At 41.9% G+C, this 72089-nt stretch overlaps 1 protein-coding gene and 1 long non-coding RNA gene across 2 annotated transcripts; one reads left to right on the top strand and one right to left on the bottom strand.

Moving 5' to 3' along the window:
• The first annotated feature begins 26287 nt into the window (after positions 1 to 26287).
• Positions 26288 to 29636, top strand: LOC142143612 (uncharacterized). Its single transcript, XM_075201587.1, has 3 exons — positions 26288 to 27442; positions 27669 to 27752; positions 28346 to 29636. The coding sequence occupies exons 1-3, from the start codon at positions 27280 to 27282 to the stop codon at positions 28972 to 28974; spliced, it is 876 nt and encodes a 291-aa protein (XP_075057688.1). The 5' UTR covers positions 26288 to 27279; the 3' UTR covers positions 28975 to 29636.
• Positions 29637 to 45221: 15585 nt separating this feature from the next.
• Positions 45222 to 47968, bottom strand: LOC142142667 (uncharacterized). The gene is made up of 2 exons (XR_012689269.1): positions 46420 to 47968; positions 45222 to 45941 (listed from the first exon to the last, which is right to left on the bottom strand). It is a non-coding gene; the product is annotated as an uncharacterized LOC142142667 (long non-coding RNA).
• Between the last annotated feature and the right edge of the window lie 24121 nt (positions 47969 to 72089).

Genomic DNA, 72089 nt, shown 5'->3' on the forward strand with positions numbered 1-72089 from the left:
TATGCCCTTAGAAGCACAGAGCACAGGACACAGCACCACTGGACTGAACAGGACACAGCACAGGACCCAGCAGCACCACTGACCTCAGAAGGACAGAGCACAGGACACAGCACCACTGGACTGAGCACAGCACAGCACAGCACAGAACTTAACTGAACAGCACAGAACTTAACTGAACAGCACGAGATATAGCAGGACAGAGGACCACCTAACACACCCTCCCTCTACCCTGATCAATGCCCGAGTGAAGATGGCGGCGACTAGCGGGGAATTTATAGGATCCGAGTATCGCGAGATCCGACAACGGGATTATGAGTCAGAGCCTCAGTTTCAGATTTGAATTTGGCGCCAATACCCGGATCTGTCTCGGATCCGACTCGGATCGGCAACGTTCGGGTGGGCTCGGATTTCATAAATCCGAGTGCGCTCATCTCTAGTTTTTTTGTTCTTTTTTTTTGTTATTGATATTTCCATTGTTGTAATGTGTTTTATTATTGAAAACACAGCAGAATTTGTCCCTAACCCCCCCCATACACACAGACATTCACCCCCCCCCCACACACACACATTCCCCCCCACACACACACACATTCTCCCCTCCACATCCACATCCACACACTCACCCCCACACCCACACAAAGTTCTCAGACATCAAGCATCAGATTTGGAAGAGAATGGGCGCGGAGAGAAGGGCCCCTGCAGAAATGTACCACATATGAGGAGACAGATCCGGCCACGTTACATTGTAGAGGGCATGAATATGAATGGCACTGACAGGCCGCCGGCACAGCAACAGGCTGGTGAGTACAAATATGATTTTACCAAGAAAAATTGTAAAGTTTTTCCTTTGCTGCCAAAATAAAACAACATTTGTCAAAATCAGAATGCTTACATACATATGTTGTGCTGTAATGTTACACACTTACACCTATGTTATTATTTACAGGACCATCCCAGCAAATACAGAGCCACGCTGTACAGAGTGTACACCTGCAGAAGAATGTCCACCTGCTTGTATGCTTACCGTAGCCTCATCTGTAAGCAGCATGGCGAGCGCACCATCCACTCTTGCCACTCTACTCCATCAAGGCACAGTGTACTCACCAGGGGCGGCAGAGGAAGAACACATAGGAGGATTATGTTATGGAACAACACAAGCTACTACGTCTATCTTATATTCAGTATTGCTAATAATAATAAAAATTATGTTAAACATTACAAATGCATCTTTACTGTCTTACAGTTAAACTGAACTTTTTTATGGTCCATTCCCTTTAACAATGGTTTAACTCAATAATATTATTGTGGATTTGATTCCAAAGAAAATTAAAGAGACCAATAAAAAATGTGGGTGTATTAATAAGTCAATATTGCATCTATATACCCTGTATGTATGTACAATGCTATAACATTACTTGTAATTTAGTTACTAGAGCTGACAATCTAATTTACACTACAGATACCAGGTTAAGTGTGGCAGAAGTAGAACCCACTGTAGCCTCCTCACAAGTAATTAATGATCTAAGATATAGAAAGACAAAGAATATATTATGTTAGTTATTTTGTAGCTCTGTAAATAAGGACACTGGTTTAAACCACTTACATGTACATATCTGACCTGCCTCCCCCCCCATGTATTCTCCACATCAGCTGATAGTCCAAGGACCATGCTGCCTCGCTGTCTACTGGTATAGTCAAAGGCCTAATTTTATGTAAGCCAGCTTGTGCAGCTGACATCAAGCAGCTACTATCAACTACCATAGCAGGGGCTTAGAGAAGCACACCACCAGATTTATCACCTAAGGCACCTAAATTGAGTACAGTACACTTTTACCTTTATTAGAGAGGTGTTTTTTTTCTTTAAAAGGTAAAGCTTTTTTACATTTTTTTAGACGTCTGTAATGTAATGCAATGTATATTATTCTCACTGATTTCAGCGGCTGCCCCTGCTGGTGGAACCGTTCCCTTTCCTTGTCCATGTACTGTTTCTTGTATGTTACTGGCATGGGCAATGGCTGAAATGACTGTGGGTACATCTTCTTCTTCTAAAACATTACTTAAGACATCATACAACTTACTCATTACATTTTTAAAATTTTTGGTATTGGCTGTACCTACCACCCCAACCACATTTGGCGGCGAGGGCGCGCATGCACTCAGTTCGCCACGCTTTGCAACGTTCACTTTCATTGTGCATGCGCTTTGCGCCATGCCTGCTTCTGCTGAGCACGCGTTCCCTTGCCTTGTGTACCCTTCTTGTTGCCACAATTTTAAACAGTCATCATGTTCAATTCTCGTTTTTGTTGATTTAATCAACAGTACTTTATCTCTAACATTGTCGCAGTATGCCGTTGCATACGCACCATATTATGCATAACATTGAGAAAGGGAATTTTAGCCACATTATTTTCTTTAATGTCCTTGGTTTTAATTTTAGTTCTTAAAAGTTCTTCTCTTTCAGTGTTCCTACTTTCAATATAGGCCTTGTTAACTAAATCTTCGTGATAATCCCTTTCCAGAAATCTCTGTTTCAGAATTATCGCTTGTCGTTCATACTTGGAACAATTATGTCTTACTCTGGTATACTGGCTCTTTCGGATGTTTGTTTTTTGGTCTCATAGAAACATGACATCACTGATTGGAATCAGTCCCAGTGCAATTACAGTTGCTTAAAAATGTGTATTTTTTTAATTGATTATACATTTATAGAGAAATTAATATTATTGATGTAGGCACCATGGGGGGGGGGAAATATTTTATTTAATTCGAATTTAGGTATCTATATATTTGCAGAATATACACCAAACTGAAGTGTCTGATTGGTTAAGATGCAATTTACTAGAATGAAATGCGTCAGTGGCAGTGGCAACTGTGCCGAATTTGGACTTGAAACAGACTTGTGTATTAGTAAACAAATCTACAACAGTCTAACATTGATAATAGTGTTTTTTTGAACTCACTGTACTGTGATTGGGTACAAGAACTTTCTGTACTTGTTGTTAGGGATGTTTTGCTATTAAGTTTTAAAGATTTTTTGTAAGTGGATTGACACTGGTCTGTTGCATGTCTTCCCTGTCTACTCCTTCTGTCTGTTCTCCCTATAGAATGTAAGCTCTCATGGGCAGAGTCATTCCTACCCTTTGTCTTCTGTCTCTTGGTCCTGTCAGTATGTCCATGTTACATTGTGTACTACAAGGTGCCTCCTCTTATTTTTTTTGTTTTTATAAAAGAAGGGGGGGAATAGGGAAGAGAAACAGAAGGGGAAAAGAGGAAGGAGAAGGTAGAAGAGTGGGAAGGAGTGGGGCATATTGGAAGTAGTTGTGAAAAAAGCAGTACACAGCTACAGGTGTGACGCAGAGATAATTTTGGGACAAGGAGATGGTTTTTATGTGGTGTAAAATGGTGTCATACAGAGGACACAATAAAAAGTGGGAAGTGTAAGCTTTGTTATATTGCTGACTATGCCTTAATAATTGATATTATTGCTGTTTATGATGTTATATATTATATATGCTGTAGTGGCTGCAGTGGAGAAAGATTTGTAGGTTCGCAATGAAACCAACAAGTTTTCTTATCCTGTGACTGCTGACAAGTACTGCTACTGATTGCTCACAATCACATCAACAGGGGTTGGATGAGGGAGAAGAAGGTTTTCCCTCTCATCATCTAAGAGATGACTGCTCATTCAGAGGCCACCACCTCTGATGAAGCTCTGAGAACTTAGGGTTGTTCTTGTTGGTGGACTCGTAAGTATTAGCAAACAGAAGGGAAGGAGGTGCGCATAATAATAATTAAGAGAGATGGCCTTAGAGGAAAAGATAATAAAAGAGATGGAGGATAGAGAGGGGGGAGAGGGTGGAGAGTGGAGAGAGGGGAGAGAGAGAGAGAGATAGACACTAAAATGAAAGCAAAAGGGACTGAACTATGGAGCCCTGAGAAAAATCTGAAGCAAGAGAAAAGGTCACACGCAAGACCTGACAAACCAGAATGCATTTATAAAAATAAAAATGAACATGCTAATTGTACATCAAGCATTTTTGTTCTTATTAATGGTGATACGGGTGATAATAATATACATGTTGATCATTCTGGGAATTAACATTGCCTCTTCATTACTTCACTCACCTCTAGTGAACACTCATGAACTCTTTTCCTATTTAAATTCAATAACTTTAACAGCCACACACTGCCACCAGAAACTAAAAAAACACACATCTTACAATCATCTTTCCTAGCTTTCTTCCTCCCTGCTTCTATTAGCTGGTGATATATCACCTAATCCAGGTCCCCCTCAATTCTCCCACACTCATATATCTGAACACTACAGAAATCCAGAAAACCACAAACGCATCACCTGTTTCCCCTGTCTTCCAAAGTCCTTTAAATGTGCCCTTTAGAATGCACGTTTTGTTTGTAACAAACTTACCTCCATTCATGATATCTTCCTCTCAAACAACCTCAACCTTCTAGCAATAACAGAAACATGGCTCACGCAATCAGACACTGCCTCACCTGCAGCCCTTTCACATGGTGGTCTCCATTTCACCCACACCCTCAGACTGGGAGGCAGACAGGGAGGTGGGGTTGGACTACTTCTCTCCCCACAGTGCACATTCACAGTTCTACCAAATCTCTCATCACTCACATTCACATCTTTTGAAGTACATGCTGTTAGGATTTTTAACCTGTTCTCTATGCATGTTGCTGTCCTCTATCGCCCCCCTGGTCCACACCAACAATTTCTTGAACACTTCTCTGCATGGCTCCCTCACTTCTTATCTACAGACATCCCCACCATCATCATGGGTGATTTCAACATCCCTATTTCTAATCCACGTTCCAATGCTGCTTCCAAACTTCTCTCTCTAACCTCCTCACTTGACCTCCCCCAGTGGATTGAATCCGCTACTCATCAGGATGGCCACTGTCTTGATCTTGTTTTCTCTAGACTATGCTCAGTTTCTCATTTCCTTAACACTCCTTTCCCTCTCTCGGATCATCACCTTATTAGCTACTCGCTCACCCCCAGTTCTTTACTCTCCCTAGTGTCAAACTCTTCCAAGCCTCCTCACAACCGGAGGAATTTTAACTCTATTGATTTTCAACAGTTTTCCATCTCTCTCCAACACCTTCTCTCCCCAATTTCTACATTCTCCTCCCTGATCGGGAAGTACCCCATTTTCATCAAACCCTAGCAACTGCCCTGGATCAAGTAGCTCCAGCGACACTAAATACTTCGCGTAGAATTCGTTGCCAACCATGGCACACTACAGATACACGAACTCTACAAAAATGTTCTCGTAAAGCAGAACGTCACTGGTGTAAATCTTGTACCTCTAATGATTTCATCACATATACTGTTATCTACCACTCCTATAGAAATGCTCTGGACACTGCTAAACAAACTAACTTCCAATCTCTCATCTATCTCAGGCTTCTAACCCCAAACACCTCTTTAACACATTTAAATCTCTTCTGAATCCTCCTGCCCCAAATCCTCCAACCACCATCAGTGCACAGGACCTTGCTTCCTATTTCAAGGACAAAATTGATAAGATCAGACTTGAAATGATATCATCTCCCTTGACAAGCAATCAGCTTAATTCCTTTGTAGCACCCTCTGACACTCTCTCATCATTTGATCCCACAAATGAAGAGGAAGTTTCTACTCTCTTCTCATCTTCCTACTCTACCTCCTGTCCTCTTGATCCCATTCCCTCACAAATTGGTATGTCCCTGTCTCCTGTGCTCATTCCCCCTCTAACTAAAATCTGTAATCTATCTCTTTCTACTGGTATTTTACCATCACTATTCAAGCATGCAGTGATTACTCCCATTTTAAAAAAACAGAATTCTGACCCTAACTCTCTTGTAAATGACCGCCCCATCTCCCATGCCCCTCCAAGCTTCTCAAGAGAATTGCCTACACTCTCCTCACACACTTTTTTACAGCAAACAACCTATTGAATCCTCTTCAGTCAGGCTTTTGCTGCTCAACACCCCACAGAGACTGCGCTGACCAAGGTTGTCAATGATTTGATCACAGCAAAAAATAATAACCATTACTCTCTCCTAATTCTCCTGGATCTCTCTGCTGCATTTGACACTGTTGACCACTCGCTCCTCATACAAACGCTACAATCCCTAGGTCTTGAAGGCACTGTCCTATCCTGGTTCTCATCCTACCTATCTAATCGCTCTTTCAGTGGTAATTTCTCTGGATCCACCTCTGCTCCGCTTCCTTTATCAGCAGGAGTACCGCAAGGCTCAGTCCTAGGTCCTATGTTATTCTCTATCTACACCACTTCTCTTGGAAAACTAATAAGCTCCTTTGGATTTCAGTATCATCTGTATGCGGATGATACACAAATCTATCTATCCTCTCCTGATCTTTCACCATCTGTGTTGTCTCGCGTTACTGACTGTCTTTCTTCCATTTCATCTTGGATGTCTTCTCGCCAACTCAAACTCAATCTTTCAAAAACTGAATTAATAATATTCCCAACCAAAAACAGAAGCTTCCTGCCTGACATTTCTATTTCTAACATGACCATAAATCCCACCACGCAAGCTCGTTGCCTAGGTGTAATCTTTGATTCACAACTGTCGTTTATTCCCCACATCAACTCTATATCTAAATCATGTTACATACACCTAAAGAACATTTCCAGAATACGCACATATCTGACACAAGACACCGCAAAAACATTAATTCATGCACTCATCATCTCACGCATCGACTATTGCAATTCCCTCCTTACTGGTCTTCCCAATGTCAGACTTGAACCCTTACAATCTATTTTGCACGCAGCAGCTAGATTGATTTTCCTTGCAAACCGTTATTCCTCTGCTGAGCCACTCTGTCAGTCTCTACATTGGCAGCCTGTATTTCAACGAATCCAATATAAAATTCTTCTACTAACATATAAGGCCATCAACAAAATTGCACCGACATACATTTCCTCACTTGTCTCAAACTATCTCCCAACTCGACACCTCCGTTCTGCACAAGATCTATGTCTCTCTTCTACTCTCATCACATCCTCCCATTCTCGGTTACAGGATTTTTTCCGGGCTGCACCCACTTTGTGGAATTCCCTCCCTCGCACAGTAAGACTTTCCTCTAATCTTCAAACCTTCAAGAGTTCACTGAAAACCCACCTCTTCAGACAAGGTTATGATATTCCTCAACCACAGTCTTAATTTTCCTAGACTACCCTATTACCATCCTCTACACTGCTAATGCAAGACAACAACCCTCTGACCAACATTGCAACACACACAGCCCACTCAATACTTCTCTGTCTGTATGTATTACCCAATATTGTCTTATTAATGTTTGTTCCCAATTGTAAAGTGCTATGGAATTTGCTGGCGCTATATAAATAAATGTTGATGATGATGATGAACATACACATATAAATAAGAATGATTAAAAATGAAATTGATGCCACCCTGAAATAAATGTCCATCTGCTGCCTGCTACTGGCCCTGTAATGGGGGCTGGTAGAAACAGGAAAGCCAGACTGAAATAAACTTGAAAGCTTTAGATTGGATTCTAATATGGTTGAATGGATAAGATCTTAGTTACAGGATAGAAAACAGAGAGCTATAGTAAATGGAGTACATTCACAGGAGGGAAAGGTTACCATTGGAGTACCTAAAGGATCTATACTTGGACCAGTGTTTTTTAATATCTTTATTGGAGAAATTGCAAATGGTATTGAAGGGAAAGTATGCCTTTTTGCAGATGACACAAATATATGCAACAGGGTAGACACACCAGGAGGGGTAAAACAAATGTTTGATGATCCAGGTAGACTACAGGAATGGTCAAGAGAGTGGCAACTACAATTTAATGCCAAAAACTGACAGCATATCCGATTTCTTTGACAGTCATTACATAGAAGTTATAGGTGAGTTTAATTTTAGATTGTTAATAAACCTTGGCATATATAATTATGTACATGATATGAGTTAATAGTAGAAAACATGTAAGTTTTATGGCTTTGAAAACCCTAGAGTGAAAGAGGTGTGTATTCCAGTTTCATAGAAACTAGAGATGGTCACTGACCCCCGTGTTTTGGTTTTGGATTCGGTTTTGGATCTGGATTACCGTCGTGTTTTGGTTTTGGTTTTGGTTTTGCAAAACCTCCATTGCGTGTTTTGGTTTTGGTTTTGGTTTTGTTTGGTTTTGTTTTGCTATTTTTTGGGAAAATCCATGTTTTTGGGCCTAAATTAACCCAATTTAGTGCTCCAACTGTTTTAGAGACAAGTAATCTAATTGTTGAGGTAATAAATCATCCCAAAAAACAGTTTAATTCTTCGTTGGTAGGCCTATTCTACACACAAAACAGATTGTCTTCCTCTCCATCTATGCATATTGGCAATGCAGCCATCGTCTTTGAATGTATATTACACCCTACACTTATAGTTAAATATGTAAAGAAATGGAAAAAGCCAGTTTGGTTTCTGTCTCTCAAGGCCCCCCTCCACTTGTATAAAATACCAAAAAATTCAGCCATTATAGACTGTACAATATTAATTGACATGGAGAAAGCCAGTTTGGTTTCTGTCTCTCAAGGCCCCCCTCCACTTGTATAAAATACCCAAAAATTCAGCCATTATAGACTGTACAATATTAATTGACATGGAGAAAGCCAGTTTGGTTTCTGTCTCTCTAGGCCCCCCTCCACTTGTATAAAATACTAAAAAATTCAGCCATTATAGACTGTACAATATTAATTGACATGGAGAAAGCCAGTTTGGTTTCTGTCTCTCTAGGCCCCCCTCCACTTGTATAAAATACTAAAAAATTCAGCCATTATAGACTGTACAATATTAATTGACATGGAGAAAGCCAGTTTGGTTTCTGTCTCTCTAGGCCCCCCTCCACTTGTATAAAATACTAAAAAATTCAGCCATTATAGACTGTACAATATTATGAAAAATGGACAAAGCCAGTTTAGGGTCACTCTGTCTATGACACCCTACCCTTAAGGATAAATTGCCCTAACAGCAGCCTTTCAAGATGGTATGTGATATGGAAATGCCACAAGTCCCTTTCCTCTTTGGGGGTAGATTGCACCCTACACTTACATAGAAAGTTTTAAAAAGATGTTATCGGCATCATCTTCAGCTTCATCCTCACCCTCATCAGTGTTATCGTCATCATCACAGACTATCAATTCATCGCCGCTTGAATCCGCCATTAGAGAACAGTCAGTGCTTGCATGTCTTGGATGGTGAAGGCCTTCCTCGTGGAAGATGTAGTTCATTTTTATAAACATCATTTTCTCCACATTTTTGGGAAGTAACCTTCTACGGCGATCACTGACTAAGTTCCCTGCTGTGCTGAACACTCGTTCAGAGTACACACTGGAGGGTGGGCAGCTTAGGTATTGCAAAGCAAGTTTGTACATGGGTTTCCAAATAGCTTGCTTTTCTTCCCAGTAAGGAAAGGGACTGTCTGACATTTCCATATCAACTACCTCTTGAAAGTAATCCTCCACCATCCTTTGCATGTTTATACTCATATTGGATGGACTTATGGGCAAAGTGACACTTTTTTTTGAAAAATCCTTCAAACCAGCCCAGATGTTAAATTGTTCTCGTCTGCCCCCTGTGTCTTCCCTGCTTCTTTTTTGGAAATTTAATTTTTTACGAGCAACAGCTTGAGAAAGTGAAGGAGGACACGTCGTCAAGCCGAGGCCCAGTTCAGCGGCCAACTTGCTGAGCAATAGCTCCTTGCAAAAGTTCACATCTCGCTCATTTACAAGTAAAGACTCAATGTAGGTTTTAAACCTTGGATCAAGCACAGTGGCCAAAACGTACTGATCCGAGTTCAAGATCTTAATAACTCGAGGATCATTGTGAAGCGAATTAAGTACTTGATCGACAAGGCCAACATACTTTGCTGAATTGCTTGCTTTCAGCTCCTCCTTCATTTTCTCAAGCTGCTTTTCCAATAGTCTAATTAAAGGAATGACTTGGCTCAAACTAGCAGAGTCTGCACTGACCTCACATGTCACAACTTCAAATGGTTTCAGCACCTTGCACAGCACTGAAAGGATTCCCCACTGTGCAAGAGTGAAATACATCCCCCCTCCTTTCCCAATGTCATGACTTGTGCAATATGCTTGGATGGCTTTGCGCTGTTCCTCCATCCTCTGAAGCATGTACAGGGTGGAATTCCACCGAGTTACCACCTCTTGCTTAAGTTGGTGGCAGGGCAAGTTAAACTGCTCTTGGAGCTGCTGTAATCTCCTACATGCTGTGGCTGAATGCCTGAAATGGCCTGAAATTTTACGGGCCACCGAAAGCATCTCCTGCACCTCACGGTTGTTTCGTAGGAAGCTCTGCACCACCAAGTTGATGGTGTGAGCAAAACAGGGAATATGTTGGAAATCACCCAGCTGTAATGCTCGCACTATATTGTTGGCGTTATCTGAAATGACATACCCTGGGGAGAGTCCGAGTGGTATAAGCCATGCATCAATCACATCTCTCAGTTTGCGTAACAAATTGTCAGCCGTATGCCTGTTAGTGAAGCCGGTGATACAAAGAGTGGCCTGCCTGTGACAAATGTTACGTAGTGGTGTACATGCTGCTGCTGTTCCTGCTGGTGAAGGTGAATGACCAACCCAGTGGGCTGTCACAGTCATATAGTCTTTGGTTTGGCCACTTCCACTTGTCCACATATCTGTGGTTAAGTGAACAGTGGGCAGAATGGCATTTTTCAGCGCAATCTCTACATTTTTACACACTTTTTGGTATAGTTGTGGAATAGCTTTACGGGAGAAATGGTGTCGCGATGGAATTCTGTAACGCGGACACAAAACCTCAATTAACTGTGAAAAACCAGCTGCGTTTATGGTGGAGATTGGACGCAGATCTAACACTAACATTGCAGCCATGGCGTCTGTGATTCGCTTGGCGACTGGGTGACTGCTGTCATATTTGCTTCCCCTCGCAAAGGATTGTTTCACAGTTAATTGCTGAAATGTAGGACTGCTCATTTTATTCACCTGCCTCTGGGATGACGATTCACCCCCAGCAGCAGCAACAGCAGCAGCAGGACTAACGCTTTCTTCAGAGGAATCAATAATAGTGCCGGAGTCATCCAGCCTTAAGTGGGATGCCGGGCTAACTCCGAGCGCTACTGAGGATATTGATGAGGATGGTGTGGTGGGTGTATTTTGTGGCCGTCGGTATGTCGGTGAGCGGAGGGTCTTAGCTGATGAGGGAGTGCTTGTATTCTTTTGGGAAGAACTTTCAGCTTTTCCCAACACTTTGCCATGAACTCTCGTTAAATGGCGTAACATAGACGAGGTTCCAAGATGGTTAAGGTCCCTCCCTCGACTGACTGTGGCTTCACATACACTACAAATGGCTATACAATTGTTGTCTGGATTTGGGTAGAAATAATTCCACACATAAGAAGTGGATTTTTTTGTTTTATGCCCAGGCATGACAATGGCCTTTTTCTTGTCACGTGCCAGAACTGCTGCCACTGGTGCAGGACTTACACAAACAACCTCATCCTCATCAACATCCTCATTAGCGCCCTCGTCGCCTACACAAATCTCCCCCTCATCCTCTTCTAATTCCAAAGTGGCATCCTCAATTTGGGTATCACCGGCTACACTCGGGCTATTAAGGCACACATCAGCAGAATGCTCACGATTAGACATCCCACTGTTGGATGGACTCTCCACAGGGATTGTTGTCATTTGTGAATCAGAGCAAATATTCTCCTGTAATGCCTCACTGGTATCTTGCAGCTCAGCTTTGACGCGTAACAGTAGTTGTGCACCAATTGTAGGCTGGGTAACTTTTTGGGATCTGCCACTAATAGCCAAAGGTGAAGGCCTCATTCTCTCTTTGCCACTGCGTGTGTAGAATGGCATGCTTGCAATTTTTTTTTTATCGTCACTTAACTTTTGCTCAGTTACACTTCGTTTTCGCTTCAATACAGTAAATTTTTTTTTGGTTTTTGTTTTTTGCACTAATTTGAAAACACTCTGTTGTTTGACATCGCCTTGGCCAGATGACGTACTGGGAACACTAACATCAGGACTGGTGACAGAACCTGGTTGCTCATTTAGATCATATGTGGACTGCTTTGAATCCATTGCGTAGATACTGCTGACAGATATGACTTTTGACAGCCAGAAATATTAATGCACAATTAGGGAGGACACCCCAAAAACACTGAGGAGTGCTAAAATTTATTGAGTAGATACTGCTGACAGATATGACTTTTGACAGCCAGAAATATTAATGCACAATTAGAGAGGACACCCCAAAAACACTGAGGAGTGCTTAAAATTATTGAGTAGATACTGCTGACAGATATGACTTTTGACAGCCAGAAATATTAATGCACAATTAGAGAGGACACCCCAAAAACACTGAGGAGTGCTAACATTTATTGAGTAGATACTGCTGACAGATATGACTTTTGACAGCCAGAAATATTAATGCACAATTAGGGAGGACACCCCAAAAACACAGAGGAGTGCTAAAATTTATTGAGTAGATACTGCTGACAGATATGACTTTTGACAGCCAGAAATATTAATGCACAATTAGAGAGGACACCCCAAAAACACTGAGGAGTGCTTAAAATTATTGAGTAGATACTGCTGACAGATATGACTTTTGACAGCCAGAAATATTAATGCACAATTAGAGAGGACACCCCAAAAACACTGAGGAGTGCTTAAAATTATTGAGTAGATACTGCTGACAGATATGACTTTTGACAGCCAGAAATATTAATGCACAATTAGAGAGGACACCCCAAAAACACTGAGGAGTGCTAACATTTATTGAGTAGATACTGCTGACAGATATGACTTTTGACAGCCAGAAATATTAATGCACAATTAGGGAGGACACCCCAAAAACACAGAGGAGTGCTAAAATTTATTGAGTAGATACTGCTGACAGATATGACTTTTGACAGCCAGAAATATTAATGCACAATTAGAGAGGACACCCCAAAAACACTGAGGAGTGCTAACATTTATTGAGTAGATACTGCTGACAGATATGACTTTTGACAGCCAGAAATATTAATGCACAATTAGGGAGGACACCCCAAAAACACAGAGGAGTGCTAAAATTTATTGAGTAGATACTGCTGACAGATATGACTTTTGACAGCCAGAAATATTAATGCACAATTAGAGAGGACACCCCAAAAACACTGAGGAGTGCTTAAAATTATTGAGTAGATACTGCTGACAGATATGACTTTTGACAGCCAGAAATATTAATGCACAATTAGAGAGGACACCCCAAAAACACTGAGGAGTGCTTAAAATTATTGAGTAGATACTGCTGACAGATATGACTTTTGACAGCCAGAAATATTAATGCACAATTAGAGAGGACACCCCAAAAACACTGAGGAGTGCTAACATTTATTGAGTAGATACTGCTGACAGATATGACTTTTGACAGCCAGAAATATTAATGCACAATTATGGGGGACAACCCAAAAGCGCTGGGGAGTGCCAAATATGAAGAAAAAATAATAAACCTCTATCCTCCTCTCTGCACTAGCGATTTTGGTTAGAGCAATTGCAAGAACAATATTGTATTCTTTCTCTGTCCCTGCTCTAATTAGCCTATGACTACACCCTGCTCTCTCCCTCTGTCAAATGGCGATGGATTGCTGTGGAGGCGTGTATTTATAAAGTTGAAGTATCGCGAGAACCGAGTCCCGAGATCCGACGACGTCACAATGACGTTCGGCCTCGATTTGGATTCGGAATTGGCGGGAGAGTACCGAGCTGCTCAGCTCGGTACTCGGATACCCAAAGTTCGGGTGGGTTCGGTTCTCGGAGAACCGGACCCGCCCATCTCTAATAGAAACATAACATCACTGATTGGGATTAGTTCCAGTGCAATCACAGTTGTTTAAAAATGTGTATATATTATATATGCTGTAGTGGCTGCAGTGGAGGACGATTTGTAGGTTTGCAATGAAACCAACAATTTTTCTTATCCTGTGACTGCCAACAAGTGCTGCTGCTCATTGCTCACAGTCACATCAGCAGTGGTTGGATGGGGAAGAGGAAGGTTTTTCCCTCTCATCATTACAAGGGTTTTTGCTCATTCAGAGGCCACCTCCTCTGATGAAGCTCTGACTGAGAACTTAGGGTTGTTCTTGTTGGCGGACTTGTTGTAAGTATTAGCAAGCAGAAGGGAAAGAGGTGCGTATAACAATAATTAAGAGAGAGGGCCTTAGAGGAAAAGATAATAAAATAGATGGGGAGAGAGAGAGGAGAGAGAGAGAGAGAGAGAGAGAGAGAGAGAGACTAAAATGAAAGCAAAAGGGACTGAACTATGGAGCCCTGAAGAAAACCTGAAGCAAGAGAAAAGGTCACACACAAGACCTGACAAACCAGATTGCATTTGTAAAAATAGAAATGAACATGCTAATTGTTCATCAAGCATTTTTGTTCTTGTTAATGGTGATACGGGTGATAATAATGTACATGTTGATCATTCTGGAAATTAACTTCATCTGGTGATAATTGTGCAATGCAAACTGAAATGTAAAATTTTTTTTAGCCACTGTTATGTCCACCATTCATCAATGCTGTAAGTATTACACAGAGAAAAAAAGAACAGCAGGACACATACTAGAGCACTCGCCCTTTGCAACAATTGTGACTTTCAAGTTTTATGGATCTGCGCAATTTCAGAAATGTATGCCTTCTGCAGTACTGTTGGTATTATTTTCTAAGAAATGTACGGACTGAGAATACCACTATTGTTTGTACTCAGGTCAATACCAAAAATAATGGTCAAATGACTATAGCTAGGGTCAAATTATAATGCTCTTACTGCTCATTGGATGATTCTACAGTGTCTATAAACGGTCAAAGCCACAGTCGCTTTCTTGTCACAAACACCATTGTCATTATCATCATGACATGCTGTGCATTGAGCAGCAGTGGGGTGGGGTTATGATGATGCAAATGGCTTTGCCCCCTACTGGCGAAGGGGGCGGGACTGGGAGGAGGGGCTCAGCACTTCCTGCTTGGATCATTTCCTGGAAGAAAATAGGCAAATATGAGTAACATCTATTAAATTTTTTAATCCCCCTTCCCATAGCTCTAAGTGAGGTGATAGTGGTGTGCAGAGCTGGATTAAGGGATTGGGGGGCCCAGGGCACTTAAGACAGGGGGGCCCCTAAGATCTAAAATTAAGGCAGTGGTTCCCAAACTCTTGCAGTTTGCGGCACCCTTAGAGTCTCCATAACTTTTTCAAGGCACCCCTCCAAAATAATTACCGAGCAGTCCCGTTTTATAAGTAATTGGGTCAAAATAACGTAATAAGTATTTAGGTCAGGACAGAAATACTTAGTAAGTTGTTTCCAAAAATAATACACATAAATCCAAGTGAAAATAATATTTTTATATATTTTATTCTATTATATTTCTGTCAAAGAATAATTTACAGCTAACTCACTCCGTGCCCTCCTTCATCTCCACACACTCTGTGCCCTCCTTCATCTCCACACACTCTGTGCCCCTGCATCCACTATATATATATATATATATATATATATATATATATATATATATATATATATATCATGCAGGACCCTCTATTTTATTAATCATTTTTAAAGTAATTATCAAAGCATGCCACTTATATTAAAGCTTTAATTAGATTACATAAATATGTTTAATTAAATAAATAAATATAAATATATATATATATATATATATATATATATGTACCTGTGTATATATATATATATATATATATATATATATATATATATATATATATTGTTGCCCCCATCATAAAGTATTGCCCTTACTAAAAATAGAGAATTAATTTTGCCTCCTTAATAAGTATTTATCGCCCAATAATTAATAAGTGTTGTCTCCTCTCTGTTCTGAAAAGTCAGATACTGTAGCTCAAACAACATGCTGTTTGAGCTGTTTCATTTATCAGAACTGTGCCTAAAAAATTTGTCCTTTTTTCTGGCAGTTTCTCTTACACTGCATTTGGTTTAGGTGTTTGCAAACAGCCACACCACGCATGCGGCTTGAATTTTTACCCTCAAACCGCTTGTTAATATACTGTATGTTGCATACTGCAACAAAAATGCTCTTTAGTAAGTTTCCATCCTAGGGGTATATTTACTGAACTGCGGGTTTGAAAAGTGAAGATGTTGCCTATAGCAACCAATCAGATTCTAGTTATCATTTATTTAGTACATTTTACAAAATGACAGCTAGTTTCTGATTGGTTGCTATAGGCAACATCTCCACTTTTTCAAACCCGCAGTTTAGGAAATGTACCTCCTAGAGTCTTCCGTTCTAGCGATTAAACCCCCACATGTTTTATGCAAAAAAGTAACAAAAATAGAACACTGTAGAAATCGATCCATACAGCAGTCTGCTACTATTCAGTCCAGGTCCATACTGATGTCAGCTACTATTCAGTTCAGGTCCATACTGATGTCTGCTACTATTCAGTCCAGGTCCATACTGATGTAAGCTACTATTCAGTCCAGGGGCATACTGCATGTCAGCTACTATTCAGTCCAGGTCCATACTGATGTCAGCTACTATTCAGTCCAGGGGCATACTGCATGTCAGCTACTATTCAGCTTAGATTCATACTGCAGGTCTGCTACTATTTAGCTTAGATCTATACAGCGGCTCTGCATACAATTCAGCTTAGATCCATACTGCATATCTGCATGCTATTAATTTTATAGTGCATGTGTGACTAGGCATAAGTCAGATTTTAAACTCCAGCACTAGACAACTTTCCAATATTATGTTAATTTACTTTCAGTATATAGCAGCCAGCCAAAAAATTACCCACTCTATATGTTGGCATCTGTGCATACTGCGGTCTCATACAAACAGTACATAGCTATACAGCTATACAGGAGGAATGTGAATAGTTTATAACATTATTTTGTATGGAGGTATAAGTTGCTTCAGGTAAGCATAGGACACTACTTACCTGAAGCCTGACAAACTGGATTGGATTATTTTGTAGTAACAATGTAATTAAAAGTCAAGATTCCGATGTTAATGCCACACACTCTTTAAATAATACCCAGTCGGCAGCAGAGGATCTCTATTAGTAAAATGCACAGAGTGGGCGCATGCGTCAGTGTGGACCCCGCCGGCCGCCGTATCTGCCATCTGACAGCCTGCTGTCAGTTGCTGTCTGACAGCAAACGCCGCAACTGACAGCTGTCAGGGGCGGCTGTCAGATGCGGCGGTCGGTGGGGTCCACACTGACGCATGCGCCCACTCTGTGTCAGCAGCACCGCGTCTGCTGTTAGCAGAGGGGGTTATGTGGGCAGTGGGGGTGAGCTGTCAGCAGAGAGGGTATTGCGGGTGGCGGGGGGCCCTCGGAGAGAGGGGGGCCCGGGGCACGTGCCCCCTGTGCCCCCCCCCCCTTAATCCGGCCATGGTGGTGTGCCATACTGCCACTTCTCCTACTACCATCATTATAAAGCTATCAAATTCCATTTACATTTTCCATACAGCCACTTCTAAATTTTCACCACTGTTCCTACCAAATTTGACTATTAATTAACATACTGTGGTAAAGAGGGACATTTGCCACAGTTCCTCTATAAGGGAACAGGTAGGAACACAGTTAGTCTGCAGCAACAGGCTGTAGACAGGGTTAAGTTTTCCCTAGATTTCTCTTTTAGCACATACACACACAGGTGTTCCACATGGGTGTAATCGGTTTGCTTTGCTGTGATTTGTTATAGTGCTTGGGTGGAGGATAAAGGCACCGTCTGTATGAGTGGGTGGGACCACCGATGCCAGTAAGTGGTCGGCTTGCAGACAGGGAAGATATGTCTAGCCAGATATAGGTGGTGGGGAATTTGTTGTTACTGTTTCTGGATGACTGCTGTACCATTGCTGGAACTGTTTACCATCCTGACAACTGCAGTTAAATGGTTCAGCATACCTGTGTTCGATTCCAGTGAATGCTGTACATTCTCACAATACATAAAACATACACATATTAATAAGAATTATTATAAAATGAAATTGATGCCACCCTCAATTAAATATCCATCTGCTGCCTGCTACTGGCCCTGTAAAGGGGGCTGCCAGAAACAGAAAAGCTAGACTGTGAAATAAACTTGAATGCTTGGGATTGGATTTTAATATGGTTGCATGGATAAGTTTTTGGTAGCAGGATAGAAATCAGAGAGCTATAGTAAATGGAGTACATTCACAGTAGTGCAAAGTAACCAGTGATGTATCCCAAGGATCTGTACTTGGACCAGTGTTTTTAATATCTTTATTGGTGACATTGCATATTGTATTGAAGGGAAAGTATGCCTTTTTGCAGATGAAATAACGATATGCAACAGGGTAGACACACCTGGAGGGGTAAAACAAATGATTGATGATCTAGGTAGACTAGAGGAATGGTCGAGAGAGTGTCAACTACAGTTTAATGCCAAAAAAATGCAAAATCATGCACTTGGGTCTCAAAAACCCAAAAGGCTAAATATAGTATTAATGGCACTATAATGGAAACAACCGAGGATGAAAGGGATCTAGTAGTCACTATTTCAGGTGACTTAAAGGCAGTTAAGCAATGTAACAAAGCAATGAGAAAGGCTTGGTTGCATAGGGTTGCATAGGGAATCAGTAGCAGAAAGAAAGAAGTAATAATGCCACTGCATGGGTCATTGGTACAGCCTCATCTAAAATACTGTGTTCAATTCTAGAGGTCATATCTCCAGAAGGATATAAATACATTAGAGACTGTACAAAGAAGGGCAACTAAAATGGTGCATGGCCTACAGCACCCAGAAAGACTAAAAGATCTTAATATGTATAGTTTGGAGCAGAGATGGGAAAGGGGGGACATGGAAAACTTTAAAGTATATGAAGGGTTTGAGCAATGTACAGGAGGGAAATATTTTGTTAAGGAAGAGAAGCATTAGAACATGAGGACATACACTGAAACTAGAGGGAAGTAGGTTCAGAGGAAATTTGAGGAAATAAAACTTCTCAGAAAGGGTAGTGGATAAGTGGAGTAGCCTGCCATCAGAAGTGGTAGAGGCTAATACAGTAGAACAATTTAAATATACTTGGAATAGACATAAGGATATCCTTACAAAGAATAAAGGATCAAATAGGGTTGGAGGTTACATAGGTTAAAAAAAAAATGGGCAGACTAGATGGGCCAAGCGGTTCTTATCTGCCGTCAAATTCTACGTTTCTTTGTATCAAATTTCACAACAGTGACGTGACTCATATGATGATAAATACAGACAGTTTGCACAGGAGTATGGGTAAGCTGGAAACACTTTGCTAATGAACAACCAACATATCCTGCAGCTCAAAAGATCTACAACATACAACACTTGTCCATTTAGAAACAAAACTTAAAAAATTGACATATTGCTATAATAGTATGTTGTTGAAATTACGGCAACAATACAACACCAACAGTCAGGTATAGTATAAGGGGTAAGATAAATTTGAAAGAGCAGTGGTTGTAAATTGAAAAGGTTCTCCCACATATAATGTGTCCTAGAGTCACTTTCTTTTCTGTTAGGGAATCCATTGCCACTGGAGCCACCATCATGCGGAGCACTAGCTGTCCCAGTGCAAGCAAGAGCCTCTGTAATCGCCATAGAGCCTGTACAGATCTTGCCCAGGTGCATCTTGTGCAGAGACATCTGTCCAAACATTTAATCATTTAGGGCCTGATTCATTAAGGAAAGTAAAGCAAAAAAATTAGTAACTTTGTATTAGAGGGGGAGGTAAATTTAATATGCGAGGACAGATTTATAATTGGGGTAGAGCATGTCCTAAATAAACTTTTAATGTCAGTGTAAAAATAAATCTATCAAGTATTTGCATCCTACATGAAAAAACAGCCATTATTTTCCTTATGTGTGAAATAATAAACTCATTTGCACCCTTTGCATTGCAACATGGTTTTGCCAAAGTTAAAAGTTACACATTTTTTTGTTTTACTTTCCTTAATGAATCAGACCCTTAATGTGCATACACAGGTACACTCTAGTAGGTAACACTTTAATGCATACATGTCTGCTCTCCTGGAATGTTCAGGAGATTCCACAGTTTCAGGAAGTTCTCTCATACTCCTGTGAAAGAAGGCCAAACTCTTGGATTCCGCCCACAAACACAGAATAGTATCAAAAGGACTAAAATCTATTAAGGTCAAAATTAAACACATACCCCACAGAAAATACATATGTCTGCAGACAATAGGTAAATAAAAAAAAATAATAAAAAGAAAAAGTCCAGAAAAAATAGTAAATAAAAAACAAATCCAAAATGAAGTAGAATAAATTACAAAATATGGACAAATAAATAAGGATAATTATCAGAAACCTAGTAGGTTCCTACCAGCACTACCATAAACCATAATAAAAGTCAATTAAAAAACAGTCCTAAAAAACACTTGTCCACAAAGACACCACGAGGAAATGAGTAGCTCACTATTTGTAGCCTCTCCGGAAGGTCAGCGGTCCAAAATAAAATCCAAAACGTGGCTTCACTGGAAGAAAGTCTTATAGCTCCTTCACCTAACATAGCACCCGGACTACTGCACATATGCACCCCTCCGTCAAAAGTAAGGAGTCCGTGAATGTAGTAAAAATACCCAGGATGTCCGGTCCAATGTTGGCGACCCCACTCTTCTTCGCTCCATATATCTGAGATAGTATAAGCGGCTGCATGCCTGTCCTCCTGATTGGTATGTCATGCGCATGCGTAGATGGATTCCCGTCTAGTCTCAGACGAATCCTTGTATAGTCAAAAAACAAGCTTGTTCGTATTAGCAATGAATGCACTGAGGCTCTTAGTTAATACCAATGCGTTTTACCTGCATAGAAGCAGGCTTCTTCAGGGAAATGTGAATAGTGTAGGCAAATTCCAGAGTATATTTATAAGGATTATCAGGGTGCTCAGTTTATGATTTCCTTAACACGCAATTCCTCCTCTCGGATCATCACCTTAGCAGCTACAAGCTTAGTCCCAGTACTTTAACTTCTCTACTTGTCAAACTCTTACAAACCTGCTCATACCCGCAGAAATCTTAACTTTATTAATCTTCAACATCTTCTCTCCCCAATCTCTACACTCTCCTCCGCTGTTAGGGCAGTACCTCATTTTCACCAAACCCTAGAAACAGCCCTTGATCAAGTGGCTCCAGCGAATATTCATACTTCACGTTGACTTCAATGTCAACCGTGGTACACTAAAGTAACACGAAAACTTCAAAAACTTTCCTGTAAAGCAGAACTTCATTGGCATAAATCTCAAACCTCTAATTATTTTTTTCACATATATTTCTGTCTACCACTCCTATCAAAATGCTCTGGACACTGCAAAACAAATATACTACCGATCTCTCATCTATGCTTAGGCTTCAAACCCCAAACACCTGATGAACACATTTTACATCTCTTCTCAACCCTCCCATCCCAAACCCACCGACTACTATCTGTGTCCAGGATATTGCTTCCTGCTTCAAGGACAAGATTGATAAGATCCTGCTAGAAATTGAATCATCTTTCTTAAAAAGCAATCAGCTCAATTCCTTCCCAGCACCTTCTGACACCCTCTCTTCATTTTATCTCACAAATGAAAATTAAGTATCTACTCTCTTCTTATTTTCCTACTCTACCTTCTGTCCTCTTGATCCTATACCCTCACAAATAGGTAGATCCCTGTCTCCTGTGCTCATTCCACCTCTAACTAAAATCTGTAATCTTTCTCTCTCTACTGGTATCCTCCCATCATTATACAAGCATGCAGTGATTACTCCTATTCTGAAAAAACAAAATTCTTTCCCAAACTCTCTCTCAAATTACCGTCCAATCTCTCAGTTCCAATGCCCCCTTCATGCTTCTAGAGAGACTTGCTTACACTCGCATCACATTCTTACTTTCCGCAAACAACCTATGGACCCTTTTCAGCCAGAATTTTGTTCTCAACATTCCACAGAGACTGCATTGACTAAGTGTCACGGACACTAGGAGTCTTTACCCAGTATCACCCGCTGATGGTCTTATCAGAGCAGTAGAGTTGGTATATGATACTCTGGTGGCAGGGTGATAATGGAACTGGAAACAGCAGATGGTTAGAGAATGCTCAGAAAGTCTATGACTAGCAGCACTGGTAAACAATAGGTAACTGAACACGAGGATCTGGATGGACAAGGACACGTGAGGGTAGTCAGTGGTCTGCGCACGGCAAGTTGTACCACTGCTATAGTGAGAAGGAATGTCCAGGAGTAATAAGGAGGTGGAAGTCAGCGGTCTGCGTATAGCAAGTTGTACCGCTGTCTGTAGCGAAGGAATGGAATCCAGGTGAAGGTAACGGGGAAGTCAGTGGTCTGCGTGTAGCAGGTTGTACCACTGCTTATGTGAGAGGATATATGCAACTGGTGACACAGGGAAACAGGAATCAGTGGTCTGCCTCTAGCAAGTTGAACCACTGAATATATATGTGAGGAAGGACACGAGGAGATAAATGCAATGCAGAGTCTACACGGGTACACTGAACTTGATCCCACGTTGAACTGCACACAATAATAATAATGAATGAACAGCACTGCACAGATAAACAAAGTCACTAGAATAGTCCAGCAAAAGGAAACACAGTCAATAATAGCAATAGTCTCAGAGGATGGAAACTCCGGAGGAGAACAACTCAGTCCAGATGGATATGCAATACACCAGCACAGTCAATGAGAAGTATGCATACCGTGGTTCAGATGAGCAGGCTGTTAGAGATAGCTGCAGGGATACCTGAGCGGCAGGGAACTGACGAGATGAGAAGTCTTTGCAGAATGGAAGCGGCAGGTAGATGCAGCGCACTGTAGGTAGGCCAGCAAGGACGACAAAATACTCAGGAAGCAGTAGTATATCGAATTGAACAGCAGGAGACCACGGGAGAGCTGAAGCGATGTAGCAGAGCTGGAAGTCGAGGAGAATAGACTCGATGCTAACAGGCAAGTTGACACAAATGGACACACTGTAGAAGCAGTAGGCAGCGGGTCAGCTGACGGCAGGTAGGATGCAGACTGGAGCGCTGAGACGAGCAGGACTCTGTAGACACGCTGAAGTAGCTAACAGGAATCAGCTGGAACAGTAGCGATGTAACACAGGAGAGTTGGAGAGATCTGTAACTTGTAGACACACGGAGGCAGCGGATAGGAATCAGCTGCTGGAGTCACGATGAAACACAGGAGAGTTTGCAGTAATCTGTAACTGTAGATACACGGAGGCAGCGGATAGGAATCAGCTGCTGAAGTCACTAGGAACACGAGGAGTAGAAGTGGTCTGGAAACCACGAACGGCAAACAGGAATCAGCATAAGCTGAACACACGAGGAGGCACTGGACCACCTTCAGAGACTCATGAGGAATGAGACTCCAAGATCAGGCAACGTGGTATTGACCACATGTGCTTAATATAGGGAGTGTTGCCTGATCAGCCAATTAAGTTAAAGGAACAGAACTGAAGGTTAAAAGGGACTGCACATGCGCAGTACCTCATTATAATGGACGGACACGGTTCCTAGCTACCTTAGAAGTAGCACTCACAGTCCGGTGAGTGACACTAAGGTTGTTAATGATTTGATCACTGCTAAAACTAAAGGCTATTACTGTTTTCTAATTCTCCTGGTTCTCTCTGCTGCATTCGACACTGTTGACAACTCTTTTTACATACAAATGCTACAATCCCTTGACCTTCAAGACACTGTCCTATCCCGGTTCTCATCCTACCTATCTAATCGCTCTTTCAGTGTCAATTTCTCTGGATCTACCTCTGCTCAGTACTAGGTCCTCTGCTGCTCTCTATCTATACCATTTCTCTTGGAAAACTAATAAGCTCCTTTGGATTTCAGCATCCTCTCTATGCGGATGATAACCAAATTTATCTGTCCTCTCTTGTTCTCTCGTCATCTGTGATGCCCCACGTTACTGACTTTCTTTCTGCCATTTCATCTTGGATGTTCTCTTGCCAACTCAAACTCAATCTTTCAAAAACGGAGTTAATAATATTCCCACCCAACAACAGAAGCATACCTGACATTTCTATTTCTGTTGACAACATGACCATAAATCTCACCGAACAAGCTCGTTGCCTAGGTGTGATCCTTGACTCGCAACTACCCTTTGTTCCCCACATCTAAAAAACATTTCCAGAATACGCACATATCTTACACAAGACACTGCAAAAACATTAATTCATGCACTCATCATCTCCCGCATCTACTATTGCAATTCCCTTCTTACTGGCCTTCCCATAAACAGACTCAAAACCCTACGGTCTATTTTGCACACAGTGGCCAGACTGATTTTCCTTGAAAATCGTTATTCCTCTGCTGAGCCACTCTGTCAGTCTCTATATTGGTTGCCTGTTTTTTTTTACCAAATCCAATATAAAATTCTTCTACTAATGTACAAGGCCATCAACAAAACTGCACCAACATACATCTCCTCACTTGTCTCAAAATAACTCGACAACTCCGTTCTGGACAAGATCTGCTTCTCTCATCTACTATCATTACATTCTTTCATTACCAGTTACAGGACTCTTTTCAAGCTGCTCTGTGGAATTCCCTTCATCGCACAATAAGATTTTCCTCTGATCTACAAACTTTCAAGCGTTCTCTGAAGACCCACCTCTTCTGTCAACCTTACATTCCTTAACCACCCTCTTAGCCCCACTAGGCTCCTCTATTAACACCCTTTACACAATTCAAATAAGACAACAACCCGCTGATCCCAGGCCAACATTGTTTTGTAACTGGATGACATAGCATACGAATCACTTTTTATCCATTGCAATCTGGCTGGACCAATATGCAGTATGTAAAATTAAGGTCATGTATCTGACTCCCATTGACCTATAGATTGTAAGCTTGTGAGCAGGGCCCTCTTACCTCTTTGTCTGTTTAACCCAGTATTGTTTACTACTGTTTGTCCCCAATTGTAAAGCGCTACGGAATTTGCTGGCGCTATATATATAATTGATGATGATGATGATGATGAATCGCATCATTGTGCAGAAAGGGTGGGGCCATGAGGATGCAAACTGATTGTGACATTGCCTGAGCTTGCCACTTGGACCGAAAAAGTAGGCAAGTATGCTTTAACGTGACATTTTTAGTTTTACACCTAAAGCATACAAAAGGTCTCACAAGGTGTCTGCATGGCTGCACTTTAAAAATATTGAAAGGGTGTGTGCATTTGTGTCACATATACCAATGTTTTATGAAGGAACAAAAGAGAAGAAATGTGTGCATATAGGGCACTCATATTTTTTGTATTGTATTAAATAAAAAAATCATTTTATTGATATACATTAAAAATTGAGAATGATTGTGTCTCATCCCCATATAGAACCAGCGAAATATTAAAAAGGAAAATTAATTTACTATGAAATGACTTAAATGTCTGTTAAAATGGTAGCAAAATGGTAGCAAAACTTCATGAAACTTAATATATGTGTGGGTGCACCTCCCTTATATGAAGAAGAAATATACATATTTATACTTATCTGAGATAAACAAGGGAACAATGACTTTTCTTGGTGCAGAGTTAGTATCTTTAAATACGAATGTTTTCCTAGTTCATTGCTAAGGAATGTGCATAAGTCTGAATTTCTGTTAACTTTGGAGACATTGAGGTGTGTTTTTTTAGCATAGTAGAAAAGATATTGCTTTAACTATCAGATGAAGAATTAACAGCTTACATCACTCCTTAACTAGAAATCAATAAAGCTGGGTGCACACTACAGGTTTCTCACACCAATTATTGTGCCAATTACATTATAAATGGCTGTTAAGTTCGATATCGCATTAGTGTTTGCTCCCATGATCATATTTTATCGTACCAAAGCACATTTGATTTGAAGAAACTGCATAGTGATGATGTCTCTTTCATTGCATGTAAATCTCCTTCGCACGTTCAGACTTACTATTACTGTAAATGAATAAATAACCAGATGGATAACAATGTAAATTTGGAAGAAGGTCACAGTTTTATTAAACAAAAATGATAGTGGAGAGAGGAGAGAACAGTACAAGTCAGCTAATAGCAAAACCAAACAGGGGAAGTCAAATTGCCATTACACCAATGGTCCCAGGAAATAATCCTTTACGATTGTCAGGTGCTAAATCAAGCGTCAGAGTGACTACACCCCTTCTGGACTCACAATGACGTGACCACACAAAGCATGTCAAGGGGTCCTCAACACAAAAGGACCAAGGGCTAGATTTACTATCAGGCGTGATGCATGGCGTTTTGAAGCCGCCATGCATCGCCGCGGTTTTCCGGCGTGTTTGCATATGAAACAGCCGGATTTACTAATGGACGCATTTGATCTTCATTTTGAAGCCGCCGGCGATGTCACGGCGGGATGTAATGCTCAAAGGCGCCAGCGGCTTTGAATAGAACATGGCGCTTTTGCTTTAAATGACGGCGCTTTCGTGTAAAGGCGGTTTTTTTGAAAATTACACCTGGCTCATGGCCTGTTACTATTGGCTATTTTCAAAGTCAGGAGATTTGACATCACAAGCCCTATATAAACCACTGGCCTGACACTTTTTCTTTGATAGGGGTTTGAGGAGTTTTGTGAGAGGAGTTTGGAGGAGAGTTGTTTGCTGAGAGTTTTTGTGAGTTGGAGTTTGGTGGCTTTGTGTATCTGAGAGAAGTGTGAGTAGTCCTGTGTTTTTTTCCTGTTTTGTACATTTATTTTCTCATTTATTTTCGGTATTGTCTTTTTTGTATTTGACTTGTCCTTTGTCTGTGTTACTTGTGTGTGATTGTGTGGAGAGTGTGTCTGTACTTAGTGTAGTTTGTCCTTTGTGTTTGTAAGTCTTTCTGTGTTTTGTGTGTTTGACATTTCTTTGTCATTATGTCCAGAGAGAGGAGGGGAGCAGAGGCTGAGGAGAGGGAGATGGAGGTTGAGGGGTCAGAGGAGGGAGAGGGAGAGGTTGAGGAGACAGGACAGAGCAGGAAGACCAAGACAGGGAGGAATGTGCGCTTCTCACATGATGAGAATTGTGTGTTGGTGCACAATATCATTCCCTGCTGGTGATCTTGGGGAACCTGGCAGCCCGGACTCCGCTAAGGCGGCGCCACCAATTGTGGGGGAGAGTGTGCGACGCTGTTAACGCGGTGGGCCCACTAAAGAGGACAGTGGCGCACTGCCGCAAGAGATTTTCGGACATTAAGAGGAGGTTGAAGGAAAAAATGGCCCAGGAAAGGAGGTCCACAAGACGCACGGGTGGTGGCCCCCCTCTTCGCGTTGAATATACCAGCTATGAGGAGGAGCTGCGGCAGATAATGCCCCGTGAAATAGTGGAGGGAATTAATGTGCAAGACACAGATTCGCCCTCGTTTGCCCAAGGAGTTGGTGAGTGATTTGTCCTTTTTAAGCTAACAATATTGAAAATGTTTTTTTATTGTAAAAGTGTCTTTTTTCCATATAAAAGTGTTTTTTTTACTCAATCAGTATTTAAAGGGCAATAATTTTGTTTATAACTGTTTTTTAATGTGCAAACACATGTCTTCCAAAGATTTATTATTTGTAAAAGGCTTTTTGCTGCAAATACATTGTATGCTTTTTCTAATACATCCAGATTCACCTGGACCACAGTTGAGTCCCATTCCTACAGCTACACCTCCACCTTCAGTCAGAGATTCGGCCACAGAAGAGCAAGCAGGTGTGTGATTTATGTTTTTGTGCTAAATAATGGAGTTAATTGTTTTTCTGTGGAAATGTTGCTGGCAATGTTTTTTTTGTTAAAATATGGTGTGCTATGCGACCTTAGGGCTACATTTACTAAACTGAGATGTTGGCTAGAGCAACCAATCTGAATATACCTTTACTTTATTTATTGCATTCTACAAAAAGAGAGCTCAAATCTGATTGGTTGCTATAGGCAACGTCTTCACTTTTTTACACACGCAGTTAAGTCAAAATACCCAGCATGTACTACACAGAGGGAGGACTGAAATAGGATTTGTGTACCCCAAGGCACGGTCTAGCCAGATATTGCGTAATAAATCACAATATTTGTAGGTTAAAAATACTATGCTTTTTTAGCCCCCTCAACCATACATAGTTCATATGATACTGGGTATTAAAAGGATAATATGTGCATCCTTAAGCAGGTAGCATAGGACAATAAATCATTAATGCAAAAATTGTGAAACAATCTGTAGTTTGTAAAGATTATTCTTTCCTATCAAGTGTTCAGAATGCAATATACAAACATATTATATCCTATATACTTACCGTCATTTTCATACACAGGGCCCTCTTCATACCAGGCACCTCAGGTGGAGTCCCTCCAAATGTCCCCTGAGCCAGATGAGCAAACCATAATCACCCTGGAAACAGTGGATGCCCCTGTGTCTGGTTTCCAGGATGTTGCACCTGGCCCTGCTGAAGCCCCAGCACACCAGCAGCCGGCACCTCAGAGTATGGACCCAGCCTGTGAAATGGCGCTGTCTATTGGTGCTTTCCAGCAGCAGCAATCAGTCTTCATGGAGAGCCAAACTCACAACATTTCCCAAATTGCGGCCCAGTTGAGGCGGATACACCGCACAAATAGCCAAATTCCTGCTGCAATCAATCGTCTGGCTAATGCCTGGGAGCAATCCAATCTGCAGATGGCCCAAATGACTGGGGCTGTGGAGGCATTAAATTCCTCCGTTCGCGAGGGGAATGCGAACCTGACCCGGCTGGCAGGCCAACTGCAGCAAGAACTCATTGCCCGCTTGCCTGCACCCTTTTCCTCGGCCACCACAAGTACCGCTAGTACGCCAAGCAGATCGGCACAGAGTACTCCTCCAAGGAGAGGTGCTCGCACCAGGGGTGGGCCAGGGAGAGGACAGAGTGGGGCAAAACATAGCGATATGCAAGCAAAAAGGCGTCGCTAGCGCTAACACATGACTATTGCCTCATGCTTTTTTTACTTTGTATAAGCATTATCCTTTATTATTTATTGTGTTGTACTGCAATAAATGCAGTTAAATTTCTATGGTGTCAGTGTTTATTTTCTGCTAATTAAACAAGAGTATAGTGATGTTTTAAAAAACTAGGCACTCAAATCATTTACACATTGCCCTCTGACTGTCACAAACATTGCACTCACATCAAACACATTTTAGAGAAATAAATGTTTTTCCTATTGTGTAGTAGTTTGTAATGAGACGGACTCTAATCTGCCTTCCGCCCTCTGTGCTCTGCACATCACCAGATGTGACACAGACCCCTTCTGCTTCAGTGTGTACTGCACTAATCGGTGGGGTAAATTGATGTAATGCTAGATTATGTATCAAACAGCCAGCCAGGATAATATCAGACCCCTTTTCAGGTGCATACATAACCACCCCACCAGATTATTCTAGTAAGCTGAACCTGGTTTACCAAAGTACAAATGTACGCTATAACACACCTCTACTAGTGGGTTTGTGCCTGAATTTGTGCTGTGCAGATGTGTGAGGATGCAGCAGAGGAGTCATCAGCCAGAAACCCATTCTTTATTGAGTACAGTTAAAATTGCTTTTACACTCTGTTAAGGGATTTGTTGCAATATTAAACAAATGTTGAACTTAGTAAAAAAATTGCATCGTGGGAAAACAGAAGAGAAAAAGAAACCCAAATTACACTGCCATTACAAGACACTGGCCTTTTAACATATACAATCCCAAAGGGACAAACTTTGCACATGAAATGGCCCTTTCCCTTCTGTTCAGATTGACCAAATACCTCAAACAGCACACTGTTTGAACAATCTCGCCGCTCACAAGCAGCGCTTTCATTTTGGTCTTTTGAATGGCGGTTTTCCGGCGCCTTTATAAACCCCCTAATAGTAAATCCGGCTGTTTGTATGTGGAGCATTGTTGAAACCGTCACGGCGCTTTATACAGAGGCGGGTTTGAAAACATCATTTCTGGCCGTTTGGATGGCGGGTTTAGCGTTAGTAAATCCGGCGATGGCTAAACCGCCGGCAAACCCGCCGAAAGTCGGCGGCTTTACAAACACGCCTGATAGTAAATCTAGCCCCAAGAGTCAGATTAGTTTAGGAGCTTGGCCCCCGGTCACGGGCCAAGCGGTGTCTGGATGCCCAGTACACATAGGAATGGGCCAATCCTATGTGTACTGAGCATCCAGACACCGCTTGCCCCATGACCAAATACGGATCTTCTGCAGCCATGGTGGTGTCGATCTCGATGCATAGGAAAAACAAGCAGAGTAGCGGCCCTTCCGTCTTGTCATGGGCAATGGGAATGCCTAGTATCTACATAAAAGCTTGCACGGGAAAAAGAGCATCAGCAAACTAAGGAGGCTGCGGGACTTCTATAAAAACAATTCCAGATAGTGGGCAATATCCGTATGACACGGTCCTGCTTGTACACACAAATGTAGGTAGGAGCTGAACCATTCAAAGTACGCACAAGAAACCGAAAAACCCTTGGGGGCACCTATCACTGTAATTCCCTATACAGCAATGAGCCATAGGGCGGTATAGAAGGGGACATCCGGAAGGGATATGCCCGGGTCTGCCACCTGAAGGGCAGCAGACCCCGCTCCTGAACCCGTGATTGCTGAGTGCACGCAATGGCTGATGGTTGAACTTTAACTGCCGGGCCTCGCGTGCTGCTGCAACAGCCGTAGCTAGGAATGAGCTCTGGCTCTGCCATAGTGGGGGCCACACTGTGCTGAGGCACAACCTCTCTACAGCGGACAGTGCAACCACTCTCTGAAGGTCGAGCGAAGCTTTCTGGGTCCTGGAGAGATGGTCACTGCCATCTGGGGGGGAAACTACTTACAATGGCTCCCTGCAAGGAAACAGGAGTAATCGGAGAAACAGAATGGGAAAGCCACTACAATGGTAGGGTGGGACATGACGGGGTTGAGCATGGGGAATAAGTTAAAAAAGGGGATAAGGAAAGAGAGGGGAGATAAAGGGGAGAAAAGGCTAAGAGCTAGAAAAAGGAGGGGGAGTAAAGCCAGGGAATAAATCAAAAGAATATGGGAACAAAGAGTGAAGAGAAATGCAGAAAACAGTAGGAAAGCTGACAGCAAGTAAAGTCACAAGACAGTATATGAAGCCTGAATGTCCTTTGTGTCCTATTCGGTGCAGCAACAGAGATCCAGTATCCACTGGGGGGAGGATATATAGAGAAGCCTAAAACCCTCCCTGTAGATATTATTGGCTGGGAAATGCAGGAGACTTAACCTCGAGTGGATAAGTGAATGACGCTCGCACAAACACATGAGATTAACTGCATTTCATCATCATCATCATCATCTATTTATTTAAGTGCATTTGGCTTTAAGGCCTTCCTTGTCATAGACGGACAACAAATCATTATAAACGATGGAAAAATATTGTGCCAATTCTGTAGTGTGTACATACTCACGACCATCTGGTCGGCAATTCTACCAATAGTTCTTTCAACAGCGGCGCCTTTTGGGTGTGCATATTTAAATTTATGATGTTGTGTCTTACGTCTCCCACGTGATGTGTTGTCTAAACGTGAGGCACATGGAAAGAGTGATCTGTTCATGGCGAATCACTAATAAACCTTTTTTACATGCTCTATATGTTATCTATGTGTTTCTGTATGCAAGTGTATACAACATGAATTGTTAACACATATATATATATATATACTAGCTGAAGCACCCGGCGTTGCCCTGGTTTTAAATATTCAAGTTTTTAAGTTATCAATGTGTGCAATGTAACTGTCAACATTTTAAAAATAATTAGCAGCTCAGCAGCTCTTCCAACACACCTATAAGGTGGCTGACCAGCGTCCTTTTTGTTTCTATATTAAAAATAATACAAATCCATCCAGTGAAAGTCCCAGAACCTAACCCTCTTAAAACCTTAAAGCCAGGATCCAACTGGACCACCGTGCGTTGGTTTCATCTCAATTGTTGCAGGGGTATCGGAGATATTCGTCAGCAAACAAGCAAACATATCTATCTATATATATATATATATAGTTATTCTTGTATCAAATATGCCCATTATCAAACATATGGACCATATAAGTCCACAAGTTCTGTGTCTGTACCACAGCACCTGTTACCAGCTTATCAAACAATTTCAGACAAAAAACAGGACGTTGTTTCTAAAATTCATTTATTTTCAAATGTATCATTATTTATATTATCAAGCTGTGAAATAGGAATTTCTCACGCCTCAGATATGCATAATTACAGCTATACATCATCTATAAAATGTAGCAACCAGTCTCTGGTCGGCAGTGTGGCCTGTTGACCACACTAGAGGCCCTTTACCCTCTGCTTGGGGGCTCCACAGCTACTGGAGCCACAGCCATGCGGATCATTAGCTGTCCCAGGTCAAGCAGAAGCTTCTGTAATTTCAACAGAGCTTGTACTGATCTTGCTCAGGTCCATCTTGGTCCAGAGGTATCTGATCTGTCCAAACATTTAAACATTTATTGGTAGCAATCTATGAACTGGAAAAACTCCTAAGCTGCCGTCTGTAATGTGCATACACAGGTACAGGTACTTGTAGGCAGCACTTTAACCCATACATGTCTACTCTCCCAGAAAATGACATTTATAGTTTTACACCATAACCCTGCAAAATGTCCCACAATGTGTCTGCACTGCTGTGCTTAAAAAAAAGTCAAAAGGGAGTGTGCACCTGTGTCACGCAGCTGAGAAAAACCAGTTTTTTGCTACTTCATTACCACCAATGAATGTGTGGAAGTCTGAATTTCTGCTAACTTTCCAGACACTGAGGTGTGGTTTGTCAGCTTACTATAAAAGATAACGCTTTCGCTTTCAGTTAATAGCTTACATCACTCCTCAACTAGAACTCAGTAAGTACTTTTTAACCTATGTCATGTTTATTCGAATGACTGACCAAAATTCACACATTAATTATCATCATATTCCTATAGCAAATGTCTTTTAAATTATATTTTGGGTTATAATGTATTTGTCATTTAATTTTGTAATTAGTGAATTTTTAATAGAGATTGAGGCTTTGTCACAATAGTCATTAGGACTCACATCTACTGTTATCTTATTTACTGTTAAAGTGGAATATGTAAAATTAAAACACAATTAAAATGCAACAAGAACAATAAATACATAAACTCATTATTGTATATTGTGAATGTGCAGATTTCTTTTTTACAAAAATGTGCACAAAAAGCGCAGCAATCAAGCAGCCATTAGCTTGTATCTGTCTAGTGCACATTAGATAATGAAAGCAAATGTTGATGTAGTTTCAGTACAAATTTGCACCTTTGAGCAATCTTAGAAAATAACTTACTCTTCAATGACAGGCAAAAGAGCACAATAAATGTCTGCCCTTTAAGCAGCAAAGGACCTGAAAAACGCATAACATAGATATATTGTGGGAAGGACAAGCCAAAACCGGACTTAACTGTTGGTCTTACATTGTCATCAATGTTACTGACCATGATTCTTTGTATAGCAGAATTTCTCACCTTACTGTATCATGTACCACATTTTGTTATGCAAATGTTTATCGAGTCCCCCACCCAAGTACTAGCTAAGTAGTGTGTAAATATATTCCTAAAGTTTATAAATGTTAACTAGATTGCATGCTTGCCTGGTGGGTGTCTTCAATGACGCATACCTCTGAAATAATGTTAGGTCTGCTACTGGGTTCTAGCTCAGTCTTTCTCAGCTGAGGTTCCTGTGGGTGATATGGTAGAGAGGTTTGCCTGCACATACAGGCTTAATAACTATAAAGTTTGTCTAGTGCCAACACAAGTGTAGCAGTGTACAGTTACCAGCATTGTAATAAATAGGTGTCAAACCAGCTCTCTTAATAAAAATATAGGTGGTATGATCTTTCAACTTCACACTGTAGCATAGTTCATGTAAGGAAGTACTTTGATATTTGCATCTCCGACCACTAGAGTTCTCTGCATTGGTAAACTTGCCCTCAGATTTTCTCTTATCCAAGATGACCAGAGTGACATCAAGGAGAAACCATCTTGGATCCTGTTTCCTGTTTGGGCCTATAATAGGCACTTACTGGATCAGACATGTGCTTGAGTATTCTGCCTGCTGTGCTCCTGCTACTTGCTGCACTTCTTTGCATTCGTGACTACCCTCTTGTGCACTGACCCAGCAAACGTCTGACTACCCTGCTTGTCTACCGACCCAGCAAACGCCTGACTGCCCTGCTTGTGTACTGACCCATCAAAGGTCTGACTACCCTGCTTGTGTATCGACCCGGCAAACGTCTGACTACCCTGCTTATCTACCGACCCAGCAAACGCCTGACTACCCTGCTTGTGTACTGACCCAGCAAAGGTCTGACTACCCTGCTTGTGTACCGACTGGGCAAACGCCTTACTACTCTGCTTGTGTACCGACCTGGCAAACGTCTTATTACTCTGCTTGTGTATCGACCCGGCAAACATCTGACTACCCTGCTTGTGTATCGACCCGGCAAACATCTGACTACCCTGCCATTGTACTGACCCGGCAAAGGTCTGACTACCCTGCTTGTGTATCGACCTGGCAAACGTCTTACTACCCTGCTTGTGTACCGACCCAGCAAACGTCTGACTACTCGCTGGATATCTACTTGGCTATTGGGCTTCAGATAATGCCACCAGTATTATTACAGTTCATTTCGTTTCTTCAGTCAGAACAGTTACATGGAGCTAAAGCTCTCACTTCTCTGCCCCTGACCAGTTGCAGTCAAACCGACTTACTCCATCACAATGGGTATTAGATCACCTCCATCCATTCTCAGCTGCACTGTGGACATTTACACCTAATAAAGTACTTCTTCTGTATAGAAAACAGACAGTAATATATCAAGTAGTGCAATGAGACGAGTCATTTCTCACTTTGTACTGAACAAATGGCATCTACAGGCTACAGTGCAAGATTACCCATTTTGAAGGATCCTGGAGATTCTATTATGGTGTGTGGTCCACTTACTTGGGTTAGATCCACTCATTACCCTAGAGGAAAATAAATACAAAGCCATTCTGAGTGATGACCTTAATCCTATGGGGGAGTATTTTTTTCATAATTGGACTGAAATGTTGCAGAGTAACAATGCCCGCATCCATAGGAAACATCTGACTAGCAGCATTAAGCTTATTTAGATGATATATATATGTATTTATTATCTTCTGAAGCTTCAATGCAATAATTAACAATACACCTTTCAACTTTTGTTATTACTGGAACTGTAACATGTGTAAGGGACCATAATTCAAACTTAAGACTGTTATAGTCAATTATAAACTTTCTGTGAGATATCAGTAATTAGTTGTGGGATGCAGGGCTCACTGTTAGGTCCTATTCTGCATAATATATTTGTTAAACAGCAGATGGCTTATGATGTAGGGTAAACAAGACAAATGCACACAGCTTCTGCTACACAATTGCAACTCATTACACAGACACCGTTTAAGATAAATAGGGGATGCACACTCTCTATACATATTATATTTATAGCACCCTGTCTGAACCCTGTCACATAGCAGTGACAAATAATACACATAACGCACATTCTTGGCTGAAGGGAGGTTGAAACAGTGTAAAGGGGACTATGTAGTAGATGCTGTGTGCATTGGAGATAATAGCCTGTATACAGGGACATTTTATGAACTTAGTGGGCCTATGTGCAACAGTAGTGCATGCCCCCTTCCCTCATATGTGACAAGGGGTGAATAGTGGAGGAACCTATGTGACCCTTGCCATTCTTCCCTTGCAATATATGCTCCCCCACCATTCTCCGCTTGTCACATTACATTAACATCCCCACTACATTACATTTATACACCTAAGTTAATTATATCAAAACCCAGATATTTACCTGCTAGGCTGCTCTTCAGATGCTTTCTCTGAGGATAAGTTGGCCCACATGGAGGAGAGTTAAGGAAGAAGGTGAGAGGAGGAGCACAAGGAAAGGGAAGGAAAAGGAGGATGGGTCATCAGGGAGGAGGAGCATCATGCCTTCAGCTCAGTATAGGCTAGCACCACCACAATAAGCACAGGCTGCTTAGAACAGGGCGTCATTTACCCGATTCACCCCCACTCCATGTTGAAAAAGTAACAAAAAAACGGTTTAAAAATGCCTAAGTCAGCTCTATGATATCATAGGGCCACCGGCCAATTGGGAAAACTCCTGATACAACCCATTGCCAATATGCCCCTGCCTAAGCTCCCTGCTGTATGAAGTCCTATACTACATAAAACCCTGTCTGAGGGAAATGCAAGTCTGACAGACAGAGCAGGAGGAGGCATCCTGTCCACTGATGAAGTAAATGAAGTGACTCTGAGTGAGTGAGTGAGTGAGTGACTGAGTGGCTGGGAGTGAGTGACTGAGTGAATCTGCAGAGAAGGGGACACATGCATTACCATGCCTCCACATTGACACCACCTCCTACAACATGAAGCCACTTTCAGAATATTTGTCAGGTCACTTTAAACTCCCAGTTTGCCAATGTCTATACCACAAAATTACCCCCCACAAATAGCAATAAAGATATAGCAAGAAATTTAAGAATATAATAGCAATATTTTAAATATGAATCCCCTTAAAATATGTCTCACAAAATTACCCCCTTATAAGTAACAATAAATATAATGACATAGAAATAAAAATGGATATAATAACAATATTAAACATAAATCCATTTTGTGTAATTTTCCTTCTTTGCTCATATGAGTTAGTAGTATTTAAGTGGTGCCTTGGTTGTGCTACTAGTGTACAGGTTTCTCCAAGATGAATAGTTCTCACTCTGGAACAACTGTCAATTTTCACCATAATGCATAACATTATTTTTGCACGTTTACACACTGAAGTATGGAAGGGAACACGAATGAGCTAGGGATAAGTGGGGTTAAATGTATATAACAATGTGAAACTTGCTATGACGGTGTGAGGATTGGTCAAAGGTTTTGTCTTATGTAATAATGGTATACATAGAGAGAAGGGTAGGAGTGTTCCTAGTCACTTGTTTGCAAGTCAAAAGGCATCTATGTGTGCTAGTGGAGAGAGAATAAATCTTTAATTACAATTTCAGACATTAAGGAAGCCCAGTTAATGGTCACAACACTAGTGAGACGAGAAGAGGGATTACAAAAATGCAATTAAAGGGGGAGGGGGGTGGGAATCAATCCAGGCCCCGTTCCACTACACACACTTGTTGGTCAAGATCACCAGTGCATTTGAGTCTTTCATTCCCCACACCCTGTGATCCTCCCCATTTTGCATATCAGCTCCCAATTGTGGGGACCCTTTGGGAACACCTACCAAGCATAGTAGGGCTCCAGCAGGTAAATGTCTGAGGAAAAACGCTTCTCAGCCGCAATGCAATAGAAGAAGCACCAATCTACGTAAATGGAGGAGCAGGGTGCCTGGAGGAGCAGGGTGCCTTGGAGGAGAGAGGAGTGGAACAGAGCCAGGAGGATCGAGCTGCGTGGCAAGGAGCAGCAGTAATGGCAGTGAAGAGTCTGGTGAGGGATACATGACTGCAGTGGTTTCTCTTGTCCCACGAGGGAGTGTGCCTCAGAACAGGAATCTTTGTCCATGGAAAGTTCAACAGGCAGATGGGTGTTGGTCCATGGATCAATTATGCTCAATCCAGGAGGTAAAGATGGCAAGGCTGGCAGTTCAGGGCAGCTCCAAGATACAGCATTGTATCCTGCACATATTGGGGGTGGGGGGCACACATCAGAGATATATCATGAGAGATCAAAAAAGCAGAGAGGGAGATAGTATGATGAATGCAAGAGTTAATGAAAGCATGATAGTTACATGGTTTGCTGTGAAGCTGTGAATTCTGCAGGTGATCCCTTAGAAGTATTATACACTCCCCCAGTTTCAGTAATCACCCAGTGAAGGCATTTTCACAAACAGCCCCGGCTGATGAAGGATATCGGGGTCAGTGAAGACAATGGGACACAGTACAAGAGTCTGGATATATTGAGAATATGGATGAAGAGAAAGCTTGTGAAATGTGCCTGAGGGGCTTAAGCTGTGGAGGTCAGGACACCCAAGTAAGTAAACCTAATAGTCTGGAAGACTCTGCTACAGGGGGATGTAGTTGCAATGTTGACAGTGAAAATGTCTACACCAAATATCTACAGTCATAAGGTTGACCGAGTTCTAATGTCGACAGTCATAATGTCTACATGTTCCTGTGGTCGACACAGTTAAAATGTGAACACATAAAATGTATACAGTGTCATAAGTTCTACAGCCAAAAAGCTTACAGTCTACAGACATAAAGCACTATATTTAAAACAGCCATATCTAAAAAGAACAAAGATACAGAGCTAAATGTAAAAAAAAACAAAAAACGCATGCCCTCCCCACCAAACAGCTTGATTCCCCCGATTTTACTATTACCAGCAGCGCTGGTAGCACTATAGCAGGGAAACCCGCATCGTGGGATCCCCCTGCCATAATGCCAAACCAGCCCCAGGCCAGTTAGATAGGGTCTGCAAAAAAATGCGCCCCCCACCCTAGGTTTATCCATCCACATGCTGATAGCACTAGTGCTCTTCCCACACTCCTGGGTGGTGGGTATGGGGGTATAAAAATTATTTGATTGTTAAAAAAACATTTTTTTTCCCTGGGATCTGTAGTGCACCAAAGTGTAACTAAAACACACAGTGTACAAATTATTTTTATTGAAATAAAAACACTGCTACACAACCTTTATTCACCCTCTTTATTTCTCACCTACATTCAGGTTCTTCATCTGTAATATATCCAAGGATCCTTGACAAAATAAAAAACCTAAGATCTACCTCCTAAGAGCTCCGTCACAAAATGAGCTCTTAGCGTCAGTGGTCATATTTATAACATGGGGATTTCCCACGGCTTGAAATCAAGCCCTGAGTTCAGGGGTGTTTTCATTTCAATAAAATAATTTTTACACTTGTGTTTTTATTATGTACATTTTTCCTTGATGCACTTTAGGTCCCAGTGGGCCCTGGGTGCCAGGGTATGCTGGCTCTTGTGGTTCCCCAAGTGCCAGCAAACCCTGGCAGCTATAGGTATGTTGGTGCTTATAGTACTATATACGCCGAGGCTGCCATTAAGTGTCTGGGCATGTTGGAAACTGTAGTGCACCAAGGTCAAAATTATTTTTTAACGATCAAATCATTATTATTACCCCACAACCACCGCCCCAGAGGTTTGGGAAGAGCCCTGTTACTATCAGCATGGTGCAGGGTAGACTTAGGGGGAAGTCCTCTTGTGCTGACCGGCCTAGGGCTGGTTTGGCATTATGGCAGGAGGACCCCATGCTGGCATTTGATATGTTCCTTGTTCCAAGGAATTTGGACTGGATGAGAGCAAAAGTATCCCAGCCATTCACCATTTTGGTTAGTGTTATTGGGGAGAAGAGTTGGAAAACTGCTCACTTCCTTTTGGCATGTGGATACCATAGGGGAAGCTAAGATGACTTGGGAGTCAGGGCTTTATGCATTATGATGAGCAGTTTAGACTAGCGAAGAGGATGTGGATTAGATGACCTAGACATTACCCTAAACAAGATTGTGATCCCCAGTGAAATGTTGACAGCAGCCATATCTCTGTCCTGCTGCTTCAAGCATAAATGGGACATTGGCCACTACAAGGTGAGTAACATTGTGACACTTTTATGACAACTAATGTAAGTGCTGCCCTTCATGCAGATTTAGGCATAAATGTTCAGTGTGAGCAGCCAGTTACCCACCCACCAATTGCTTGAAGAGAAGAAGGAAATTATGGTAAGAATAGATGTGATGATCCCCTGGCTTAGGTGATAGCCACAAACATGAAAAGAAAGTATTCTGTTTTAGGTCACTCTGGTGTTTATCTTTAATAATAAAAACAGATTTTATTACTTCACATATTAAAAATGTTTGCTGATTGTTCCAACCAGTGTACAGTGAACTACACTGTGCATTTGTGTTGTGTGAATCATGTAAATAAATAATGTTTGAAACTAAATAAAATTCAAATCGGACTCTTTACTTGTTTTTTTATTTTATCCTATTAATAATGCTTTTCACTAGGAAATGAAACAATTTTATTTCTGGAGATGTGGCATATACCCTCAATATTCAATAAATAACCAGTCTCTATGTTGTATTTTATATTATCATAATCTACTAATCCATATAGAAACTAGAGATGTTCTCTGACCACCGTGTTCTGGTTTTGGATTCGGTTTTGGCAAAACCGCCCTTGCGTGTTTTGGTTTTGGATCTGTATTTTTTAGAAGTATAGCTAAAATATGCTATAATAACATAATTTTGCTCTTTTTTTGTTCCTACATTATTATTAACCTCAATAACACTAATTTCAAGTCATTTGCAGTCAATTTTGACCATCTCACAGGTCACACTATTATTTTCATACACTTTGAAACAAAGACTGCAGCTACCTGGCTGGATGCTAAGCGACAGAGCAATGACTCAAACACACGGCAGTTCCTAGCACATCTAGGACACATTGCCACACAGCAGTATCAGTAAAGAAAAGTTTACTCACTGATGGTGAGTGCAGGGACGGCGCCTGACATTCTCCTCTGCGCTTGAGTAAAATACATTCCCCCTCCTTTCCCAATGTCATGGCATGTGGAATAAGCATGGGCGGCTTTTCGCTGTTCCTCCATCCACAGAAGCATATACAGGGTGGAATTCCACCTTGTCACCACATCTTGCTTCAGTTGGTGGCAGGGCAAATTAAATTGCTCTTGTAGCTGTTGCAATCCCCTATATGCTGTTGCCGAATGCTGGAAATGTCCAGATATTTTACAGGCCACAGACAGCATCTCCTGCACGTCCCTATCATTTTTTAAAAAGCTATGTACCACCAAGTTTATTGTGTGAGTAAAACAGGGAATGTGATGGAATTCACCCAGCTGTAATGCTCTCACAATATTGGTGGCGTTATCAGAAATGACATATCCTGAGGAGAGTCCAAGCGGGATAAGCCATGATGCAATGACATCCCTTAGTTTTTGTAACAGATTGTCAGCTGTATGCCTCTTAGTGAAGTCTGTGATAGAGTAGCCTGCCTCTGAAATATGTGACGTACTTGGGTACACGCTGCTGCTGTTCCTGCTGTTGAAGGCAAACCAGCGCAAATTGGTATGTCCCTGTCTCCTGTGCTCATTCCCCCTCTAACTAAAATCTGTAATCTATCTCTTTCTGCTGGTATTTTTCCATCACTATTCAAGCATGCAGTGATTACTCCCATTTAAAAAAAAACAGAATTCTGACCCTAACTCTCTCATAAATTACCGCCCCATCTCCCAGTTCCCATGCCCCTCCAAGCTTCTCGAGATATTTGCCTACACTCACCTCACACACTTTCTTACAGCAAGCAACCTATTGGATCATCTTCAGTTAGGCTTTCGCTCTCAACACTTCACAGAGACTACGCTGACCAAGGTTGTCAATGATTTGATCACAGCAAAATTAATAACCATGACTCTCTTCTAATTCTCCTGGATCTCTCTGCTGCATTTGACACTGTTGACCACTCTCTCCTCATAAAAAAAACGCTACAATCCCTAGGTCTTGAAGGCACTGTCCTATCCTGGTTCTCATCCTACCTATCTAATCGCCCTTTCAGTGTTAATTTCTCTGGATCCACCTCTGCTCCGCTTCCTTTATCAGTTGGAGGACCACAAGGCTCAGAGAATAGCAGAGGACCTAGTACTATCTACACCACTTCTCTTGGAAAACTAATAAGCTCCTTTGAATTTCAGTATCATCTCTATGCGAATGATACACAAATCTATCTATCCTCTCCTGATCTTTCACCATCTGTGTTGTCTCGCGTTACTGACTGTCTCTCGGCCATTTCATCATGGATGTCTGCTCGCCAACTCAAACTCAATCTTTCAAAAACTGAATTAATAATATTCCCACCCAAAAACAGAAGTTTCCTGCCTGACATTTCTATTTCAGTTGATAACATGACCATAAATCCCGCCCCACAAGCTCGTTGCCTAGGTGTAATCCTTGACTCACAACTGTCGTTTATTCCCCACATCAACTCTATATCTAAATCATGTTACATACACCTAAAGAAGATTTCCAGAATACGCACATATCTGACACAAGACACTGCAAAAACATTAATTCATGCACTCATCATCTCCCGCATCGACTATTGCAATTCCCTCCTTACTGGTCTTCTCAAAGTCAGACTTGAACCCCTACAATCTATTTTGCACGCAGCGGCTAGATTGATTTTCCTTGCAAACCGTTATTCCTCTGCTGAGCCACTCTGTCAGTCTCTACATTGGCTGGCTGTATTTCAACAAATCCAATATAAAATATTATAAGGCCATCAACAAAATTGCACTGACATACATTTTCTCACTTGTCTCAAAATATCTCCGAACTTGACACCTCAGTTCTGCGCAAGATCTACGTCTCTTTTCCACTCTCATAACATCCTCCCATTCTTGGTTACAGGATTTTTTCTGGGCTGCACCCACTTTGTGGAATTCCCTCCCTCGCACAGTAAGACTTTCCTCTATTCCTCAAACCTTCAAGCGTTCACTGAAAACCCACCTCTTCAGACAAGGTTATGATATTCCTCAACCACCATCTTAATTTCCTTAGATTACCCTATTACCATCCTCTACACAGCTAATGCAAGACAACAACCCTCTGACCAACGTTGCCACACACACAGCCCACTCAATACTTTTACCTTTGCATTCTAGCTGGTCCATTGTGCAATATGATGTAGCACATGCCCTTGTGTTTCAAACTCCCATTGTCCTATAGATTGTAAGCTTGCGAGCAGGGCTCTCTGTCTGTATGTATTACCCAGTACTGTCTTATTAATGTTTGTTCCCAATTGTAAAGCACTACGGAATCTGCTGGCGCTATATAAATGTTGATGATGATGATGATGCTGATGATGATGAATCACCAACCCAGTGGGCTGTCACAGTCATATAATCTTTATTTTGCCCAGTTCCGCTTGTCCACATATCTGTGGTTAAGTGTACAGTGGGTAGAATGGCATTTTGTGGCCCAATTTTCTACAAACCTTCTGGTAGAGGTGAGGAATAGCTTTTCTAGTAAAATGGTGCCGTGATGAAATTTCGTAACAGGGACCCAAGACCTCAAGTAATTGTCTAAAACCAGCTGCATTAATAGTGGATATTGGATGCAGATCTAATACTAGCATAGTCGCCATGACATCTGTGATCCGCTTTGCGACTCGGTGACAGCTTTCATACTTGCTTCCTCTTGCAAAGGATTGTTTAACAGTCAATTTTTGTAAACTACTAGTAGTCCTCTTCTTGGTCTACTTCTGGGATGAAGATCCACCCCCAGCAGCAGCAGCAGTAGCAGCAGCAGCAGCAGCAGTGGGACTAAAACTCAAGAATTCTTCTGAGGAATCCAGGATAGTGGAGGAGTCATCTAGCCTTAGCAACTTGGATGCAGGTCTAACTCTGATTGCTATTGAGTATATTGATGTGAATGGTGTTCTGGGTGTAGATTGCAGGGGTCAGGATCTAGCTGATAGAAGGGACCTAGCTGATGATGGACTGCTTGTTGTTATTTTTTTAGCATAAGTTTCCGATTTTCCCAACATCTTACCATGAACTCGTTTCAAATGGTGTAACATGGATTAGGTTCCTAGATGGTTAAGGTCCCTACCTCTACTGACTGTGGCTTTATAAACGCTACAAATGGCTAGACAACTGTCAGGATTTGGGTAAAAATAATTACACACATAAGAGGTGGATTTTTTGGTCTTATACCCAGGCATGACATTGGCCTTCTTCTTATCACATGCAAGAACTGCTTCCACTGGTGCAGGACTTACACAAACAACATCATCCTCATCAACATCCTCATTAGTGCCCTCGTCAGCTACACAACTATCCCCCTCATCATGTTGCAATTCCAAAGTGGCATCCTCAATTTGTGTATCACCGACTACACTTGGGCTGTTCATGCACACATCTGCAAAAATGCTGAAAGAGGCTTTCTTTATGGGTACACTATCAGACAGGTTAGGATTACACCTAGCACTCGTGGATAGACTCTCCTCAGGGATTTGTGTCATTTCTGAATCTGAACATACATTTTCCTCTAATGCTTTACTGTTTTCTTCCAGCTCTGCTTTTACACGTAAAAGTATTTGGACACCATTTTTGGAGTCCAAAAGACAAGGGGCTAGATTTACTATCAGGCGTGTTTGTAAACCCGCCGAATTTCGGCGGGTTTGGCGGCGGTTTAGCCATCGCCGGATTTACTAAGGCTAAACCCGCCGTCCAAAGGGCCAAAAATGATGTTTCCAAACCCGCCTCTGTATACATCTCCATGACGGTTTCAACAATGTTCAACATACAAACAGCCGAATTTACTATTAGGGGGTTTATAAAGCCGCCGGAAAACCGCCATTCAATAGACCAAAATGAAAGCGCTGCTTGTGAGCGGCGAGATTGCTCAAACAGTGTGCTGTTTCTGATATTTGGGCAATCAGAACAGAAGGAAAAGGGCCATTTCATGTACAAAGTTTTTTACTTTGGGATTGTATATGTTAAAAGGCCAGTGTCTTGTAATTGCAGTGTTGTTTTGGTTTCTTTTTCTCTTGTGTCTTCCCACCATGCAATTTATTTACTGATTTAGTAGAGGTGTGTTATAGCGTACCTTTGTACTTTGGTAAACTAGATTCAGGTTACTAGAATAATCGGGTTGTGTGGCTATGTATGCACCTGAAAAGGGGTCTGAAATTATCCTGGCTGGCTGTTTGATACATAATCTAGCAATACATCAACTTACCCCACCGATTATTGCAGTAGACAGTGAAGAAGAAGGGGTCCGTGTCACATGGTGATGTGCAGAGCACAGAGGGCGGAAGGGAGATTAGAGACCGTCTAATTGCAAACTACTTTACTTGTAAGTACATAGTATGAAAAACATTTTTTGCTCAAAAATGTGTTTTATGTGAGTGCAATTTTAGTATTTTATTGTAAATTTTTTGTAAATTGGAACCTTTAAAAACAGGATAGTGTGTACTCCTCATGTGGTAAATATGAACATCCCTGGAATGTGACAGTCAGAGGTCAATGTTTACGTGAAATTAGTGCATAGTTGTTAAAAAATCAGTATACTCTTGTTTAATGTGCAGAAAAGAAAGACTGACACAATAGAAATTTAACTGCATTTATTGCAGAACACAATAAATAAAAACGTATAATCGTTATAGAAACTTGACAAAACATTAATAAATAACAAACATTGTGCTAGCGATGCCTTTTTGCAGGCATATCGCTATGCTTGGTGCCACTCTCTCCCCTCCCTCGCCCACCCCTGGTGCGAGCACCTCTCCTTGGAGGAGTACTCTGTAGAGATGTGGTAGGCGTACTAGCGGCACTGGTGGAGGCCGATGAAAAAGGGGCCGGCAAGCGGGCAATCAGTTCCTGCTGGAGTTGGCCTGCCAGCCGGATAACGTTGGCATTCCCCTCGCGAATGGAGGAATGCATGGCGTCCACAGACCCAGACATTTGGGCCAGCTGCACATTTGTCTGCTCCAAAGCGCTTGCCAGCCGGTTTATTGCAGCAGGGATTTGGCTCGTGGAGCGGTGTATTCGCCTCAACTGGGCCGCAATTTGTGACATGTGCCCAGTTTGCCTGTCCATGAATAATGTCTGTTGCTGCTGGAATGCGCCAATAGACAGCGCCATTTCTCTGGCTGGGTCCATAGGTGCAGGTGCAGGTTGGTGGTGTGATGGTTCAGCAGGGCCAGGTGAAACTTCCTGGAGGCCAGACACAGGGACATCCACTGTTACCAGGGTGATGGTTGTTAGATCCTCTGGCTCAGGGGACATTTCCAGGGACTCCGCCTGAGGTGGCTGGTATGAAGAGGGCCCTGTGTATGAAAAATGACGGTAAGTATATAGTATATAATATGTTTGTATATTGCATTCTGAACACTGGATAGGAAAGAATAATCTTTAGCAACTACAGATTCTTTCACAATGTTTGCATTCCTGATTTCTAGTCCTATGCTACCTGCTTACGGATGCACTTATTATCCTTTTAATACCCATTATCATTAGGACTGTGTAGTACATGCTGGGTTATTTTGACTAAAGTGCATGCTATCAAAAGTGGAGATGTTGCCTATAGCAACCAATCAGATTTTAGCTGTCATTTTGTTGAATGCAATAAATAAAGTAAAGGTATATTCTGATGGGTTTCTATAGGCAACATATCAGTTGAGTAAAATGTAGCCCTAACTTCTCATTGCAAACAATAAAAAGAAAAAAAAAAACAACATTGACAGCAACATTTGCACAGAAAATCAAGTAACTCCATTATTTCTCTCCTAAACAGAAATCACGCACCTGCTTGCTCGTCTGTGCCCGAATCTCTCGCTGAAGGTGGAGGTGTAGGTCTGGCACTGGGACTGAACTGCGGTCCTGGCGATTCTGGATGTATTAGAAAAAGCATACAATGTATTTCCAGAAAAAAAACAATTTCCAAATATACTGTTTATTGCACAAATGTGTTTGCAATTTTTTTTTTTTTTCTATGAGAAAAAAAAACCTTTACAAACTATTAGAGGCAAATATACACTTTGAAAAACAAAACAAAAAATTTTTTTAAGAAAAAACGTTTGCAAAGAGAAAAGCAGTTTTAAAAAGAGAAAAGCAGTTTTAAAAAGAGAAAAGCAGTTTTAAAAAGAGAAAAGCAGTTTTAAAAAGAGAAAAGCAGTTAAAATACTGTTAGGGGAAAAAAAACAAATAACTCACCAACTACTTGGCCAAAAGAGGGCGAGTCGGTGTCCTGGACATTTATGCCCTCTACAATTTCAGCCGGCATTATCTGGCGCAGCTCCTCCTCGTACGTGGTGTACTCCATACGAAGTGGGGGGCCACCACCCGTGCGCCTTGTCGACCTCCTTTCCTGGGCCATCTTCTCTTTAAGCCTCCTCTTAATATCAGAGAAGCGCTTGCGGCAGTGTGCCACTGTCCGCTTCAGTGGGCCCACCGCGTTCACGGCATCACAGACTCTCCCCCACAGTTGGTGACGCCGCCTTAGAGGAGTCCGGGCTGCCAGGTTCCCTAGGATGACCTCGTAGCAGGGAATGATGTTGTGCACCAACACACAATTCTCATCATGTGAGAAGCGCACATTCCTCCCTGTCTTGGTCTTCCTGCCCTGTCCTGTCTCCTCAACCTCTCCCTCTCCCTCCTCTGACCCCTCAACCTCCATCTCCCTCTCCTCAGCCTGTTCTCCCCTCCTATCTCTGGACATTTTTACCCAGAAGACAGAAAAACACAAAACACTGAAGGACTTACAAACACAAAGAACAAACTACACTACCTACAGACACACTCTCCACACAGTCACACACAAGTAACACAGACAAAGGACAAATACAAAAAATACAAGACAGAAAATAAATGAGAAAATAAATGTACAAAACAGGAAAAAACCACAGGACTACTCACACTTCAAACAGATATCGCTCCACCAATCCACCAAACTCCAACTCTCACCAACTCTCAGCAAACCACTATCCTCCAAACTCCTCTCACAAAACTCCTCAAACCCCTATCAAAGAAAAAGTGTCAGGCCAGTGGTTTATATAGGCCTTGTGATGTCAAATCTCCTGATTTTTAAAATAGCCAATAGTAACAGGCCAGGAGACAGGTGTAATTTTCAAAAAAACCGCCTTTACACAAAAGCGCCGTCATTTAAAGCAAAAGCGCCATGTTCTATTCAAAGCCGCCGGCGGCTTTGAGCATTACATCCCGCCGTTACATCGCCGGCGGCTTCAAATTGAAGCTGAAATGCGCCCATTAGTAAATCCGGCTGTTTGCAATGCAAACACGCCGGAAAACCGCCGCGATGCATGGCGGTTTGAAGCCGCCATGCATCACGCCTGATAGTAAATCTAGCCCAAGGTCTTGCTTGGTCATGACTGACCTTACAAGAAGATGACTCAGTGACAGTTGCAAAATTAGCACTAATAGAGAAAGGCGAAGGCCTCATTCTTTCCTTGCCACTGCGTGTGTGGAATGGTATGTTGGCAATTTTATTTTTTTCTGCAGATAACTTTATCTGGATTACAGGTCTTATTTTCTTGACCAAGGTAAAAGGTGTTTTTTTACATTTTTGTTTTCCTGTCTTTAAAACACTATACACTTTTACATAGGCTTTAGCAGATGACTTAAAGGGATTACTATCATCATGACTGGTGCCAGCAGCTCATGGTCTTCAGTGTACTGCTGTGAATCCATTTTGATAACACAGTACAATGTGACTGCAGATTAAGAACAACACTGCCAGCCCTATTATTTCTATTTCAGCAATGACAATTAGCAATGGAGCAATGGACCTCTCCTCTTTGTGTTTTACCTATATAACACAGTACAATGTGACTGCATATTTAGAAGATCAAGCCTGCCAGCCCTATTACTTCTATTTCAGCAATGACAATTAGCAATGGAGCTCTCCTGAATGTCACTGGAGACTTTGCAGAACACTGCTACCCCTCCTCTTTCTTTTCTACCTATAACGCTGCCCAAATGCACTAGAGACTGCCAAGAACTTTGCTACCCCTTCTGTGTCCCTCTGTGAAATGGTGCTGAATCACCGTGGAAGGCGTTACTTATAGAATCCAAAGCTCATGAGATCAGACGACATAATGATGACGTTTTGCCTCGTTTTCAATTCCGAGGGCGCGTAAAAGTACCGAGCCGAGCGGATATGCTAAGTTTGGTTGTGTTCAGTTCTCGAGGAACCGAGCCTGAGCATCTCTAATAGCAACACCAGATTCCGACACATACCTCATTCCATTCATTCACTAGTTCATACTTGCCTACTTCTGAAAACTCATTTCAGGGAGAATACACAAGTAACAGCTTGACGCAAGGCACAGGGCGTGTCCTGCTCTATTTTAGGAGTGTTTCTAGCTCCACCCATGGGCATATATAGTGCTACCCAGGGGCACGCCCAGCAACACTAGGTGGACCCTATAGTACGCGATGGCATACTTAGCTGAACAGTATCATGTTCTACAGACACAGTGTCCCCATTGTCAATAAAAACATAATATCCCTCTTCCCATCTTACCTTTTCCTGAGACACACCTTGTTTAGTACCTACCGGTCACCTGCAGCTTCCTGACTGCCTGTCTCCAAATTGCTGCTCCTCCCCCCCCCCCCCCCCCCCCTGATCCTATGCACACTCCAGTCACAAACTCAGACTGTGCACACAGTCCCTACTTCTTGGTTTGTGTTGCAGTGAAGAAGAGTGAAGCCCTCCCAGACACAACAGAGAGCAGAGAGGAGATGAAGTAAGACACCCATCAGTACATTATAACTATAATACAGGAAAATATTTATTAACAAAAAAGAACATTCATCAGTATTTTTTAAACAAATATTCAGTGAAAAGATATGTTTAGTAGTTAGCAAACCTGATTGTGATTCTGTGAATGGGAGCTCCACTGACTTCTCCATTGCTAAAGAAAAACAGCTACTAATTCTTTAGAGACTGAAATGTATTTTACATTTCTGACCCCATTACTGAAATGATGTTTGTCTTAACTGTCAGTCTTTAATTAAATATTGGTCTCTATGAAAGTGGCCACCTCCATAGGAATCAATGCTTAGAAATAGGACACAATATCTGAACTGTGTCATCATGCCACAGAGGCCAGAGCCATCCACTTCCCATACTGGTTCAGTATCGGAGAATGCCAGACTCTCCCGGAGGTCAGGTAGATCACTATTTCAGGAGTTTCCCTGACATTCCAGGAGAGTTGGTACCAGTTTAGTTTATTATATTTTGTGTATTAGATTAGAATGCTAGTCAAGCGCTGCTGAGTTTAATCTATGTATTTGATCTGAACTGACTGTTAAATTATTCCAGCATTGTTACTGGAAAAAGGGATTGAGGAGGATTTTTGGATTCCCTACCTGGAAATTAAAGTGGTAAATGTACATGGGAATTTAAAATCAGCCAAGGATTATTCTGTGGTGGTCAGGGAGAAATTGTGGGCCCTTTTATGCAACCACAATTGGAAGGTTTGAGGATCTCTTTGCTGGTTGTGATTTCAAAGAGAAAAATGTGGCTAATCCATCATTTGTCCTATCCAAGAGGGCCTGATGCAAAGTGAGTTCTATGCCAGTTTTCCTAGCATTTAGCATGCATTAGCACACATATGTGGGTATGCAGAATGGCTCTCTGTAAGGCATGGGTGGTCTACACTGAGATAAGATATCAGAACCAAGGTAATTGGGATGTTCACCTATGTGAACCCCTTTTCCCACAGAATTTATACATGCTCTGTTACTCAGCTGCTTCCAGTAGTGCTTGCAGCTTTTTATCTAGAGCGCAACTGCAGTAAAGCAGAAAGTGTAATATTGGAGACACAATAAAATAGATAATAAAAGTCACTCACAGGTGGCTGTGGATTTCCAGGAACCACAGAAATGTTGACTGATAGCGATGGTCAGAAAGAGGGTAACAGCTGGTTGTTACCAGACTGTGGGTAACACCCAGTGGAAACAGATGCAAGCACAATGTAAGAGGTAAGTGGCAGGCAGGTAGTGTAGTCAGTGGCATGCGGCAGGCAAATAACGTAATCAGGATAAGTCACAGGGTCAGTGGCATGCACAGGTAAATAGCGTAATCAGGTCCAGGCACAGGGTCAGTGGCAGGTGGCAGGTAAATAGCGTCAGATCCAAGCACACAGTCCGTGACAGTGAATAAACCAAAACAACAGTAGACAGGGACCAGGACAGAACCTATAACCAGTACTGAAAGCTATGAGATTTATAAAGCCACAGCATAGGTGCATTTATTAATGGCTTGAGGAGTTCTGTGACTTTTTCTCTGAGCACAGGCCTCACAAAATCCCTAGTGTTGTTTTTCAGGGAGGGCCAGCATACACATCTAGATAACAGTTTACTGGTTTTATGGATGTTATGCTAACCCACTCTATGGGCTTCAGAAAGAATGGATTGTCGAAGAGAGTCAGGAACAAAATGGAGATGAGGAGACGTATTCTGAGTACTTCTGGTGAAGAAAATTGATGGGGACCTCTGGATCCTCAAAATGCTCATGACAGAAACTATGAGACAGGATCCAGGCATTTACATTTTTCGATCCAGGCATGTGTGTAATGGTAAAATTAAATATGAAAAAGAAGAGTGTCCATCATGCTTGTCTATGGTTAAGTTGTTTATCACATCATTTTATCACGGCAAATGAAGAGATATGAGAGAATTTGAGGAAACGGAATATATTTCTGCACAGTTATGATGGGAAGTCAATATGGTAAGCAGAGGTGGTGGATAATGGGGAACCGCTCTTATTCATGGATGCAGCAGGAGCAGTGGGGGTTGGTACATACTTCCAAGGCAAATGGTGCTTTGATAAATGGCAATAAGAATGGTCAAGGCAAAATTGGCAAGTAATATGGTGCTAAGTGGTGATAACTGTAATTTTTGTATAGCTGCTTATCATGTTGATACTTTTTTTATGTTTGTCACAATTTATTGTTATTTTATTGCCATGGTAGGCTATAGACTGAAAAGGTAAGAAATGATTAGTGAGCTATATGATCCAGTCACACAGCAATGTTAATCCAGGGGTCAGAGAGTTGTTGTTTTGTTTGAACTGTGTAAACAGTGGACATAGTGTACCCTAGTGAGGTTAAGAGCTATTTTAGTAGCTTGTCTGAAGAGGGGGGTTTTCAGAGAACGCTTGAAAGTTTGAGGACTAGAGGAAAGTCTTATTGTGTGAGGAAGTACAGACCACAAAGTGGGTGCAGCCAGAAAAAAGTCCAGTAAAAGCTCTCTTCCTCCACCCCACTTCTGCTACCTGTCGGCAACCCCGAGGAGTCTGTACTCTGTCCCCTCCTATTTTCCCTTTACAATTCCTCCATTGGTGACCTAATCAAGTCTAACAGTTTTCAGTATCATCTATGCGGCGATGATACCCATATCTACATCTACTCTCTAGACCTCTCCCCTTCTCTTCTCTCCCGTCTGTCCTGCTGTCTTTTTGCTATCATCATCATCTATTTATATAGCGCCACTAATTCCGCAGCGCTGTACAGAGAACTTCCTCACATCAGTCCCTGCACCATAGAAGCCTACAATCTAAATTCCTTAACACATACACAGACAGACACAGACAGAGATATACTATGGTCAATTTTATAGCAGCCAGTTAACCTACCAGTATGTTTTTGTATTGTGGGAGGAAACCGGATCACCCGGAAAAAACTCACGCAAACACGGGGAGAACATACAAACTCCAAACAGATAAGGCCATGGTCTCACTGATTCTTTTAATTGAACATGTGTAAAACTGAACTGATCATGTTCCCACCCCCATCATATTCGCCCACCTTCCTTTATCTCTTTATCTTCTATCGCCCTACTTCACTGCCTAGGAGTCACCCTTGACTCTTTCCTCTCTTTCACTACCCACTTCCAATCTACCTCCTAATCTTGCCATTTCCACCTTTAAAACATCTCAAAGATGATATCCTTTCTTACCTTGGAGGCAACTAAGACCTTTATCAACTTACTTATCATCTTTCGTCAGAACTATTGCAATCTCCTTCTCACTGATCTCCTCTTCTCCCACCTCTTCCCACTCCAATCCATCCTCAACTCTGCTGCCCGTCTAATTTTTCTTTCCCACCAATCCACATCTACCTCCCCTCTCTGTCAGGCTCTTCACTGGCTCCCTATCCTCTACAGCAGGCCTGTCCAACCTGCGGCCCTCTAGATGTTGTTAAACTACAAGCCCCAGCATGCTTTGCCGGTAGACAACCAGTTGATAGCTGGAAGGGCATGCTGGGACTTGTAGTTTAACAACATCTGGAGGGCCACAGTTTGGACAGGCCTTCTCTACAGAGTGCCCTAACCCAAACCTCTCCCCATACATCTCCAACCTCATCTCCCTCTACATTCCATCCCACACTCATCGCTCTGCCAATAACTGTCACCATGTACTGCTTTGCCTGTAATGTTTTGCCCTGTTCTTCTATGTTACATCTTAATGTATAGAGGTGTGGGCCCCTTGTGGAACCTTATAAATAAATAACAATGGGAGCAGGTGTGATGAGACTGGCTCCTGCAGCAATTACAATCAACCAGAGTGGTCTCGTCATCATTGAGCCAATTGGGAATCCCAACCCATCCGTGGAGTCTTAAATTTCACCCAACAGATGGATCAAAGGTCGCTACGGCCCAGGGGGGAGGGAAGGGAGCTTCCCACAAGAAGTAGTGAATAGCTATGGGACTTTAAACGTCACATAAGGGGTAAGGGGTTAATAACAGGAGGGTCTGGAAGTTATCAGAGATCTGAAGGAGGATTTGAACAGTTATTGGCCATTGTTTTCAGTGGGACTAAGCCAGACTTGATGGTAGGAGCACAGCACCAACCTTGTTACCACAGCACCACCCTTGTTACCACCCATACCCCAGTACCCACCCATCTGGAGTGGTCACGGGTGGGAAGGATGAACCAGGAAGGGGGCAATCACCGGGTGGATTTTGGTAGGGGATAAAAGGGAATCCCAGACAGGAGGGTTGTTAAAGATCTGGGATGCTTGGAATGATATTGAGTTACCGTATTCTATCAGTGAAATAGAAGATCACTGGATCCAGTTACTTTTGGGACAGAATGGGTGTTGTATTTTAGGACTGTTTGATCATCACTCCAATGGAAGAGACTCACAGATTTTAGGGAATTGGTGCACCTACTGGACTAGGGAGACTGATACCCACCGAGCTGGTGGAGAGTTAGCCAAACGGCCGGGATCAGCGAAATTCAGAGACCCATCATAAAGGTACCAAGAGAGACCAACTGAATTGAAACATGCAGGACTACAGTTTCTACATCTGGAACTTTGCAGGAGATTGTTGGCTAAGGGATTCTGTTATTTGGGCATCCTGCTGTGGGCTTTGCTAGGATTCTTACTACTGGTAATTTACTGACTTATTGTTTACTTGGGTGTGTACTAGTCATTAGATGGGACAGTGTGAGATACTGGTCATAGAGAGCTTTGTTGAATATTGAACATCAATTTGGTCTGTGTTGAATACTCTTATAAGATGGGACTGTATTATAGCAGGTAGACAGTAAAATCAAATGTATATATTTTAAAGAAGATTTGGAAAGCTAAGTGCAGTGATACAACTTTCAAGGTCTGCTTTTGCTTCAACAGTCTGCAGAAATCCATTCCACACTATATACAGTGGCAATAAAAATTATGTGAACCATTTGTAATAACCTGGATTTCTGCATAATTTGGTCATAAAATGTGATCTGATTTTCATCTAAGTCGCAAGTACAGACAAACACAGTCTGCTCAAACACACAAATTACAGTACTTGTTCATATTAAATACTTCTTTTTAAGATTCAAAATATAGGTTGGAAAAAGTATGTGAACCCCTAGTCCAATGACTTCTAAAAGTCTTCATGTTCATCAGTTCACGGTAAGTAAATGGAGAACGTTTAGCACTGTTGCCCTTCTCCCTAAGAGTGACCATTGTCACGGGCACTAGGAGTCTTTACCCAGAGATCACCAGGTGATAGGCTTACCAGAGCAGTATAGATGGTAATATGGTACTCTGGTAGCAGGGTGATCACGGAACAGGAAATAGCAGATGATAGAGATGCTCAGGAAAGTCTATGACTAGCAGCACTGGTAATATGGATGTAGTAATACACGAGGAACTGTATGGACAAAGGACACGTGAGGGTAGTCAGTGGTCTGCGGTAGCAAGTTGTACCACTGCTATAGTGGGGAGGAATGTCCAACAGAAACGAGGAGGTGATGAGAGTCAGCGGTCTGCGGATAGCAAGTTGTACCGCTGTCTGAGTGAAGGAATGGAATCCAAGTGAAGGTATCCCGGGAGTCAGTGGTCTGCGTTAGCAAGTTGTACCACTGCTATGTGAGAGGATACTGGAACAGGTGACACAGGAAACAGGGATCAGTGGTCTGCCTCTAGCAAGTTGTACCACTGAATATATATGTGAGGAGGAGCACGGGGAGAGACTGCAATACAGAGGATACACGGGCACCTTAAACTTGATCCACAATAACATGCACAATATAGTAATGACTGAACAGCACTGCAATAATAGAAAGTCACTGAAACTATCCGGGCAAAAGATAACACAGTCAATGATGGTAATAGTTTCAGCGGATAGTAAACTCCAGAGGAGAACAAACTCAGTCCAGCAAGATATGCAATACACCAGCACAGTCAATGAGAAGTATGCATACCGTGGTTCAGGAGCAGGCTGTCAGACAGGAGTGCAGAGATACCTGAACGGCTGGAGGCCGGCAGGATGCGAAGTCCCTGGAGGGTGAAGTGGTAATCAAGTAGGTGCAGCGCACAGGTAGGTAGACCAGCAGGGGAACAAATACTCAGGAAGCAGTAGTATGTAGAACTGGACTCCTGGAGGACCCTGAAGAGTAGCGATGGTCTAGACGAGATGAAAGCAGTGAGGCGCAGATCCGATGCAGACTGGCGAGTAGAGACCAGCAGGAACACGGAGAAGCACGGAGAGCGGATCAGCTGTTGTAGACACGAGTAGAACTGAGGAGTAGCAGCCAGCAGGACTCTGCAGGTACACGGAGGTAGCGGATAACAACCAGCAGGTGCAGCCACGATGAAACACGGGAGAGCAGAGCTGAGCTGGAACTGTTGAGCACGGAGAGCAGCGGATAGGAATCAGTTGTAGCAGTCTCGAGGAAACACGGGAGAGATGAGATGAGCTGAAGACTGAAGCGCACGGAGGCAGCAGATAGGAATCAGCCAAACAGTCACGATGAAACACAGGCGAGTTGAAGTAGATTGAAGACTGTAGTGCACGGAGGCAGCGGATAGGAATCAGCTAACAGTCACGATGATACACAGCAGAGTTGAAGTGGTTTGAAGACTGTAGTGCACGGAGGCAGCGGATAGGAATCAGCTAACAGTCACGATGATACACAGCAGAGTTGAAGTGGTTTGAAGACTGTAGTGCACGGAGGCAGCGGATAGGAATCAGCTAACAGTCACGATGATACACAGCAGAGTTGAAGTGGTTTGAAGACTGTAGTGCACGGAGGCAGCGGATAGGAATCAGCTAACAGTCACGATGAAACACAGCAGAGTTGAAGTGGTTTGAAGACTGTAGTGCACGGAGGCAGCGGATAGGAATCAGCTAACAGTCACGATGAAACACAGGAGGGTTGAAGTGGTCTGGAAACCACAGGAGTAGAAGTGGTCTGGAAACCACAGGAATCAGCAGCGCTGAATACACGAGGAAACACAGGAACACCTTCAGAGGCTCATGGGGAATGAGACTCCAAGATCAGGCAACGTGGTATTGACCACAGGTGCTTAATATAGGGAGTGTTGCCTGATCTGCCAATTAAGTTAAAGGAACAGGTACTGAAGGGTTTGAAAGGGCTGCGCATGCGCAGACCCTCAGGATGGTGGACGGCCACGGTTCCTAAACATACGGGAAGAAGCACTCACAGTCCGGTGAGTGACAACCATCCTGCAAAAATGACTACAAGAGCACAGCGCAGAAGACTCAAAGAGGTTATGAATAAACTTAGAGCTAAAGACTTACACAAATTTCTCTAACTTGAAAACATATCTGTTCCATTAGTCTACAATATGTAAAACACTAAGCAAGAATGGTGTTCATGGCATGACGCCACTGCTGTACAAAGTAAATATTGCTGTATGTCTGAAGCTCGTTAAAGAGCATCTAGATACTCCGCAGCGCTACTGGCAAAATGTTCTGAAGACATAGGAAACGAAGTCTGAGTTGTTTGGAAGGAACACACAAATCTATGTGTTTAGAAAAAAGGCCCAGCACACCAGCATCAAAACAACATCTCAACTGTAAAGTATGGTGGAGGGAGAATCATGGTCTGTGGGTGCGTTGCTGCCTCAGGGCTTGGACCACATGCTCTCATTGACTGAAAAATACATTCCAAAGTTTATCAAGATATTTTTCAAGAGAATGTAAGGCTAGCTGTCTGCTAATTGAATCTCAGCAGAAGTTGACTGGTGCACCTGACTTCAACTTAATTGAGATGTCCTGAAGAGAGCGTTTTACACCAGACATCCCAAAAATATTGCTGAACTGAACCAGTTTTGTAAGGCGGAATGGTCCAATATTCCTCCTGACTATTGTGCAGGTCTTATCTGCAGCTACAGGAAACGTTTGCTTGAGGTTATTGCTGCCAAAGGAGGGCAAACCAGTTATTAAATCCAAGGGTTCACCCTGCACTGAGAATATTTACATGTTTGATCAATAAATATACTAAAAACTATAATTGTTTGTGTGTTATTGGTTTAAGCAGACTGTGTTCGTATATTCTTGTGACTTAAATGAAGATTAGATCACATTATATGACCAATCCAGAAAATTTCAAAGGATTCACATATTTTTTTCTTGCCACTATATACAGGGCCATCTTTTCCATAGGGCACGATGGGCAGGTGCCCGGGGGCCCCACGGGCAAGGGGGCCCCATATGCAGGGCTCTTAATTAGAATAAATAATCCTGCAAAAGAAAAAACCTGCAAAAAAAAACCTTCAAGGGTCACTGAGCAAGTACATGTATCCATCTCTATCTCTATATATCTATATCTATATCTATATCTATATCTATATCTGTATCTCTATACATCTATATCTATCTATATATATATATATATATATATATATATATATATGTAGGGGCCCCGGTGCACTGCTTTGCCCGGGGGCCCATAATGTTGTTAAGATGGCCCTGACTATATATATTCACGTTTGTTGAATTTGTGGTCTGTGAACATAGGTGGAGCAACAACGGTTAATTCATTTTGCTGTGTGGTGTGGTTGGAGTAGGACTGGGAGCAGTTAAGGCCAAATTCCAAATCTAAGATAAATATTTTACAGAACAGTTTTGAAAATGTTGCTTATCTCTCGCTGGCAGTAATTTGAGAGATTTGTCAGCTGGCCTCACCGAGTTCAGGATGATTTTTTTATACTTCTTTTGTGGTCTTTATGGCTAACATCAGCCATGCACTGTGGACGCATTGGTTTACTCCTAGTACTTTATTATCTGTTACTTAAATAAATCTGCATTGATTCAACCTCAAAAAATTTAATTAGAAAAAGTAGGCTGGCAAATTTGCATATTGATTTAATAACAGTAAATGTTCATTTTTGAAATACAATGCATGAAATAAATCAAGGTATGAGAAATGTAGTGCGAAGGTGTAATGTACATTTGCATGAATTACTAGGTAAAACAAATGTCATTTGCTCTCCTCTAGTCTAATAGAACACGGAGATCTGCTACTGACTGTGACAAATTGAAGAATTAATTCCCAGTATGGTATGTTAAAGTTGTTTTCTGTTTTATCCTATAAAATACCCCATAATAATATTCAATCAACTGACAATTATTAATGTAACTTTTTAATTTACAGGCAGATAAAGCTGAAAAGCTGCTACAATCGGTAAGACATTTACATTAGATTTTTACATGAAAACTAAAATACACGGTGGAGGTCACTTATGAAGTGCACCTTATGCATGCAAATATACTGCACACTTAGAGCACCACCGCAAAGTATAAGTGCACCTCTATGTGTGTAGAGGCAGAAAGATCTTTGGGAGGTGCACAGGGCCGGTGCTAGTATGTCTGGCGCCCCCTGCAAACGATAAATTTGCACTCTCCTCTTTTATAAATTATTTATTAATTCAGTAATGCTTTTTTTTTTAATACAATTCATATAATAAACTTTAATAAAGAGAGTAGTACAAATAAACACATTAAACAGCAAACATGAATTGCTATATGAATAATGTAAATGAAGAATATGTATTCTTTGTAATAAAAGTTTACATTTTTGGCAAATTAGTTTGGTTGTGCCCCCTCCTTCATCACACTGTGCCCACTCCTCTATCACACTGTGCCCCTTTATAATCACACTGTGCCCCTTCATCCCCACACTATGCCCCTTCAACATCACCACAATATGCTCCCTTATGATCACACTGTGCCCTCCATGCTGCTTTTACTCCCTTCACCAGGTCCCCGTTTATCACACTGCACTATGGTGCCTCTGTTTCTTTATTTGCCTTTCTATTGCAGTCTTTCTTCTGTTTTCTGCTCTTGCTTGTGACTCCTCTCTGCGCTGCTTCTCACTGAAAATATCAGGTGTGATGACGTCACGCCCGAAAGCAGTGCGAACGGTGCAGGGAGGAGGGAAGGAGGGCGTCACAGCAATCAGTAAAAGTATTTTTATTCATTTTTTTTCTGGGTCAGCAGACAAGCGGGGGGATGGCAGGCGGTGGGGAGTGCCTCTCAGGCTTGGTGCCCACCTTGCTTACCCCGCTTACCGCATTCCGACAGCCCTGGAAATGCACAATGGAAAAGTGTAACCGGCTATACCTTCAGTACCACATTTTTACATTGTATAAAAGTGTTAGTTTTTCACATAAATTATGGCTTAAATAATTCACGAGAGTAAGGGGTCCTCAAGTCTGTTTTTATAACATCACTTTTCTGTGTGAAAAATGTGAATTGTGCTCACTGTTAATTACTTTTCCTCAAAATACTAATCTAACTTTTTAATTTACAGCCAGACACAGCTAAAAAGCTGCACAAATCGGTAAGACATCATTTTACATTAGATTTGTACATAAAAACTAAAACGCGGGGGAGGTCACTTATGAAGTGCACCTTATGCACGAAATATACTGCACACTTGGAGCACCACTGCAAAGTATAAGTGCACCTCTATGTGTGGAGAGGCAGAAAAATCTTTAGGAGGTGCACAGGGCCTGTGCTAGTATGTCTGGTGCCCAGCCTAATAAAGAAATTTGCACCCTCCTCTGTTATAAATTATTTGTTAATTCAATAGTGCTTTTTCTTTTAATACAAATAATATAATAAACATTAATATTGAAAGTAATACAAATAAATACATTAAACAGGAAACAAATTGCTATAGGAACAATATAAATGTAATAAAATTTAAAGTTTTTGGCAAATTTGTTTGGTTGTGCCCCCTCCTCCATCACACTGTGCCCCTTCAACATCACATTGTGCCCTCCATCACGCTTTTGCTCTTCCATCAGTGTCCCCTTCAATTTCCCCTTTATCACACTGTGCCATGGTGTCATCTTTATGACACTGCCAGTTCATCTTCACAATGTGCCCTGTTATGATCACACTGTGGTCTCCATGTTGCTTTTGCTCCCCTTCACCAGGCCCCCCTTTATCTAATGGTGGCTCTGTTCCTTTGCTTACCTTTCTATTGCCTTCATGCTTCTGTTTTCTTCTCTTGCTCGTGGCTCCTCTCTGCGCTGCTCCTCTCTGAAAATGTTGGGCATGATGGCGTTACACCCGACAGTCAGTGTGAATGGTGCAGGGAGGAGGGCACAGGGCACTGTTGCAATCGGATAAGTATTTTTATTATTTTTTTTCTTTTTCGGCAGACATAGCGTGATACTGTATCAGGCTATGTTTGCTTTCTCTTTTTCTTTTACATATGTATAATACTTTGAGAATTCACATATTATACAGAAGAGAAGAGGATATATCTCTTCTAAAATACAAGTATTTTTCTATGTATGTCACATGATACACACGTTTGATTTATGAGGAATTAGTGTTGGAGATTTCTCTACACTTTTTAGGGGATTGTTTAGTTTATTATATCAGAGAGGACCAAGTTCCCTTAATATTGTTAAAAATATTTTGAGTACAAAAACACTATTAGCTCTTGAATTTGTAGTCACTATTTATTAAATTTATAACTGTTCCTTGAGGAAGTGTATATCCCCATACTAAATTAGTAAAGCTGCATATAGAAGGTGTGCAGAACACACTTGGTGTTTTTTTTAATTGCACTTAAAGGGCTAAATTGCTTTCCACACTATTCTAATTTCAAAGACATTATGTGAAACCATTCTCGTTTTATGACCATGTGCTTGTACCACCCGTCCCTAAAGGTGGGCTCCCCAGCCACTGAAACTGGCGTCTGCTGTGAGTATTATCCAATTTGACTCAAAAAGTGACTCTTTTGTCTATATTTTGGTCTTTACCACCATTGTAGTTTTCCTGGTGGCAATTGATAGGGTGATAGCATGATTCAGAGAAGACTTCTTGTGATCCCACTGTGTCAGATGTTCCAACTGGAGATCCCGCATGCGCCACCTTGTCCAAAGAATAATCCCTATGGTAGAGAAAACATTCTTAACAAGTTCCTCTTCTTATTAACATTTGATGAGTCTACAACTGATGTGCCAGGGACTGGATCTCGATGCACCTCTCTTCTGACAGAGACACTCTGTTCTGAATTGTGCTATCTGGACCACCATAAATGTTATCTGTTGTGATGGAATGCTATGACTCTTTGCCTTGTTCACAATCCAGTTATGCTGTTGTGGAACTGCTATCACCTTGAACTTCCCATCAGAAAAATATCATCCAGATAGAGCCATATCCGGACTCCTTGTTTCCTCAACTTTGTCACCAGAGTATCTTGATAAAAATCCTTTGAGATTTTGCCAGAGCAAAAGGCAGGCAGGTGAACTGAAAGTGTTGGTCCAAGACCCAGAACTTGAGGAATTTCCTGTGATGAACTGCAACAGGAATATGACAAAAATAGGCATCCTGAAGGTCTATGGATGCGAGAAAAAATTCTCCTTCACTGACTTCGCAGGAACCAAATTCACAGAATCCATGTGAAACGTCTGGTCAAACCTGCTGAGCCTTTTCAAAATCTAGAAACATGCAAAAAGCTCCTAATGAATTTCAGACAAGGATGAGTCTAGAATAAAAACTTGGGCCTTCTTTACCTGTAAGAATAAGAAAGATTGCACGAGCCTCTATTACGGATTGTAAAAACACCCATTCCATTAGGGTTGACAAAATCCTGTACTGAACAAAGAGGCCCCCGCTGGGACACCTATGAAACTATTATGTTTGTGTTGTCGCCACCAATAAATATTGTCCAATGCGATTATTGTGGCTCCAATGCACAAAGAGATTTAATAGCAAAAGATAGCATAATTACAGCAAACCATGATGATGCGTAAGAAGGTATAATGTAATACAGGAAAGTATAGCCAAATACAATACGCTTGCGCCCCCTGGGCCAAGGTCCAGCATCAATCTTGATGTCTGCAGTCAAAGAGAGATTTAATACTCTGCCAGGGGCTTGCTTACATACAGTTTGAGTTAACAAAAAAACAGTGATGATGTCACAATGTACACAACGATTAACAAAGGTCTTTCTTCATTGGTCCAGGGGTCAAGGCAGTTCAAAAAAATGCAGATCATAGGTCAGTTCAACGGATTCCTCTCCAAAGGTGGGGGCAGCTCACTCCAACAGCTGAGCACATGTTGTTCCTGAGGGAACTGACCTAATCCAGTTCAAACCAACCTATAAACATGTGCTGCCTACAGTATTATAGCGTATCAATCTTATTTTATTCATAACTATCGATTTCTAAGTGCGTTCAATACTCTGTTGACACTGGATTTCTACTGGTGAAATAAGGAATGATATAAGACCAAATACCATACATTTCTTAGGACCTGAAACATAAATATTTGTAATGTAAATTTATCTTTGCATAAATAACCTTTAAGTTTTACTAATAAACTGATGGGAGTTGGAACTTTATTAAATGTGTACTATTTACAAATGTAAGTGTAAATGTAAGTGTGTGTGTTGTTTTCCCATGCGATTGTGTCATTAGATATGGCGTACTAATCACAATCGCACGGGAAACCAATATTAATTAATTTAGCCTACTTCATCCAATTATTTGACTTCCACAACACTCTATGCTGTACCTATTTCTTACAGTGTTCAACATCCATTGATTTATTATTATTATTATTATTATTATTATTATTACTATTTATTTATAGGGCGCCACTAGGTATCCGTAGCGCCGTACAGGGACAGACAGAAACGGTACAGGGTGAGACAGCACGGAACAGTTAACAAAAAGCACAGTAACTCAAAAGCTCAAAGTACAGCAAGATGAAAGGTGAAAGCCCCCAATTTGTGATAGAGTGGGTCGATACCTTTATCTACTGAGCGTACTCGCTTCATAATAGTGGTAACACGGCTGATCCTGACAACAATCATTGTACAGTCTTCTGAATTTAACTTTTTAGGTCTGAGTGTTCAAATGGACTATTTGGATGCAGTAGGCTTATCTACTAACTATACTGTCTCCCTGGCTTATAACCTATCCCCTCTTTGGAGTGTTGACGAGCCAAGTAAGAGTACTTAGGCCTTCTATCTTGTGGAAGGCATTAGTGGAACCAAAGTAAACTTCCTAGATGTCTCTTTATCTCTCTGGACTCATTAGAGAAATCTTCTAAATTTTCAGAAAAATCACATTCCAATTGTGTGTATCTCTTCAGCTAAATTCATGCTTGTTTGAGGCCTTGGTCTCTTCAATTTTTATATAGCACACAGATCTTCCTTAGACACAAAGACTCCATTATCAAGGGCATAAAGCTCCTTATACTCAGGGGGGCTGATTTGTCTCCCTTGGAATGAGAACTGCATACTGTACCATAAGGACCCCTTCAGGCTCAATTGTTAATGTTTTATCACAGGCCCCACAACTCCCAAGTGTCCTTGTATACCAGACACTATTAACTAACTGAAGCATGTATGCATACATAAACTAGCACCCCTAATGTAGGGGCTTATCTAGTGCAGGTGTATTTCAGCTGTTTGGGTTTTGCTGCACCACAATGATTGTGGCACAACATTCCCCAAAGGTAGGGAACAGCATAGAGTCATCCTAAGCCCTCTATAGCCTGGTCTCCAACTTGGCGCTCTGTGATACAGCGTTCACATGAGCAGACTGCCGAAAACTGCGCCAGGTTTGAATCACTTGCACTAGACCTGCTCCCGGAGGTAGCAGACTGGTGTTTCCCAGGTAGCCAGCTCAGTCTTTCGGATTTCAGCATCAGATGAGAAGAGAAGGTAAGCACTACAGAACTCTATAAAACACTACCTACCACAATTGACATGCCTTGGCATCCAGGGCCTGCCCAGGGCCTGTAGTTCACCTTCAAAAAACAATGTTACAAAAATATACAAACACACTAGGATAGAAAAAAAACATTTATTCTAAATTAAGAAAGCCCCACACATCCCTCATTAACCAGTTTATTTCCTCAGCTAGTTCTACACTGGCCCCCTGGCATCTGCCGGATCACTGGCAGTCATGCCAATGGGTACAGAAAATAACCAACCAGCATAGGACACCACTCAAGATGATTAGTTAAGTGCCAAATGACACATAACCGGCATTGCGATCATATATATAAGCCAGGAAATTCCCAAGTTTTCCCACAGTTAGTGGAAGTGGAGAGGAAAGTGAGATATGTGTGTTTTTTAGTGTAAAATGCCCATTTCTGTACTGCACATGCACACAAAATAATGTGTCTGCCTACGTCCATATGTAGACTCGCATCTCCTTCTGCTTAGAGCGGTGGTAAGGGAAGGGGTGAGTAAGCATAGACAGTGTACAGTGTGTGTGCGCAAATGTGAGTCAGACCTGGACACAGCCACATAGACGGCTGTCAGGAGCCGTATCTATTGTGGTTGGTGTAACAACCTGTACTAATGAGGATGATTATCAGCATGTATCTTGTTAGTGTACATATTTTTATATACACCTCTTCCCCCTAAAAGTGCTTTCAGCTCCATTGCTCATAGCATGTTATGCTTGCAACAATTTCGGGGGATGAACAGCATAGAGTACGCCTACAAAAGCCTCAAGCAGCACTAGACTATGAAAGACTAGGCTGGAGTAAGTTTCAGAGTTTTTTCTTTCCCAAAAAATCAAGGTACCCCAGTATATTTAAAGAAAAAAATAATTCAAATCATGCATATCACACAAAGGCAACAAGTGGGAAAGGCAGGTTACAATGAAGAATAAGTCTGTTGCAGCAAGGCCTAGCAAGTTACAATGAAGTAGCGCACTATAATTGCAGATATCTATATATTATGTGGCATCTTACTTTTTATTTATATTCTATTCAGTTTTAATTTTAAGGAACTTTCCTTTCAACTTACAGAATATTTATGCAGGTGTAAGTATATTAATACACCACCGCCATCTAGTGGTATCAAAATATATTGGGACTTTAACTTATCCATTGCTTACAGCGCCACTCTTTCAAAGTACATTTTGATAAGCTGCTATCTGAATATTTTGAGAGCATATCTTATAATCCAATCATAGCATCCTGATTCAAAGAGTTTGTTAGGCCATTCCGACAATGTACCACTTATTACAATCAGGGCTGCCAAGAGGAATTCAGGGCCCCGGTCAGGGCCGGATTAAGGGAATAAGGGGCCTCCATTCCCCCGTGAGAGACCCCCTCCCCGCGTGGTCCGAGCCACCGGACCTTACATTGGGCAGAACACTCACCAAAAATTGGCATTGTCCCTTCTAGAATCACAACATTTCCCATACTGTCCTGCTCTCTCCTACCTGTTCTTCTCACTTTCACCACCTGTGGCTGCAGGTTTCTTTAGTTGCGGCTTGTCTGGATCCTGGAATGCTGGGGGCCCTATTTGGAAAAAAATGGCTACAATTAGATAATTCCAAACAACCCTGGTGTTAAATCAATACCACCCATGATTAATAATTAGGCTTTCCTCCAGCTCCAACATTACAATAATGTGCCCCTTCATCATCGCCATGCCTTATGATCACACTGCGCCCTCCATGCTGCTTTTGCCCCCTTCACCTGGCTCCCCTTCATCACACTATACTATGCTGCTCCCCCCCCTTTTTCAATCCCACTGTGCCATGCCTCCCCCCTTTTTTAACCCCACTGTGCCATGCTGCCCCCTGTTTTTTTAACCCCACTGTGCCATGCTGCCCCCTATTTTTTAACCCCACTGTGACATGCTCCCCCCTGTTTTTTAACCCCACTGTGCAATGCTGCCCCATTTTTTAATCCCACTGTGCCATGCTGCCCCCCTTGTTTTTTAACCCCAGTCTGACATGTTCCCCCCTGTTTTTTAACCCCCCTGTGCCATGCTGCCCCGTTTTTTAACCCCACTGTGTCATGCTGCCTCCCGTTTTTTTAACCCCACTGTGCCATGCCCCCCCATTTTTTAACCCCTCTGTGCCATGCCCCCCCTCCCCATTTTTAACCCCACTGTGCCATGCTCCCCCCATTTTTTAACCCCACTGTGTCATGCTGCCCCCTCCCCATTTTTTAACCCCTCTGTGTCATGCTGCCCCACCCTGGTTTTTAACCCCTCTGTGCCATGCCCACCCTCATTTTTTAACCCCTCTGTGCCATGCCCACTCTGTTTTTTAACTCCCCTGTGTCATGCTGCCCCCCACCCGTTTTTAACCCCTTTGTGCCATGCCCCCTCCCCATTTTTTAACCCCTCTGTGCCATGCCCCCTCCCCACCTGTTTTCCTCCCTTTACTTACCTTTTCCTTTTCTTCTCTCTTCTTTCTTGGTCCTCTCTGCTGCTCTGTGCTCCATTCAGGCTGAATGCTGGGCGTGACATGATGACGTCATGCCCGGCATTCAGTCAGAATGGAGCAGAGAGCAGCAGAGAGGATGGACGCCGGCGCCGTGATCATGTGAGTAGGTGTATTTTTTTATTAACTACCCTGCTCCCCCCACCAACGGCCGAGCCCTCCCCCCCGCCGCCGCCGCCGCAAAAAAAAAAAACAACAACAAAAAAAATGTAAAAAAAAAAGTCATCGGCGCGAGGGCCCGGGTAATTAGTACCCGCTCCCCCCCCCTCTCGGCGGCCTTCATTACAATAGTTTTAAATCTGTATCACACATCTTTACAAAGCAATTAAACAGTAATTTAAGCACTATAATCACTACAATTAAGAACATTATTATTATAATCAGGGCCACCAAAGTAATTGGGGCTCCCTTCCATAAATTATTAGTAGTTTGTGTACTGTCACGATATCTAGGCATGGCCACACCATGTTGGGAGCATGGCCACACTGGGGGAGGGGAGAAAAAGAGGAACAATTTGAAAGAGAGAGATCAAGAGAGATTGGAAAACAAAATTAGGAGTGCTAAAGGAGAAGGCTGTTAGTAGACTGTTTTGCTCTCTCCTACCTACAACCTGCTACTGGTTTCTTGTCTGGATCCTGGAATGTCTGGCAAATGTATAGATACATGAAATATGGAGAGCTGAAAAATATGGACGGCGAGCTGCAGAAAGCTACAAGTCCAAAACATCTGCTGGTGTGCGTCAGCTGCTGCCCTTCAAAGCGAGCCTGACAACGGAGATGGAGGCTCCCGTGTCGGGGAATTGTGGGTGAGCGGAGAAGGAATACAAGCAAGACTGCAATCAAGATCAGGGCTGAAGAGCGCTGTCAGACAATAATATTATTGGTGCCATCACTGCAAAAACAACAAACACATTTTTACAATAGGTAACATAGAATGAAAAAGTCTCCAGGCATGGCTACAATGTCCCCTTATCCACATGAAATTAGAAACTGCATTTGCACTCTAGTGAGCTGGACAACATTAACAGAGCTATAAAAAGTACATTGTTATGCTACACATTTTGTGAGAAAAAAGGAACAGGCTGCTATGAAACTCGTTTCGTCACACTGATTAGAAAAATAAATAAATATATATATAGCATTTCATTAATTTATGATAAGTAAGAACTATTGTCATTTGTTAGTCAGAGCGTGTGTGATAACTACAGATGCTCACTGACCCCCGTGAAGTGGTTTTGGTTTTGGATCTGGATTAGCTTCGTGTCTTGGCTTTGGTTTTGGCAAAACCACCCTCGTGTGTTTTGGTTTCCGATCTGTAATTTTTTAGAAAAATTGCTAAAATCCCATACTTTTGCTCTTTTTTTGATCCTACATTATTATTAACCTCACTAACACTAATTTCAAGTCATTTGCAGTCAATTTTAATCACCTCACAGCTCACATTATTATTTTCATACACTTTCGGACAAATACTGTAGCGACCTGGCTGGATGCAAAGCGACAGAGCAATGACTCAAACACACGGCTGTGCCTAGCACATCTAGGACACATTGTCACAAAGCAGTGGCAGAAAAGAAAAGTGGTACAAGATGGAATTTTCCTTGGGCCCTCCCACCCACCCTTATGTTGGATCTTAAAAAGGACATGCACACTTTAACAAACCAAGCACTTCAGCCACAAAAGTACCACTCCTTGTGGCTGAAGTGCTTGGTCTGTTTAGGCCCCCACAAAACAAGGTAACAATGGCCTTAAGCCACCTAAGGTAACAGTACTGTTAATTAACTCTACTGTGTCAAGATGTTGTTGTCATCATCCTCAGCCTCATCCTCACCCTCATCAGTGTGTACATCATCCTCACACATTATTAGTTCATCAACGCTGGAATCCACTGTTACAGAAGTCTCAGTATTTTGACGTAATTGGCGGGAAAGGCCCTGCTCATGGAACTTGAAGTTAATTTTTATGAACATCATCTTTTCCACATTTTGAGGAAGTAGCCTCCTACGCCGATCGACAAGGTTCCCGTCTGTGCTGAAAACTCTTTCCGAGTACACACTGGAGGGTGGGCAGCTTAGGAATTGCAAAGCGATTTTGTAAATGGGTCTCCAAATTCCCGTTTTTTCCTCCCAGTATGTAAAGGGACTGTCTGATGTGTTTATTTCTATGCTGTCGCGAAAATAATCCTCCACCATCCTTTGGATGCTGATCGTAGGATCAGGTGGAGTTATGGCAGAGGTGTCACGTTTTTTGGTCAATTCTTTTAAACCAGACCAGGGGGTAAATGAATGAAGCTCCAATTTGTAAAGGCAAACTTGCCTTTACAAGCCATCGCCGCTTTAAATTTTACCTGCAAAGTCGCCGATTTCCGGCGACTTGAAAAAATCGGAGCTTCATACATTTACCCCCAGGGGCCAGATTTACTAAGCTGCGGGTTTGAAAAATTGGGGATGTTGCCTATAGCAACCAATCAGATTCTAGCTGTCATTTTGTAGAATGTACTAAATAAATGAGAGCTAGAATCTGATTGGTTGCTATAGGCAACATCCCCACTTATTCAAACCCACAGCTTAGTAAATCTAGTCCCAGATGTCAAAAGTTGGTGCATTGTCATCTGCATCATCCCTGGGTGTCTTGAGAAGGCTAAGTTTTTTCCTAGCAACAGTTGAGTGAGAAACTGAAGGCGGAGACGCCGTCCTGTCACGTAACACTTGAGATGTCATCTTGCTCACCAGGAGCTCCTTGCATCTCTTCAGATCTGGGTCAGTTAATAACAAAGAGTAGACATAGTGCTTAAACCTAGGATCAAGCACAGTCGCCAAAATGTAGTGATCTGTTTTCAAGATTTTGATAACTCTTGGATCCTGGCGAAGTGAATAAAGTACTTGATCTACAAGTCCGACATACTTAGCTTAATTGCTTTGTTTAATCTCCTCCTTCAGTTTCTCAAGCTGCTTCTCCAAAAGTCTAATTAAGGGAATCACTTGACTCAAGCTAGCAGTGTCTGAACTCACTTCACATGTGACTACTTTGAATGGTTTCAGCACCTTGCACAACACAGAAAGTATTCTCATCTGTGCTTGAGTAAAAATTATACAAAAATAATTTTAAAAAAATATAAAAAAATAATTTAAAAAGTATAAAAAAAATTCTAGTGCAATATATTCTTGCAGTCCAGAAATATTAGTACTGCAATACCTACGTTCACTGTTCTTGCAGTCCAGAAATATTAGTACTGCAATATTTACCTACGTTCACTGTTCTTGCAGTCCAGAAATATTAGTACTGCTAAATTAAAATACGTTCACTGTTCTTGCAGTCCAGAAATATTAGTACTGCAATATTTACCATTTCACTGTTCTTGCAGTCCAGAAATATTAGTACTGCAATATTTACCTACGTTCACTGTTCTTGCAGTCCAGAAATATTAGTACTGCAAAATTAAACTACGTGCACTGTTCCTGCAGTGCAGAAATATTAGTATCAGATATTAAACTACGTTCACTGTTCCTGCAGTGCAGAAATATTAGTATCAGATATTAAACTACGTTCACTGTTCCTGCAGTGCAGAAATATTAGTATCAGATATTAAACTACGTTCACTGTTCCTGCAGTGCAGAAATATTAGTATCAGATATTAAACTACGTTCACTGTTCCTGCAGTGCAGAAATATTAGTATCAGATATTAAACTACGTTCACTGTTCCTGCTACATCAAAAAAGCATGAAGCTGCCCTGCCATCAACTAAAACAAGAGATTGTGACGCGCTTGAACTCCACCCTCTATATGCTACAGAGGATGGAGGAGCAGCAAAAGGCCATTCAAGCCTACACAGCCACCTACGACATAGGCAAAGGAGTGGGGATGCGCCTGATTCAAGCGCAGTGGAGACTGATTTCGGTGTTGTGCAAGGTTCACACTAGAGATGAGCGCACTCGGATTTCGTGAATCCGAGCCCACCCGAACGTTTCCGATCCGAGTCGGATCCGAGACAGATCCGGGTATTGGCGCCAAATGAAAACCTGAAACCGAGGCTCTGAGTCATAATCCCGCTGTCGGATCTCGCGATACTCGGATCCTATAAATTCCCCGCTAGTCGCCGCCATCTTCACTCGGACATTGATAAGGGTAGAGGGAGGGTGTGTTAGGTGGTCCTCTGTCCTGGTAGATCTCGTGCTGTGCTGTTTAGTTCTATGCTGTGTTGTGCTGTGCTGTGTTCTGCAGTATCAGTCCAGTGGTGCTGTGTGCTGTGCTCTGTCAATTTTGAGTTCAGTGGTGCTGCTGGGTCCTGTGCTGTGTCCTGTTCAGTCCAGTGGTGCTGTGTCCTGTGCTCTTTGCTTCTAAGGGCATAGTTATTTCCCCATTATTTTCTAAGTGTTTAAAAAATTTAAAAAAAGTTCTAGAAAGAAATACAAAAAAATAATTAAAAAAAAAATTAATTACAACAAAATTTGCAAAACCAATCCTGCAGTATAAGCCCATTGGTACTGCAATATTACCAAGTTCACACATTCAGCAGTAAAAGTCCAGTGGTACTGCAATATTACAAAGTTCACACATTCTGCAGTATCAGTCCAGTGGTGCTCTGTCCTGTGCTCTGTGCTTCTAAGGGCATAGTTATTTCCCTATTATTCCCAAGTGTTTAAAAAATTAAAAAAAAACTTATAAAAAAAAAAAATATTTTTTAAAAAAAAAGTAATTATAACAACATTTGCAAAACCAATCCTGCAGTATAAGTCCATTGGTACTGCAATATTACCAAGTTCACACATTCTGCAGTATCTTGTGCTACAGATCAACATCGTCTTTCAAGCCCGATGCCCAATCTCCTAGTACACGGCATGTAAAATCCAAAAAGCCCAAGTTAAGTAAAAGTAGCAATAAAAGAAACTTAAAAATCATCTGCGGAGAAACGTAAAGTTGCCAATATGCCATTTACGACACGTAGTGGCAAGAAACGGCTTAGGCCCTGGCCCGTGTTCATGACTAGTGGTTCAGCTTCACCCAAGGATCTTAGCCCTCCTCCTCCTCCACCCCCCTACAAAAAATTGAAGAGAGTTATGCTGTGAGCAACAAAACAGCAAACAACTCTGCCTTCTAAAGAGAAATTATCACAAATCCCCAAGGCGAGTCCAAGGGTGTTGGTGGTTGTCAAGCCTGACATTCCCATCACTGTACGGGAAAAGGTGGCTCGGGAGGAGGCTATTGATGATGTAGCTGGCGCTGTGGAGGAACTTGATGATGAGGATGGTGATGTGGTTATTGAAAATGAGGCACCAGGGGGGGAAACAGCTGATGTCCATGGGATGAAAAAGCCCATCGTCATGCCTGGTCAGAAGACCAAAAAATGCACCTCTTCGGTCTGGAGTTTTTTTAATCCAAATCCGGACAACCAATGTATGGCCATATGTAGCTTATGTAAAGCTCAAATAAGCAGGGGTAAGGATCTTGCCCACGTAAGGACATCCTCCCTTATAC

Source organism: Mixophyes fleayi, chromosome 3 (genome assembly GCF_038048845.1).
Source record: "Mixophyes fleayi isolate aMixFle1 chromosome 3, aMixFle1.hap1, whole genome shotgun sequence".
NCBI classification, from domain to species: Eukaryota; Metazoa; Chordata; class Amphibia; order Anura; family Limnodynastidae; genus Mixophyes; species Mixophyes fleayi.

Coding starts and splice junctions, on each gene's coding strand:
- LOC142143612 (XM_075201587.1), top strand. CDS start 27,280: ATGGCCCAGGAAAGGAGGTCCACAAGACGCACGGGTGGTGGCCCCCCT. Junction 27,443..27,668: donor CTCGTTTGCCCAAGGAGTTG/GTGAGTGATTTG, acceptor TAATACATCCAG/ATTCACCTGGACCACAGTTG. Junction 27,753..28,345: donor GGCCACAGAAGAGCAAGCAG/GTGTGTGATTTA, acceptor TTTCATACACAG/GGCCCTCTTCATACCAGGCA.